This window comes from Pan troglodytes, chromosome 23 (assembly GCF_028858775.2).
Source record: "Pan troglodytes isolate AG18354 chromosome 23, NHGRI_mPanTro3-v2.0_pri, whole genome shotgun sequence".
NCBI classification, from domain to species: domain Eukaryota; kingdom Metazoa; phylum Chordata; class Mammalia; order Primates; family Hominidae; genus Pan; species Pan troglodytes.
Genome location: NC_086016.1, coordinates 13,490,150 through 13,562,238, shown reverse-complemented (window position 1 = coordinate 13,562,238; position 72,089 = coordinate 13,490,150).

Genomic DNA, 72,089 nt, shown 5'->3' with positions numbered 1-72,089 from the left:
AACCTTTCTGTTCATAGAGCAGTTGGGAAACACTCTGTTTGTAAAGTCTGCAAGTGGATATTTGGACCTCTTTGAGGACTTCGTTGGAAAAGGGATTTCTTCATATAATGTTTGACAGACGAATTCTCAGTAACTTCTTTGTGTTGTGTGTATTCAGCTCACAGAGTTGAACCTTTCTTTGGACAGAGCAGATTTGAAACTCTCTTTTTGTGGAAATTGCAATTGGAGATTTCAAGCGATTTCAGGCCAATATTAGAAAACGAAATATCTTGGTATAAAAACTAGACAGAATCATTCTCAGAAACTGCTATGTGATGTGTGCATTCAGCTCACAGAGTTTAACCTTTCTGTTAATAGAGCAGTTTGGAAACACTCTGTTTGTAAAGTCTGCAAGTGGATATTTGGACCTCTTTGAGGACTTCTTTGGGAACGGGATTTCTTCATATAATGCTAGACAGAAGAATTTTCAGTAACTTCTTTGTGTTGTGTGTATTCAGCTCACAGAGTTGAACCTTTCTTTGGACAGAGCAGATTTGAAACTCTCTTTTTGTGGAAATTGCAATTGGAGATTTCAAGCGATTTGAGGCCAATGTTAGAAAAGGAAATATCTTGGTATAAAAACTAGAGAGAATCTTTCTCAGAAACTACTATGTGATGTGTGCATTCAGCTCACAGAGTTTAACCTTTCTGTTCATAGAGCAGTTTGGAAACACTCTGTTTGTAAAGTCTGCAAGTGGATATTTGGACCTCTTTGAGGACTTCCTTGGAAACGGGATTTCTTCATATAATGCTAGACAGAAGAATTTTCAGTAACTTCTTTGTGTTGGGTGTATTCAGCTCACAGAGTTGAAACTTTCTTTGGACAGAGCAGATTTGAAACTCTCTTTTTGTGGAAATTGCAATTGGAGATTTCAAGCGATTTGAGGCCAATGTTAGAAAAGGAAATATCTTGGTATAAAAACTAGACAGAATTTTTCTCAGAAACTACTATGTGATGTGTGCATTCAGCTCACAGAGTTTAACCTTTCTTTTCATAGAGCAGTTTGGAAACACTCTGTTTGTAAAGTCTGCAAGTGGATATTTGGACCTCTTTGAGGACTTCTTTGGAAACGGGATTTCTTCATATAATGCTAGACAGTAGAATTTTCAGTAACTTCTTTGTGTTGTGTGTATTCAGCTCACAGAGTTGAAACTTTCCTTTGACAGAGCAATTTGAAACTCTCTTTTTGTGGAAATTGCAATTGGAGATTTCAAGCGATTTGAGGCCAATGTTAGAAAAGGAAATATCTTGGTATAAAAATTAGACAGAATCATTCTCAGAAACTATTATGTGATGTGTGCATTCAGCTCACAGAGTTTAACCTTTCTGTTCTTATAGCAGTTTGGAAACACTCTGTTTGTAAAGTCTGCAAGTGGATATTTGGACCTCTTTGAGGACTTCGTTGGAAACGGGATTTCTTCATATAATGCTAGATAGAAGAATTTTCAGTAACTTCTTTGTGTTGTGTGTATTCAACTCACAGATTTGAAACTTTCCTTACGCACTGCATGTTTGAAACTGTCTTTTTCTGGAATTTGCAATTTGAGATTTCAAGCGATTTGAGGCCAATGGTAGAAAAGGAAATATCTTCGTATAAAAACTAGACAGAATCATTCTCAGAAACTACTTTGTGATGTGTGCGTTCAGCTCACAGAGTTTAACCTTTCTGTTCATAGAGCAGTTTGGAAACTCTCTGTTTGTAAAGTCTGCAAGTGGATATTTGGACCTCTTTGAGGACTTCATTGGAAACGGGATTTCTTCATATAATGCTAGACAGAAGAATTTTCAATAACTTCTATGTGTTGTGTGTATTCAACTCACAGATTTGAAACTTTCCTTACACACTGCATGTTTGAAACTGTCTTTTTCTGGAATTTGCAATTTGAGATTTCAAGCGATTTGAGGCCAAGGGTATAAAAGGAAATATCTTCGTATAAAAACTAGACAGAATCATTCTCAGAATCTAGTTAGTGATGTGTGCGTTCAGCTCACAGAGTTTAACCTCTCTGTTCATAGAGCAGTTTGGAGACACTCTGTTTGTAAAGTCTGCAAGTGGATATTTGGACCTCTTTGAGGACTTCGTTGGAAAAGGGATTCTTCATATAATGCTAGACAGAAGAATTTTCAGTAACTTCTTTGTGTTATGTGTACTCAGCTCACAGAGTTGAGACTTTCCTTGGACAGAGCAATTTGAAACTCTCTTTTTGTGGAAATTGCAATTGGAGATTTCAAGCGATTTTAGGCCAATATTAGAAAAGGAAATACCTTGGTATAAAAACTAGACAGAATCATTCTCAGAAACTACTATGTGATATGCGCATTCAGCTCACAGAGTTTAACCTTTCTGTTCATAGAGCAGTTTGGAAACACTCTGTTTGTAAAGTCTGCAAGTGGATATTTGCACCTCTTTGAGGCCTTCGTTGGAAACGGGATTTCTTCATATAATGCTAGACAGAAGAATTCTCAGTAACTTCTTTGTGTTGTGTGTATTCAACTAACTGAGTTGAACATTTCTTTGGACAGAGCAGATTTGAAACTCTCTTTTTGTGGAAATTGCAATTGGAGATTTCAAGCGATTTGAGGCCAATGTTAGAAAAGGAAATATCTTGGTATAAAAACTAGACAGAATCTTTCTCAGAAACTACTATGTGATGTGTGCATTCAGCTCACAGAGTTTAACCTTTCTGTTCATAGAGCAGTTTGGAAACACTCTGTTTGTAAAGTCTGCAAGTGGATATTTGGACCTCTTTGAGGGCTTCATTGGAAACGGGATTTCTTCATATAATGCTAGACAGGAGAATTCTCAGTAACTGCTTTGTGTTGAGTGTATTCAGCTAACTGAGTTGAACTTTTCTTTGGACAGAGCAATTTCAAACTCTCTTTTTGTGGAAATTGCGATTGCAGATTTCAAGCGATTTTAGGCCAATATTAGAAAAGGAAATATCTTGGTATAAAAACTAGACAGAATCATTCTCAGAAACTACTATGTGATGTGTGCATTCAGCTCACAGAGTTTAACCTTTCTGTTCATAGAGCAGTTTGGAAACACTCTGTTTGTAAAGTCTGCAAGTGGATATTTGGACCTCTTTGAGGACTTCGTTGGAAACAGAATTTCTTCATATAATGCTAGACAGAAGAATTCTCAGTAATTCTTTGTGTTGTGTGTATTCAACTCACAGATTTGAAACTTTCCTTACACACTGCATGTTTGAAACTGTCTTTTTCTGGAATTTGCATTTTGAGATTTCAAGCGATTTGAGGCCAATGGTAGAAAAGGAAGTATCTTCGTATAAAAACTAGACAGAATCATTCTCAGAAACTACTTTGTGATGTGTGCGTTCAGCTCACAGAATTTAACCTTTCTGTTCATAGAGCAGTTTGGAAACACTCTGTAAAGTCTGCAAGTGGATATTTGGACCTCTTTGAGGACTTCGTTGGAAACGGGATTTCTTCATATAATGCTAGACAGAAGAATTTTCAGTAACTTCTTTGTGTTGTGTGTATTCAGCTCACAGAGTTGAACCTTTCTTTGGACAGAGCAGATTTGAAACTCTCTTTTTGTGGAAATTGCAATTGGAGATTTCAAGCGATTTGAGGCCAATGTTAGAAAAGGAAATATCTTGGAATAAAAACTAGACAGAATCTTTCTCAGAAACTACTATGTGATGTGTGCATTCAGCTCACAGAGTTTAACCTTTCTGTTCATAGAGCAGTTTGGAAACACTCTGTTTGTAAAGTCTGCAAGTGGATATTTGGACCTCTTTGAGGACTTCCTTGGAAACGGGATTTCATCACATAATGCTAGACAGAAGAATTTTCAGTAACTTCTTAGTTTAGTGTGTATTCAGCTCACAGAGTTGAACCTTTCTTTGGACAGAGCAGATTTGAAACTCTCTTTTTGTGGAAATTTCAATTGGAGATTTCATGCGATTTGAGGCCAATGTTAGAAAAGGATATATCTTGGTATAAAAACTAGACAGAATCTTTCTCAGAAACTACTATGTGATGTGTGCATTCAGCTCACAGAGTTTAACCTTTCTGTTCATAGAGCAGTTTGGAAACACTCTGTTTGTAAAGTCTGCAAGTGGATATTTGGACCTCTTTGAGGACTTCGTTGGAAACGGGATTTCTTCATATAATGTTAGACAGAAGAATTTTCAGTAACTTCTTTGTGTTGTGTGTATTCAGCTCACAGAGTTGAGACTTTCCTTGGACAGAGCAATTTGAAACTCTCTTTTTGTGGAAATTGCAATTGGAGATTTCAAGCGATTTTAGGCAAATGTTAGAAAAGGAAATATCTTGGTATAAAAACTAGACAGAATCATTCTCAGAAACTACTATGTGATGTGCGCATTCAGCTCACAGAGTTTAACCTTTCTGTTCATAGAGCAGTTTGGAAACACTCTGTTTGTAAAGTCTGCAAGTGGATATTTGGACCTCTTTGAGGACTTCGTTGGAAACGGGATTTCTTCATATAATGCTAGACAGAAGAATTCTCAGTAACTGCTTTGTGTTGAGTGTATTCAGCTAACTGAGTTGAACCTTTCTTTGGACAGAGCAATTTGAAACTCTCTTTTTGTCGAAATTGCGATTGCAGATTTCAAGCGATTTTAGGCCAATATTAGAAAAGGAAATATCTTGGTATAAAAACTAGAAAGAATCATTCTCAGAAACTACTATGTGATGTGTGCATTCAGCTCACAGAGTTTAACCTTTCTGTTCATAGAGCAGTTTGGAAACACTCTGTTTGTAAAGTCTGCAAGTGGATATTTGGACCTCTTTGAGGACTTCGTTGAAAACGGGATTTCTTCATATAATGCTAGACAGAAGAATTTTCAGTAACTTCTTTGTGTTGTGTGTATTCAGCTCACAGAGTTGAACCTTTCTTTGGACAGAGCAGATTTGAAACTCTCTTTTTGTGGAAATTGCAATAGGAGATTTCAAGAAATTTGAGGCCAATGGTAGATAAGGAAGTATCTTCGTATAAAAACTAGACAGAATCATTCTCAGAATCTAGTTAGTGGTGTGTGCGTTCAGCTCACAGAGTTTAACCTTTCTGTTCATAGAGCAGTTTGGAGACACTCTGTTTGTAAAGTCTGCAAGTGGATATTTGGACCTCTTTGAGGACTTCGTTGGAAAAGGGATTCTTCATATAATGCTAGACAGAAGAATTTTCAGTAACTTCTTTGTGTTGTGTGTACTCAGCTCACAGAGTTGAACCTTTCTTTGGACAGAGCAGATTTTAAACTCTCTTTTTGTGGAAATTGCAATTGGAGATTTCAAGCGATTTGAGGCCAATGTTAGAAAAGGAAATATCTTGGAATAAAAACTAGACAGAATCTTTCTCAGAAACTACTATGTGATGTGTGCATTCAGCTCACAGAGTTTAACCTTTCTGTTCATAGAGCAGTTTGGAGACACTCTGTTTGTAAAGTCTGCAAGTAGATATTTGGACCTCTTTGAGGACTTCCTTGGAAACGGGATTTCATCACATAATGCTAGACAGAAGAATTTTCAGTAACTTCTTAGTATAGTGTGTATTCAGCTCACAGAGTTGAACCTTTCTTTGGACAGAGCAGATTTGAAACTCTCTTTTTGTGGAAATTTCAATTGGAGATTTCATGCGATTTGAGGCCAATGTTAGAAAAGGAAATATCTTGGTATAAAAACTAGACAGAATCTTTCTCAGAAACTACTATGTGATGTGTGCATTCAGCTCACAGAGTTTAACCTTTCTGTTCATAGAGCAGTTTGGAAACACTCTGTTTGTAAAGTCTGCAAGTTGGTATTTGGACCTCTTTGAGGGCTTCGTTGGAAACGGGATTTCTTCATATAATGTTAGACAGAAGAATTTTCAGTAACTTCTTTGTGTTGTGTGTATTCAGCTCACAGAGTTGAGACTTTCCTTGGACAGAGCAATTTGAAACTCTCTTTTTGTGGAAATTGCAATTGGAGATTTCAAGCGATTTTAGGCAAATGTTAGAAAAGGAAATATCTTGGTATAAAAACCAGACAGAATAATTCTCAGAAACTACTATGTGATGTGCGCATTCAGCTCACAGAGTTTAACCTTTCTGTTCATAGAGCAGTTTGGAAACACTCTGTTTGTAAAGTCTGCAAGTGGATATTTGGACCTCTTTGAGGACTTCCTTGGAAACCGGATTTCTTCATATAATGCTAGACAGAAGAATTCTCAGTAACTGCTTTGTGTTGAGTGTATTCAGCTAACTGAGTTGAACCTTTCTTTGGACAGAGCAATTTGAAACTCTCTTTTTGTCGAAATTGCGATTGCAGATTTCAAGCGATTTTAGGCCAATATTAGAAAAGGAAATATCTTGGTATAAAAACTAGAAAGAATCATTCTCAGAAACTACTATGTGATGTGTGCATTCAGCTCACAGAGTTTAACCTTTCTGTTCATAGAGCAGTTTGGAAACACTCTGTTTGTAAAGTCTGCAAGTGGATACTTAGACCTCTTTGAGGACTTCGTTGGAAACGGGATTTCTTCATATAATGCTAGACAGAAGAATTTTCAGTAACTTCTTTGTGTTGTGTGTATTCAACTCACAGATTTGAAACTTTCCTTAAACACTGCATGTTTGAAACTGTCTTTTTCTGGAATTTGGAATTTGAGATTTCAAGCGATTTGAGGCCAATGGTATAAAAGGAAATATCTTCGTATAAAAACTAGACAGAATCATTCTCAGAATCTAGTTAGTGATGTGTGCGTTCAGCTCACAGAGTTTAACCTTTCTGTTCATAGAGCAGTTTGGAGACACTCTGTTTGTAAAGTCTGCAAGTGGATATTTGGACCTCTTTGAGGACTTCGTTGGAAAAGGGATTCTTCATATAATGCTAGACAGAAGAATTTTCAGTAACTTCTTTGTGTTATGTGTACTCAGCTCACAGAGTTGAGACTTTCCTTGGACAGAGCAATTTGAAACTCTCTTTTTGTGGAAATTGCAATTGGAGATTTCAAGCGATTTTAGGCCAATATTAGAAAAGGAAATACCTTGGTATAAAAACTAGACAGAATCATTCTCAGAAACTACTATGTGATATGCGCATTCAGCTCACAGAGTTTAACCTTTCTGTTCATAGAGCAGTTTGGAAACACTCTGTTTGTAAAGTCTGCAAGTGGATATTTGCACCTCTTTGAGGCCTTCGTTGGAAACGGGATTTCTTCATATAATGCTAGACAGAAGAATTCTCAGTAACTTCTTTGTGTTGTGTGTATTCAACTAACTGAGTTGAACATTTCTTTGGACAGAGCAGATTTGAAACTCTCTTTTTGTGGAAATTGCAATTGGAGATTTCAAGCGATTTGAGGCCAATGTTAGAAAAGGAAATATCTTGGTATAAAAACTAGACAGAATCTTTCTCAGAAACTACTATGTGATGTGTGCATTCAGCTCACAGAGTTTAACCTTTCTGTTCATAGAGCAGTTTGGAAACACTCTGTTTGTAAAGTCTGCAAGTGGATATTTGGACCTCTTTGAGGACTTCATTGGAAACGGGATTTCTTCATATAATGCTAGACAGGAGAATTCTCAGTAACTGCTTTGTGTTGAGTGTATTCAGCTAACTGAGTTGAACTTTTCTTTGGACAGAGCAATTTCAAACTCTCTTTTTGTGGAAATTGCGATTGCAGATTTCAAGCGATTTTAGGCCAATATTAGAAAAGGAAATATCTTGGTATAAAAACTAGACAGAATCATTCTCAGAAACTACTATGTGATGTGTGCATTCAGCTCACAGAGTTTAACCTTTCTGTTCATAGAGCAGTTTGGAAACACTCTGTTTGTAAAGTCTGCAAGTGGATATTTGGACCTCTTTGAGGACTTCGTTGGAAACAGAATTTCTTCATATAATGCTAGACAGAAGAATTCTCAGTAACTTCTTTGTGTTGTGTGTATTCAACTCACAGATTTGAAACTTTCCTTACACACTGCATGTTTGAAACTGTCTTTTTCTGGAATTTGCATTTTGAGATTTCAAGCGATTTGAGGCCAATGGTAGAAAAGGAAGTATCTTCGTATAAAAACTAGACAGAATCATTCTCAGAAACTACTTTGTGATGTGTGCGTTCAGCTCACAGAATTTAACCTTTCTGTTCATAGAGCAGTTTGGAAACACTCTGTAAAGTCTGCAAGTGGATATTTGGACCTCTTTGAGGACTTCGTTGGAAACGGGATTTCTTCATATAATGCTAGACAGAAGAATTTTCAGTAACTTCTTTGTGTTGTGTGTATTCAGCTCACAGAGTTGAACCTTTCTTTGGACAGAGCAGATTTGAAACTCTCTATTTGTGGAAATTGCAATTGGAGATTTCAAGCGATTTGAGGCCAATGTTAGAAAAGGAAATATCTTGGAATAAAAACTAGACAGAATCTTTCTCAGAAACTACTATGTGATGTGTGCATTCAGCTCACAGAGTTTAACCTTTCTGTTCATAGAGCAGTTTGGAAACACTCTGTTTGTAAAGTCTGCAAGTGGATATTTGGACCTCTTTGAGGACTTCCTTGGAAACGGGATTTCATCACATAATGCTAGACAGAAGAATTTTCAGTAACTTCTTAGTTTAGTGTGTATTCAGCTCACAGAGTTGAACCTTTCTTTGGACAGAGCAGATTTGAAACTCTCTTTTTGTGGAAATTTCAATTGGAGATTTCATGCGATTTGAGGCCAATGTTAGAAAAGGATATATCTTGGTATAAAAACTAGACAGAATCTTTCTCAGAAACTACTATGTGATGTGTGCATTCAGCTCACAGAGTTTAACCTTTCTGTTCATAGAGCAGTTTGGAAACACTCTGTTTGTAAAGTCTGCAAGTGGATATTTGGACCTCTTTGAGGACTTCGTTGGAAACGGGATTTCTTCATATAATGTTAGACAGAAGAATTTTCAGTAACTTCTTTGTGTTGTGTGTATTCAGCTCACAGAGTTGAGACTTTCCTTGGACAGAGCAATTTGAAACTCTCTTTTTGTGGAAATTGCAATTGGAGATTTCAAGCGATTTTAGGCAAATGTTAGAAAAGGAAATATCTTGGTATAAAAACTAGACAGAATCATTCTCAGAAACTACTATGTGATGTGCGCATTCAGCTCACAGAGTTTAACCTTTCTGTTCATAGAGCAGTTTGGAAACACTCTGTTTGTAAAGTCTGCAAGTGGATATTTGGACCTCTTTGAGGACTTCGTTGGAAACGGGATTTCTTCATATAATGCTAGACAGAAGAATTCTCAGTAACTGCTTTGTGTTGAGTGTATTCAGCTAACTGAGTTGAACCTTTCTTTGGACAGAGCAATTTGAAACTCTCTTTTTTTCGAAATTGCGATTGCAGATTTCAAGCGATTTTAGGCCAATATTAGAAAAGGAAATATCTTGGTATAAAAACTAGAAAGAATCATTCTCAGAAACTACTATGTGATGTGTGCATTCAGCTCACAGAGTTTAACCTTTCTGTTCATAGAGCAGTTTGGAAACACTCTGTTTGTAAAGTCTGCAAGTGGATATTTGGACCTCTTTGAGGACTTCGTTGGAAACGGGATTTCTTCATATAATGCTAGACAGAAGAATTTTCAGTAACTTCTTTGTGTTGTGTGTATTCAGCTCACAGAGTTGAACCTTTCTTTGGACAGAGCAGATTTGAAACTCTCTTTTTGTGGAAATTGCAATTGGAGATTTCAAGAAATTTGAGGCCAATGGTAGATAAGGAAGTATCTTCGTATAAAAACTAGACAGAATCATTCTCAGAATCTAGTTAGTGGTGTGTGCGTTCAGCTCACAGAGTTTAACCTTTCTGTTCATAGAGCAGTTTGGAGACACTCTGTTTGTAAAGTCTGCAAGTGGATATTTGGACCTCTTTGAGGACTTCGTTGGAAAAGGGATTCTTCATATAATGCTAGACAGAAGAATTTTCAGTAACTTCTTTGTGTTGTGTGTACTCAGCTCACAGAGTTGAGACTTTCCTTGGACAGAGCAATTTGAAACTCTCTTTTTGTGGAAATTGCAATTGGAGATTTCAAGCGATTTTAGGCCAATATTAGAAAAGGAAATACCTTGGTATAAAAACTAGACAGAATCATTCTCAGAAACTACTATGTGATATGCGCATTCAGCTCACAGAGTTTAACCTTTCTGTTCATAGAGCAGTTTGGAAACACTCTGTTTGTAAAGTCTGCAAGTGGATATTTGCACCTCTTTGAGGACTTCGTTGGAAACGGGATTTCTTCATATAATGCTAGACAGAAGAATTCTCAGTAACTTCTTTGTGTTGTGTGTATTCAACTAACTGAGTTGAACCTTTCTTTGGACAGAGCAGATTTGAAACTCTCTTTTTGTGGAAATTGCAATTGGAGATTTCAAGCGATTTGAGGCCAATGTTAGAAAAGGAAATATCTTGGTATAAAAACTAGACAGAATCTTTCTCAGAAACTACTATGTGATGTGTGCATTCAGCTCACAGAGTTTAACCTTTCTGTTCATAGAGCAGTTTGGAAACACTCTGTTTGTAAAGTCTGCAAGTGGATATTTGGACCTCTTTGAGGACTTCGTTGGAAATGGGATTTCTTCATATAATGCTAGACAGAAGAATTCTCAGTAACTGCTTTGTGTTGAGTGTATTCAGCTAACTGAGTTGAACCTTTCTTTGGACAGAGCAATTTGAAACTCTCTTTTTGTCGAAATTGCGATTGCAGATTTCAAGCGATTTTAGGCCAATATTAGAAAAGGAAATATCTTGGTATAAAAACTAGACAGAATCATTCTCAGAAACTACTATGTGATGTGTGCATTCAGCTCACAGAGTTTAACCTTTCTGTTCATAGAGCAGTTTGGAAACACTCTGTTTGTAAAGTCTGCAAGTGGATATTTGGACCTCTTTGAGGACTTCGTTGGAAACGGGATTTCTTCATATAATGCTAGACAGAAGAATTCTCAGTAACTTCTTTGTGTTGTGTGTATTCAACTCACAGATTTGAAACTTTCCTTACACAGTGCATATTTGAAACTGTCTATTTCTGGAATTTGCAATTTGAGATTTCAAGCGATTTGAGGCCAATGGTAGAAAAGGAAATATCTTCGTATAAAAACTAGACAGAATCATTCTCAGAAACTACTTTGTGATGTGTGCGTTCAGCTCACAGAGTTTAACCTTTCTGTTCATAGAGCAGTTTGGCAACACTCTGTTTGTAAAGTCTGCAAGTGGATATTTGGACCTCTTTGAGGACTTCGTTGGAAACGGGATTTCTTCATATAATGCTAGACAGAAGAATTTTCAGTAACTTCTTTGTGTTGTGTGTATTCAGCTCACAGAGTTGAACCTTTCTTTGGACAGAGCAGATTTGAAACTCTCTTTTTGTGGAAATTGCAATTGGAGATTTCAAGAAATTTGAGGCCAATGGTAGAAAAGGAAATATCTTGGTATAAAAACTAGACAGAATCATTCTCAGAAACTACTATGGGATGTGTGCATTCAGCTCACAGAGTTTAACCTTTCTGTTCATAGAGCAGTTTGGAAACACTCTGTTTGTAAAGTCTGCAAGTGGATATTTGGACCTCTTTGAGGACTTCGTTGGAAACGGGATTTCTTCATATAATGCTAGACAGAAGAATTCTAAGTAACTTCTTTGTGTTGTGTGTATTCAGCTCACAGAGTTGAACTTTTCTTTGGATAGAACAGATTTGAAACTCTCTTTTTGTCGAAATTGCAATTGGAGATTTCAAGGGATTTTAGGGCAATGTTAGAAAAGGAAATATCTTGGTATAAAAACTAGACAGAATCATTCTCAGAAACTACTTTGTGATGTGTGCATTCAGCTCACAGAGTTTAAGCTTTCTGTTCATAGAGCAGTTTTTAAACACTCTGTTTGTAAAGTCTGCAAGTGGATATTTGGACCTCTTTGATTACTTCGTTGGAAAAGGGATTTCTTCATATAATGCTAGACAGAAGAATTTTCAGTAACTTCTTTGTGTTGTGTGTATTCAGCTCACAGAGTTGAACCTTTCTTTGGACAGAGCAGATTTGAAACTCCCTTTTTGTGGAAATTGCAAATGGAGATTCCAAGCGATTTGATGCCAATGGTAGAAGAGGAAATATCTTCGTATAAAAACTAGACAGAATCATTCTCAGAATCTAGATTGTGATGTGTGCGTTCAGCTCACAGAGTTTAACCTTTCTTTTCATAGAGCAGTTTGGAAACCCTCTGTTTGCAAAGTCTGCAAGTGGATATTTGGACGTCTTTGAGGACATCGTTGGAAACGGGATTTCTTCATATAATGCTAGACAGAAGAATTTTCATTAACTTCTGTGTGTTGTGTGTCTTCAGCTCACAGAGTTGAACCTTTCTTTGGACAGAGCAGATTTGAAACTCTCTTTTTGTCGAAATTGCAATTGGAGATTTCAAGCGATTTTGGGCCAATGGTAGAAAAGGAAATATCTTCGTATAAAAACTAGACAGAATCATTCTCAGAAACTACTTTGTGATGTGTGCGTTCAGCTCACAGAGTTTAACCTTTCTGTTCATAGAGCAGTTTGGAAACACTCTGTTTGTAAAGTCTGCAAGTGGATATTTGGACCTCTCTGAGGACTTCGTTGGAAACGGGATTTCTTCATATAATGCTAGACAGAAGAATTCTCAGTAACTTCTTTGTGTTGTGTGTATTCAGCTCACAGAGTTGAACCTTTCCTTAGACACAACAGGTTTGAAACTATTTTTCTGGAATTTGCAATTGGAGATTTCAAGCGATTTGAGGCCAATGTTAGAAAAGGAAATATATTCATATAAAAACTAGAGAGAATCTTTCTCAGAAATTACTTTGTGACGTGTGCGTTCAGCTCACAGAGTTTAAGCTTTCTGTTCATAGGGCAGTTTGGAAACACTCTGTTTGTAAAGTCTACAAGTGGATATTTGCACCTCTTTGAGGCCTTCGTTGGAAGAGGGATTTCTTCATATAATGCTAGACAGAAGAATTCTCAGTAACTTCTTTGTGTTGTGTGTATTCAACTCACAGATTTGAACCTTTCCTTACACACTGCATGTTTGAAACCGTCTTTTTCTGGAATTTGCAATTTGAGATTTCAAGCGATTTGAGGCCAATGTTAGAAAAGGAAATATCTTCGTATAAAAACTAGACAGAATCATTCTCAGAAACTACTTTGTGATGTGTGCGTTCAGCTCACAGAGTTTAACCTTTCTGTTCATAGAGCAGTTTGGAAACACTCTGTATTTAAAGTCTGCAAGTGGATATTTGGAACTCCTTGAGGACTTCGTTGGAAACGGGATTTCTTCATATAATGCTAGACAGAAGAATTTTCAGTAACTTCTTTGTGTTGTGTGTGTTCAGCTCACAGAGTTTAACCTTTCTTGGGACAGAGCAGATTTGAAACTCTCTTTTTGTGGAATTTGCAATTGGAGATTTCAAGGGATTTGAGGCCTACGTTAGAAAAGGAAATATCTCGGTATAAAAACTAGACAGAATCATTCTCAGAAACTACTATGGGATGTGTGCATTCAGCTCACAGAGTTTAACCTTTCTGTTCATAGAGCAGTTTGGAAACACTCTGTTTGTAATGTCTACAAGTGGATATTTGCACCTCTTTGAGGCCTTCGTCGGAAAAGGGATTTTTTCATATAATACTAGACAGAAGAATTCTCAGCAACTTCTTTGTGTTGTCTGTATTCAACTCACAGATTTGAACCTTTCCTTACACACTGCATGTTTGAAACTGTCTTTTTCTGGAATTTGCAATTTGAGATTTCAAGCGATTTGAGGCCAATGTTAGAAAGGGAAATATCTTCGTATAAAATCTAGACAGATTCATTCTCAGTAACTACTTTGTGATGTGTTCGTTCAGCTCACAGAGTTTAACCTTTCTGTTCATAGAGCAGTTTGGCAACACTCTGTTTGTAAAGTCTGCAAGTGGATATTTGGACCCCTGTGAGGACTTCGTTGGAAACGGCATTTCTTCATATAATGCTTGACAGAAGAATTCTCTGTAACTTCTTTTGTTGTGTGTATTCGGCTCACAAAGTTGAAACTTTCTTTGGACAGAGCAGATTTGAAACTCTCTTTTTGTCGAAATTGCAATTGGAGATTTCAAGCGATTTTAGGCCAATGTTAGAAAAGGAAATACCTTCGTATAAAAACTAGACAGAATCATTCTCAGAAACTACTATGTGATGTGTGCATTCAGCTCACAGAGTTTAACCTTTCTGTTCATAGAGCAGTTTGGAAACACTCTGTTTGTAAAGTCTGCAAGGGGATATTTGGACCTCTTTGAGGACTTCTTTGGAAACGGGATTTCTTCACATAAAGCTGGACAGAAGAATTTTCAGTAACTTCTTTGTGTTGTGTGTATTCAGCTCACAGAGTTCAAACTTTCTTTGGACAGAGCAGATTTGAAACTCTCTTTTTGTGGAAATTGCAATTGGAGACTTCAAGCAATTTGAGGCTAATGGTAGAAAACGAAGTATCTTCGTATAAAAACTAGACAGATTCATTCTCAGAATCTAGTTAGTGATGTGTGCGTTCAGCTCACAGAGTTCAACCTTTCTTTTCATAGAGCAGTTTGGAAAAACTCTGTTTGTAAAGTCTGCAAGTGGATATTTGGACCTCTCTGAGGACTTCGTTGGAAACGGGATTTCTTCATATAATGCTAGACAGAAGAATTCTCAGTAACTTCTTTGTGTTGTGTGTGTTCAGCTCACAGAGTTGAAATTTTCTTTGGATAGAGCAGATTTGAAACTCTCTTTATGTCGAAATTGCAATGGGAGATTTCATGGGATTTTAGGGCAATGTTAGTAAAGGAAATATCTTGGTATAAAAACTAGACAGAATCATTCTCAGAAACTGCTTTGTGATGTGTGCATTCAGCTCACAGAGTTTAACCTTTCTGTTCATAGAGCAGTTTGGAAACACTCTGTTTGTAAAGTCTGCAAGTGGATATTTGGACTTCTTTGAGGACTTCGTTGGAAACGGGATTTTTTCATATTATGCTAGACAGAAGAATTTTCAGTAACTTCTTTGTGTTGTGTCTATTCAGCTCACAGAGTTGAACCTTTCTTTGGACAGGGCAGATTTGAAACTCCCTTTTTGTGGAAACTGCAAATGGAGATTTCAAGCGATTTGAGGCCAATGGTAGAAGAGGAAATATCTTCGTATAAAAACTAGACAGAATCATTCTCAGAATCCAGATTGTGATGTGTGCGTTCAGCACACGGAGTTTAACCTTTCTTTTAATAGAGCAGTTTGGAAAAACTCTGTTTGCAAAGTCTGCAAGTGGATATTTGGACCTCTTTGAGGACTTCGTTGGAAACGGGATTTCTTCATATAATGCTAGACAGAAGAATTTTCAGTAACTTCTGTGTGTTGTGTGTCTTCAGCTCACGGAGTTGAACCTTTCTTTGGACAGAGCAGATTTGAAACTCTCTTTTTGTCGAAATTGCAATTGGAGATTTCAAGCGATTTTAGGCCAATGTTAGAAAAGGAAATATCTTCGTATAAAAACTAGACAGAATCATTCTCAGGAACTACTTTGTGATGTGTGCGTTCAGCTCACAAAGTTTAACCTTTCTGTTCCTAGAGCAGTATGGAAACACTCTGTTTGTAAATTCTGCCAGTGGATATTTGGACCTCTTTGAGGACTTCGTTGGAAACGGGATTTCTTCATATAATGCTTGACAGAAGAATTTTCAGTAACTTCTTTGTGTTGTGTGTATTCAGCTCACAGAGTTGAACTATTCCTTAGACACAGCAGGTTTCAAACTCTCTTTTTCTGGAATTTGCAATTTGAGATTTCAGGCGATTTGAGGCCAATGTTAGAAAAGGAAATATATTCATATAAAAACTAGAGAGAATCATTCTCAGAAACTACTTTGTGATGTGTGCGTTCAGCTCACAGAGTTTAACCTTTCTGTTCATAGAGCAGTTTGGAAACACTCTGTTTGTAAAGTCTACAAGTGGATTTTTGCAACTCTTTGAGGCCTTCGTCGGAAACGGGATTTCTTCATATAATGCTAGACAGAAGAATTCTCAGTAACTTCTTTGTGTTGTGTGTATTCAACTCACTGATTTGAACCTTTCTTTGGAGAGAGCAGGTTTGAATCTCTCTTTTTGTGAAAATTGCAATTGGAGATTTCAAGCGATTTTAGGCCAATGTTAGAAAAGGAAATATCTTGGTATAAAAAGTAGACAGAATCATTCTGAGAAACTACTATGTGATGTGTGCATTCAGCTCACAGAGTTTAACCTTTCTGTTCATAGAGCAGTTTGGAAACACTCTGTTTGAAAAGTCTACAAGTGGATTTTTGCAACTCTTTGAGGCCTTCGTCGGAAACGGGATTTCTTCATATAATGCTAGACAGAAGAATTCTCAGTAACTTCTTTGTGTTGTGTGTATTCAACTCACTGATTTGAACCTTTCCTTACACACTGCTTGTTTGAAACTGTCTTTTTCTGGAATTTGCAATTTGAGATTTCAAGCGATTTGAGGCCAATATTAGAAAAGGAAATATCTTCGTATAAAAACTAGACAGAATCATTCTCAGAAACTACTTTGTGATGTGTGCGTTCAGCTCACAGGGTTTAACCTTTCTGTTCATAGAGCAGTTTGGAAACACTCTGTAAAGTCTGCAAGTGGATATTTGGACCTCTTTGAGGACTTCGTTGGAAACGGGATTTCTTCATATAATGCTATACAGAAGAATTTTCAGGAACTTCTTTGTGTTGTGTGTATTCAGCTCACAGAGTTGAACATTTCTTTGGAGAGAGCAGATTTGAAACTCCCTTTTTGTGGAAATTGCAAATGGAGATTTCAAGCGATTTAAGGCCAATGGTGGAAAAGGAAATATCTTCGTCTAAAAAGTAGACAGAATCATTCTCAGAATCTAGATTGTGATGTGTGAGTTCAGCTCACAGAGTTTAACCTTTCTTTTCATAGAGCAGTTTGGAAACACTCTGTTTGTAAAGTCTGCAAGTGGATATTTGGACCTCTTTGAGGACTTCGTTGGAAACGGGATTTCTTCATATAATGCTAGACAGAAGAATTTTCAGTAACTTCTTTGTGTTGTGTGTATTCAGCTCACAGAGTTGAACCTTTCTTTGGACAGAGCAGATTTGAAACTCTCTTTTTGTGGAAATTGCAATTGGAGATTTGAAGCGATTTTAGGCCAATGATAGAAAAGGAAATATCTTGGTATAAAAACTAGACAGAATCATTCTCAGAAACTACTATGTGATGTGTGCATTCAACTCACAGAGTTTAACATTTCTGTTCATAGAGCAGTTTGGAAACACTCTGTTTGTAAAGTCTACAAGTGGATATTTGCACCTCTTTGAGGCCTTAGTCGGAAAAGGGATTTTTTCATATAATGCTAGACAGAAGAATTCTCAGTAACTTCTTAGTGTTGTCTGTATTCAACTCACAGATTTGAACATTTCCTTACACATTGCATGTTTGAAACTGTCTTTTTCTGGAATTTGCAATTTGAGATTTCAAGCGATTTTAGCCCAATGTTAGAAAACGAAATATCTTCGTATAAAAACTAGACAGATTCATTCTCAGTAACTACTTAGTGATGTGTGCGTTCAGCTCACAGAGTTTAACCTTTCTGTTCATAGAGCAGTTTGGAAACACTCTGTTTGTAAAGTCTGCAGGTGGATATTTGGACCTCTTTGAGGACTTCTTTTGAAACGGGATTTCTTCACATAATGCTAGACAGAAGAATTTACAGTAACTTCTTTGTTTTGTGTGTATTCAGCCCACAGAGTTGAACCTTTCCTTAGACACAGCAGGTTTGAAACTATTTTTCTGGAATTTGCAATTGGAGATTTCAAGCGATTTGAGGCCAATGTTAGAAAAGGAAATATATTCATATAAAAACTAGAGAGAATCTTTCTCAGAAATTACTTTGTGACGTGTGCGTTCAGCTCACAGAGTTTAAGCTTTCTGTTCATAGGGCAGTTTGGAAACACTCTGTTTGTAAAGTCTACAAGTGGATATTTGCACCTCTCTGAGGCCTTCGTTGGAAGAGGGATTTCTTCATATAATGCTAGACAGAAGAATTCTCAGTAACTTCTTTGTGTTGTGTGTATTCAACTCACAGATTTGAACCTTTCCTTACACACTGCATGTTTGAAACCGTCTTTTTCTGGAATTTGCAATTTGAGATTTCAAGCGATTTGAGGCCAATGTTAGAAAAGGAAATATCTTCGTATAAAAAGTAGACAGAATCATTCTCAGAAACTACTTTGTGATGTGTGCGTTCAGCTCACAGAGTTTAACCTTTCTGTTCATAGAGCAGTTTGGAAACACTCTGTTTTTAAAGTCTGCAAGTGGATATTTGGAACTCCTTGAGGACTACGTTGGAAACGGGATTTCTTCATATAATGCTAGACAGAAGAATTTTCAGTAACTTCTTTGTGTTGTGTGTGTTCAGCTCACAGAGTTTAACCTTTCTTGGGACAGAGCAGATTTGAAACTCTCTTTTTGTGGAATTTGCAATTGGAGATTTCAAGGGATTTGAGGCCTACGGTAGAAAAGGATATATCTTGGTATAAAAACTAGACAGAATCATTCTCAGAAACTACTATGGGATGTGTGCATTCAGCTCACAGAGTTTAACCTTCCTTTTCATAGAGCAGTTTGGAAACACTCTGTTTGTAAAGTCTGCAAGTGGATATTTGGACCTCTTTGAGGACTTCGTTGGAAACGGGATTTCTTCATATAATGCTAGACAGAAGAATTTTCAGTAACTTCTTTGTGTTGTGTGTAATCAGCTCACAGAGTTGAACTTTTCTTTGGACAGAGCGGATTTGAAACTCTCTTTTTGTGGAAATTGCAATTGGAGATTTCAAGCGATTTTAGGCCAATGTTAGAAAAGGAAATATCTTGGTATAAAAACTAGACAGAATCATTCTCAGAAACTACTATATGATGTGTGCATTCAGCTCACAGAGTTTAACCTTTCTGTTCATAGAGCAGTTTGGAAACACTCTGTTTGAAATGTCTACAAGTGGATATTTACACCTCTTTGAGGCCTTAGTCGGAAAAGGGATTTTTTCATATAATGCCTGACAGAAGAATTCTAAGTAACTTCTTTGTGTTGTCTGTATTCAACTCACAGATTTGAGCCTTTCCTTACACACTGCATGTTTGAAACTGTCTTATTCTGGAATTTGCAATTTGAGATTTCAAGCGATTTGAGCCCAATGTTAGAAAAGGAAATATCTTCGTATAAACACTAGACAGATTCATTCTCAGTAACTACTTTGTGAAGTGTGCGTTCAGCTCACAGAGTTTAACCTCTGTTCATAGAGCAATTTGGAAACACTCTGTTTGTAAAATCTGCAAGTGGATATTTGGACCTCTTTGAGGACTTCGTTGGAAACGGGATTTCTTCATATAATGCTAGACAGAAGAATTTTCAGTAACTTCTTTGTGATGTGTGTATTCAGCTAACAGAGTTGAAACTTTCTTTGGACAGAGCAGATTTGAAACTCTCTGTTTCTGTAATTAACAATTGGAGATTTCAAGCGATTTTAGGCCAATGTTAGAAAAGGAAATATCTTGGTATAAAAACTAGACAGAATCATTCTCAGAAACTACTTTGTGATGTGTGCATCCAGCTCACAGAGTTTAACCTTTCTGTTCATAGAGCAGTTTTTAAACACTCTGTTTGTAAAGTCTGCAAGTGGATATTTGGACCTCTTTGAGGACTTCGTTGGAAACGGGATTTCTTCATATAATGCTAGACAGAAGAATTTTCAATAACTTCTTTGTGTTGTGTGTATTCAGCTCACAGAGTTGAACCTTTCCTTGGACAGAGCAGATTTGAAACTCCCTTTTTGTGGAAATTGCAAATGGAGATTTCAAGCGATTTGAGTCCAATGGTAGAAGAGGAAATATGTTCGTATAAAAACTAGACAGAATCATTCTCAGAAACTACTATGTGATGTGTGCATTCAGCTCACAGAGTTTAACCTTTCTGTTCATAGAGCAGTTTGGAAACACTCTGTTTGTAAAGTCTGCAAGTGGTTATTTGGACCTCTTTGAGGAGTTCGTTGGAAACGGGATTTCTTCATATAATGCTAGACAGAAGAATTTTCAGTAACTTCTTTGTGTTGTGTGTATTCAGCTCACAGAGTTGTAACTTTCTTTGGACAGAGCAGATTTGAAACTCTCTTCTTGTGGAAATTGCAATTGGAGATTTCAAGCGATTTTAGGCCAATGTTAGAAAAGGAAATATCTTGGTATAAAAACTAGACAGAATAATTCTCAGAAACTAGTATGTGATATGTGCATTCAACTCACAGAGTTTAACATTTTTGTTCATAGAGCAGTTTGGAAACACTCTGTTTGTAAAGTCTACATGTGGATATTTGCACCTCTTTGAGGCCTTCGTCGGAAAAGGTGTTTTTTCATATAATGCTAGACAGAAGAATTCTCAGTAACTTCTTTGTGTTGTTTGTATTCAATTCACTGATTTGAACCTTTCCTTACACACTGCATGTTTTAAACTGTCTTTTTCTGGAATTTGCAGTTTGAGATTTCAAGCGATTTTAGGCCAATGTTCGAAAAGGAAATATCTTGGCATAAAAACCAGACAGAATCATTGTCAGAAACTACTATGTGATTTGTGCATTCAACTCACAGAGTTTAACCTTTCTGTTCGTAGAGCAATTTGGAAACACTCTGTTTGTAAAGTTTACAAGTGGATATTTGCACCTCTTTGAGGCATTCGTCAGAAAAGGGATTTTTTCATATAATGCTAGACAGAAGAATTCTAAGTAACTTCTTTGTGTTGTCTCTATTCAACTAACAGATTTGAGCCTCTCCTTACACACTGCATGTTTGAAACTGTCTTTTTCTGGAATTTGGAATTTGAGATTTCAAGCGATTTGAGGCCAATGGTATAAAAGGAAATATCTTCGTATAAAAACTAGACAGAATCATTCTCAGAATCTAGTTAGTGATGTGTGCGTTCAGCTCACAGAGTTTAACCTTTCTGTTCATAGAGCAGTTTGGAGACACTCTGTTTGTAAAGTCTGCAAGTGGATATTTGGACCTCTTTGAGGACTTCGTTGGAAAAGGGATTCTTCATATAATGCTAGACAGAAGAATTTTCAGTAACTTCTTTGTGTTATGTGTACTCAGCTCACAGAGTTGAGACTTTCCTTGGACAGAGCAATTTGAAACTCTCTTTTTGTGGAAATTGCAATTGGAGATTTCAAGCGATTTTAGGCCAATATTAGAAAAGGAAATACCTTGGTATAAAAACTAGACAGAATCATTCTCAGAAACTACTATGTGATATGCGCATTCAGCTCACAGAGTTTAACCTTTCTGTTCATAGAGCAGTTTGGAAACACTCTGTTTGTAAAGTCTGCAAGTGGATATTTGCACCTCTTTGAGGCCTTCGTTGGAAACGGGATTTCTTCATATAATGCTAGACAGAAGAATTCTCAGTAACTTCTTTGTGTTGTGTGTATTCAACTAACTGAGTTGAACATTTCTTTGGACAGAGCAGATTTGAAACTCTCTTTTTGTGGAAATTGCAATTGGAGATTTCAAGCGATTTGAGGCCAATGTTAGAAAAGGAAATATCTTGGTATAAAAACTAGACAGAATCTTTCTCAGAAACTACTATGTGATGTGTGCATTCAGCTCACAGAGTTTAACCTTTCTGTTCATAGAGCAGTTTGGAAACACTCTGTTTGTAAAGTCTGCAAGTGGATATTTGGACCTCTTTGAGGACTTCATTGGAAACGGGATTTCTTCATATAATGCTAGACAGGAGAATTCTCAGTAACTGCTTTGTGTTGAGTGTATTCAGCTAACTGAGTTGAACTTTTCTTTGGACAGAGCAATTTCAAACTCTCTTTTTGTGGAAATTGCGATTGCAGATTTCAAGCGATTTTAGGCCAATATTAGAAAAGGAAATATCTTGGTATAAAAACTAGACAGAATCATTCTCAGAAACTACTATGTGATGTGTGCATTCAGCTCACAGAGTTTAACCTTTCTGTTCATAGAGCAGTTTGGAAACACTCTGTTTGTAAAGTCTGCAAGTGGATATTTGGACCTCTTTGAGGACTTCGTTGGAAACAGAATTTCTTCATATAATGCTAGACAGAAGAATTCTCAGTAACTTCTTTGTGTTGTGTGTATTCAACTCACAGATTTGAAACTTTCCTTACACACTGCATGTTTGAAACTGTCTTTTTCTGGAATTTGCATTTTGAGATTTCAAGCGATTTGAGGCCAATGGTAGAAAAGGAAGTATCTTCGTATAAAAACTAGACAGAATCATTCTCAGAAACTACTTTGTGATGTGTGCGTTCAGCTCACAGAATTTAACCTTTCTGTTCATAGAGCAGTTTGGAAACACTCTGTAAAGTCTGCAAGTGGATATTTGGACCTCTTTGAGGACTTCGTTGGAAACGGGATTTCTTCATATAATGCTAGACAGAAGAATTTTCAGTAACTTCTTTGTGTTGTGTGTATTCAGCTCACAGAGTTGTACCTTTCTTTGGACAGAGCAGATTTGAAACTCTCTTTTTGTGGAAATTGCAATTGGAGATTTCAAGCGATTTGAGGCCAATGTTAGAAAAGGAAATATCTTGGAATAAAAACTAGACAGAATCTTTCTCAGAAACTACTATGTGATGTGTGCATTCAGCTCACAGAGTTTAACCTTTCTGTTCATAGAGCAGTTTGGAAACACTCTGTTTGTAAAGTCTGCAAGTGGATATTTGGACCTCTTTGAGGACTTCCTTGGAAACGGGATTTCATCACATAATGCTAGACAGAAGAATTTTCAGTAACTTCTTAGTTTAGTGTGTATTCAGCTCACAGAGTTGAACCTTTCTTTGGACAGAGCAGATTTGAAACTCTCTTTTTGTGGAAATTGCAATTGGAGATTTCAAGAAATTTGAGGCCAATGGTAGATAAGGAAGTATCTTCGTATAAAAACTAGACAGAATCATTCTCAGAATCTAGTTAGTGGTGTGTGCGTTCAGCTCACAGAGTTTAACCTTTCTGTTCATAGAGCAGTTTGGAGACACTCTGTTTGTAAAGTCTGCAAGTGGATATTTGGACCTCTTTGAGGACTTCGTTGGAAAAGGGATTCTTCATATAATGCTAGACAGAAGAATTTTCAGTAACTTCTTTGTGTTGTGTGTACTCAGCTCACAGAGTTGAGACTTTCCTTGGACAGAGCAATTTGAAACTCTCTTTTTGTGGAAATTGCAATTGGAGATTTCAAGCGATTTTAGGCCAATATTAGAAAAGGAAATACCTTGGTATAAAAACTAGACAGAATCATTCTCAGAAACTACTATGTGATATGCGCATTCAGCTCACAGAGTTTAACCTTTCTGTTCATAGAGCAGTTTGGAAACACTCTGTTTGTAAAGTCTGCAAGTGGATATTTGCACCTCTTTGAGGACTTCGTTGGAAACGGGATTTCTTCATATAATGCTAGACAGAAGAATTCTCAGTAACTTCTTTGTGTTGTGTGTATTCAACTAACTGAGTTGAACCTTTCTTTGGACAGAGCAGATTTGAAACTCTCTTTTTGTGGAAATTGCAATTGGAGATTTCAAGCGATTTGAGGCCAATGTTAGAAAAGGAAATATCTTGGTATAAAAACTAGACAGAATCTTTCTCAGAAACTACTATGTGATGTGTGCATTCAGCTCACAGAGTTTAACCTTTCTGTTCATAGAGCAGTTTGGAAACACTCTGTTTGTAAAGTCTGCAAGTGGATATTTGGACCTCTTTGAGGACTTCGTTGGAAATGGGATTTCTTCATATAATGCTAGACAGAAGAATTCTCAGTAACTGCTTTGTGTTGAGTGTATTCAGCTAACTGAGTTGAACCTTTCTTTGGACAGAGCAATTTGAAACTCTCTTTTTGTCGAAATTGCGATTGCAGATTTCAAGCGATTTTAGGCCAATATTAGAAAAGGAAATATCTTGGTATAAAAACTAGACAGAATCATTCTCAGAAACTACTATGTGATGTGTGCATTCAGCTCACAGAGTTTAACCTTTCTGTTCATAGAGCAGTTTGGAAACACTCTGTTTGTAAAGTCTGCAAGTGGATATTTGGACCTCTTTGAGGACTTCGTTGGAAACGGGATTTCTTCATATAATGCTAGACAGAAGAATTCTCAGTAACTTCTTTGTGTTGTGTGTATTCAACTCACAGATTTGAAACTTTCCTTACACAGTGCATATTTGAAACTGTCTATTTCTGGAATTTGCAATTTGAGATTTCAAGCGATTTGAGGCCAATGGTAGAAAAGGAAATATCTTCGTATAAAAACTAGACAGAATCATTCTCAGAAACTACTTTGTGATGTGTGCGTTCAGCTCACAGAGTTTAACCTTTCTGTTCATAGAGCAGTTTGGCAACACTCTGTTTGTAAAGTCTGCAAGTGGATATTTGGACCTCTTTGAGGACTTCGTTGGAAACGGGATTTCTTCATATAATGCTAGACAGAAGAATTTTCAGTAACCTCTTTGTGTTGTGTGTATTCAGCTCACAGAGTTGAACCTTTCTTTGGACAGAGCAGATTTGAAACTCTCTTTTTGTGGAAATTGCAATTGGAGATTTCAAGAAATTTGAGGCCAATGGTAGAAAAGGAAATATCTTGGTATAAAAACTAGACAGAATCATTCTCAGAAACTACTATGGGATGTGTGCATTCAGCTCACAGAGTTTAACCTTTCTGTTCATAGAGCAGTTTGGAAACACTCTGTTTGTAAAGTCTGCAAGTGGATATTTGGACCTCTTTGAGGACTTCGTTGGAAACGGGATTTCTTCATATAATGCTAGACAGAAGAATTCTAAGTAACTTCTTTGTGTTGTGTGTATTCAGCTCACAGAGTTGAACTTTTCTTTGGATAGAACAGATTTGAAACTCTCTTTTTGTCGAAATTGCAATTGGAGATTTCAAGGGATTTTAGGGCAATGTTAGAAAAGGAAATATCTTGGTATAAAAACTAGACAGAATCATTCTCAGAAACTACTTTGTGATGTGTGCATTCAGCTCACAGAGTTTAAGCTTTCTGTTCATAGAGCAGTTTTTAAACACTCTGTTTGTAAAGTCTGCAAGTGGATATTTGGACCTCTTTGATTACTTCGTTGGAAAAGGGATTTCTTCATATAATGCTAGACAGAAGAATTTTCAGTAACTTCTTTGTGTTGTGTGTATTCAGCTCACAGAGTTGAACCTTTCTTTGGACAGAGCAGATTTGAAACTCCCTTTTTGTGGAAATTGCAAATGGAGATTCCAAGCGATTTGATGCCAATGGTAGAAGAGGAAATATCTTCGTATAAAAACTAGACAGAATCATTCTCAGAATCTAGATTGTGATGTGTGCGTTCAGCTCACAGAGTTTAACCTTTCTTTTCATAGAGCAGTTTGGAAACCCTCTGTTTGCAAAGTCTGCAAGTGGATATTTGGACGTCTTTGAGGACATCGTTGGAAACGGGATTTCTTCATATAATGCTAGACAGAAGAATTTTCATTAACTTCTGTGTGTTGTGTGTCTTCAGCTCACAGAGTTGAACCTTTCTTTGGACAGAGCAGATTTGAAACTCTCTTTTTGTCGAAATTGCAATTGGAGATTTCAAGCGATTTTGGGCCAATGGTAGAAAAGGAAATATCTTCGTATAAAAACTAGACAGAATCATTCTCAGAAACTACTTTGTGATGTGTGCGTTCAGCTCACAGAGTTTAACCTTTCTGTTCATAGAGCAGTTTGGAAACACTCTGTTTGTAAAGTCTGCAAGTGGATATTTGGACCTCTCTGAGGACTTCGTTGGAAACGGGATTTCTTCATATAATGCTAGACAGAAGAATTCTCAGTAACTTCTTTGTGTTGTGTGTATTCAGCTCACAGAGTTGAACCTTTCCTTAGACACAACAGGTTTGAAACTATTTTTCTGGAATTTGCAATTGGAGATTTCAAGCGATTTGAGGCCAATGTTAGAAAAGGAAATATATTCATATAAAAACTAGAGAGAATCTTTCTCAGAAATTACTTTGTGACGTGTGCGTTCAGCTCACAGAGTTTAAGCTTTCTGTTCATAGGGCAGTTTGGAAACACTCTGTTTGTAAAGTCTACAAGTGGATATTTGCACCTCTTTGAGGCCTTCGTTGGAAGAGGGATTTCTTCATATAATGCTAGACAGAAGAATTCTCAGTAACTTCTTTGTGTTGTGTGTATTCAACTCACAGATTTGAACCTTTCCTTACACACTGCATGTTTGAAACCGTCTTTTTCTGGAATTTGCAATTTGAGATTTCAAGCGATTTGAGGCCAATGTTAGAAAAGGAAATATCTTCGTATAAAAACTAGACAGAATCATTCTCAGAAACTACTTTGTGATGTGTGCGTTCAGCTCACAGAGTTTAACCTTTCTGTTCATAGAGCAGTTTGGAAACACTCTGTATTTAAAGTCTGCAAGTGGATATTTGGAACTCCTTGAGGACTTCGTTGGAAACGGGATTTCTTCATATAATGCTAGACAGAAGAATTTTCAGTAACTTCTTTGTGTTGTGTGTGTTCAGCTCACAGAGTTTAACCTTTCTTGGGACAGAGCAGATTTGAAACTCTCTTTTTGTGGAATTTGCAATTGGAGATTTCAAGGGATTTGAGGCCTACGTTAGAAAAGGAAATATCTCGGTATAAAAACTAGACAGAATCATTCTCAGAAACTACTATGGGATGTGTGCATTCAGCTCACAGAGTTTAACCTTTCTGTTCATAGAGCAGTTTGGAAACACTCTGTTTGTAATGTCTACAAGTGGATATTTGCACCTCTTTGAGGCCTTCGTCGGAAAAGGGATTTTTTCATATAATACTAGACAGAAGAATTCTCAGCAACTTCTTTGTGTTGTCTGTATTCAACTCACAGATTTGAACCTTTCCTTACACACTGCATGTTTGAAACTGTCTTTTTCTGGAATTTGCAATTTGAGATTTCAAGCGATTTGAGGCCAATGTTAGAAAAGGAAATATCTTCGTATAAAATCTAGACAGATTCATTCTCAGTAACTACTTTGTGATGTGTTCGTTCAGCTCACAGAGTTTAACCTTTCTGTTCATAGAGCAGTTTGGCAACACTCTGTTTGTAAAGTCTGCAAGTGGATATTTGGACCTCTTTGAGGACTTCGTTGGAAACGGGATTTCTTCATATAATGCTAGACAGAAGAATTCTCAGTAACTTCTTTGTGTTGTGTGTATTCAGCTCACAGAGTTGAACCTTTCTTTGGACAGAGCAGATTTGAAACTCTCTTTTTGTCGAAATTGCAATTGGAGATTTCAAGCGATTTTAGGCCAATGTTAGAAAAGGAAATATCTTTGTATAAAAACTAGACAGAATCATTCTCAGAAACTACTAGGTGATGTGTGCATTCAGCTCACAGAGTTCAACCTTTCTCTTCATAGAGCAGTTTGGCAACACTCTGTAAAGTCTGCAAGTGGATATTTGGACCTCTTTGAGGACTTCTTTGGAAAGAGGATTTCATCATATAATGCTAGACAGAAGAATTTTCAGTAACTTCTTTGTGTTGTGTGTATTCAGCTCACAGAGTTGAACCTTTCTTTGGACAGAACAGATTTGAAACTCTCTGTTTCTGTAATTAACAATCGGAGATTTCAAGTGATTTTAGGCCAATGTTAGAAAAGGAAATATCTTGGTATAAAAACTAGACAGAATCATTCTCAGAAACTACTATGGGATGTGTGCATTCAGCTCACAGAGTTTAACCTTTCTGTTCATACAGCAGTTTGGAAACACTCTGTTTGTAAAGTCTGCAAGTGGATATTTGGACCTCTGTGAGGACTTCGTTGGAAACGGGATTACTTCATATAATGCTAGACAGAAGAATTCTCAGTAACTTCTTTGTGTTGTGTGTACTCAGCTCAGAAAGTTGAACTTTTCTTTGGATAGAGCAGATTTGAAACTCTCTTTTTGTCGAAATTGCAATTGGAGATTTCAAGGGATTTTAGGGCAATGTTAGTAAAGGAAATATCTGGGTATAAAAACTAGACAGAATCATTCTCAGAAACTACTTTGTGATGTGTGCATTCAGCTCACAGAGTTTAACCTTTCTGTTCATAGAGCAGTTTTTAAACACTCTGTTTGTAAAGTCTGCAAGTGGATATTTGGACCTCTTTGAGGACTTCGTTGGAAACGGGATTTCTTCATATAATGCTAGACAGAAGAATTTTCAGTAACTTCTTTGTGTTGTGTGTATTCAGCTCACAGAGTTGAAACTTTCCTTGGACAGAGCAGATTTGAAACTCCCTTTTTGTGGAAATTGCAAATGGAGATTTCAAGTGATTTGAGTCCAATGGTAGAAGAGGAAATATGTTCTTATAAAAACTAGACAGAATCATTCTCAGAAACTACTATGTGATATGTGCATTCAGCTCACAGAGTTTAACCTTTCTGTCCATAGAGCAGTTTGGAAACACTCTGTTTGTAAAGTCTGCAAGTGGATATTTGGACCTCTCTGAGGACTTCGTTGGAAACGGGATTTCTTCATATAATGCTAGACAGAAGAATTCTCAGTAACTTCTTTGTGTTGTCTGTATTCATCTCACAGATTTGAGCCTTTCCTTACACACTGCATGTGTGAAACTGTCTTTTTCTGGAATTTGCAATTTGAGATTTCAAGCGATTTGAGCCCTATGTTAGAAAAGGAAATATCTTCGTATAAAAACTAGACAGATTCATTCTCAGTAACTACTTTGTGAAGTGTGCGTTCAGCTCACAGAGTTTAACCTCTGTTCATAGAGCAGTTTGGAAACACTCTGTTTGTAAAATCTGCAAGTGGATATTTGGACCCCTGTGAGGACTTCGTTGGAAACGGGATTTCTTCATATAATGCTTGACAGAAGAATTCTCTGTAACTTCTTTTGTTGTGTGTATTCGGCTCACAAAGTTGAAACTTTCTTTGGACAGAGCAGATTTGAAACTCTCTTTTTGTCGAAATTGCAATTGGAGATTTCAAGCGATTTTAGGCCAATGTTAGAAAAGGAAATACCTTCGTATAAAAACTAGACAGAATCATTCTCAGAAACTACTATGTGATGTGTGCATTCAGCTCACAGAGTTTAACCTTTCTGTTCATAGAGCAGTTTGGAAACACTCTGTTTGTAAAGTCTGCAAGGGGATATTTGGACCTCTTTGAGGACTTCTTTGGAAACGGGATTTCTTCACATAAAGCTGGACAGAAGAATTTTCAGTAACTTCTTTGTGTTGTGTGTATTCAGCTCACAGAGTTCAAACTTTCTTTGGACAGAGCAGATTTGAAACTCTCTTTTTGTGGAAATTGCAATTGGAGACTTCAAGCAATTTGAGGCTAATGTTAGAAAACGAAGTATCTTCGTATAAAAACTAGACAGATTCATTCTCAGAATCTAGTTAGTGATGTGTGCGTTCAGCTCACAGAGTTCAACCTTTCTTTTCATAGAGCAGTTTGGAAAAACTCTGTTTGTAAAGTCTGCAAGTGGATATTTGGACCTCTCTGAGGACTTCGTTGGAAACGGGATTTCTTCATATAATGCTAGACAGAAGAATTCTCAGTAACTTCTTTGTGTTGTGTGTGTTCAGCTCACAGAGTTGAAATTTTCTTTGGATAGAGCAGATTTGAAACTCTCTTTATGTCGAAATTGCAATGGGAGATTTCATGGGATTTTAGGGCAATGTTAGTAAAGGAAATATCTTGGTATAAAAACTAGACAGAATCATTCTCAGAAACTGCTTTGTGATGTGTGCATTCAGCTCACAGAGTTTAACCTTTCTGTTCATAGAGCAGTTTGGAAACACTCTGTTTGTAAAGTCTGCAAGTGGATATTTGGACTTCTTTGAGGACTTCGTTGGAAACGGGATTTTTTCATATTATGCTAGACAGAAGAATTTTCAGTAACTTCTTTGTGTTGTGTCTATTCAGCTCACAGAGTTGAACCTTTCTTTGGACAGGGCAGATTTGAAACTCCCTTTTTGTGGAAACTGCAAATGGAGATTTCAAGCGATTTGAGGCCAATGGTAGAAGAGGAAATATCTTCGTATAAAAACTAGACAGAATCATTCTCAGAATCCAGATTGTGATGTGTGCGTTCAGCACACGGAGTTTAACCTTTCTTTTAATAGAGCAGTTTGGAAAAACTCTGTTTGCAAAGTCTGCAAGTGGATATTTGGACCTCTTTGAGGACTTCGTTGGAAACGGGATTTCTTCATATAATGCTAGACAGAAGAATTTTCAGTAACTTCTGTGTGTTGTGTGTCTTCAGCTCACGGAGTTGAACCTTTCTTTGGACAGAGCAGATTTGAAACTCTCTTTTTGTCGAAATTGCAATTGGAGATTTCAAGCGATTTTAGGCCAATGTTAGAAAAGGAAATATCTTCGTATAAAAACTAGACAGAATCATTCTCAGGAACTACTTTGTGATGTGTGCGTTCAGCTCACAAAGTTTAACCTTTCTGTTCCTAGAGCAGTATGGAAACACTCTGTTTGTAAATTCTGCCAGTGGATATTTGGACCTCTTTGAGGACTTCGTTGGAAACGGGATTTCTTCATATAATGCTTGACAGAAGAATTTTCAGTAACTTCTTTGTGTTGTGTGTATTCAGCTCACAGAGTTGAACTATTCCTTAGACACAGCAGGTTTCAAACTCTCTTTTTCTGGAATTTGCAATTTGAGATTTCAGGCGATTTGAGGCCAATGTTAGAAAAGGAAATATATTCATATAAAAACTAGAGAGAATCATTCTCAGAAACTACTTTGTGATGTGTGCGTTCAGCTCACAGAGTTTAACCTTTCTGTTCATAGAGCAGTTTGGAAACACTCTGTTTGTAAAGTCTACAAGTGGATTTTTGCAACTCTTTGAGGCCTTCGTCGGAAACGGGATTTCTTCATATAATGCTAGACAGAAGAATTCTCAGTAACTTCTTTGTGTTGTGTGTATTCAACTCACTGATTTGAACCTTTCTTTGGAGAGAGCAGGTTTGAATCTCTCTTTTTGTGAAAATTGCAATTGGAGATTTCAAGCGATTTTAGGCCAATGTTAGAAAAGGAAATATCTTGGTATAAAAAGTAGACAGAATCATTCTGAGAAACTACTATGTGATGTGTGCATTCAGCTCACAGAGTTTAACCTTTCTGTTCATAGAGCAGTTTGGAAACACTCTGTTTGAAAAGTCTACAAGTGGATTTTTGCAACTCTTTGAGGCCTTCGTCGGAAACGGGATTTCTTCATATAATGCTAGACAGAAGAATTCTCAGTAACTTCTTTGTGTTGTGTGTATTCAACTCACTGATTTGAACCTTTCCTTACACACTGCTTGTTTGAAACTGTCTTTTTCTGGAATTTGCAATTTGAGATTTCAAGCGATTTGAGGCCAATATTAGAAAAGGAAATATCTTCGTATAAAAACTAGACAGAATCATTCTCAGAAACTACTTTGTGATGTGTGCGTTCAGCTCACAGGGTTTAACCTTTCTGTTCATAGAGCAGTTTGGAAACACTCTGTAAAGTCTGCAAGTGGATATTTGGACCTCTTTGAGGACTTCGTTGGAAACGGGATTTCTTCATATAATGCTATACAGAAGAATTTTCAGGAACTTCTTTGTGTTGTGTGTATTCAGCTCACAGAGTTGAACATTTCTTTGGAGAGAGCAGATTTGAAACTCCCTTTTTGTGGAAATTGCAAATGGAGATTTCAAGCGATTTAAGGCCAATGGTGGAAAAGGAAATATCTTCGTCTAAAAACTAGACAGAATCATTCTCAGAATCTAGATTGTGATGTGTGAGTTCAGCTCACAGAGTTTAACCTTTCTTTTCATAGAGCAGTTTGGAAACACTCTGTTTGTAAAGTCTGCAAGTGGATATTTGGACCTCTTTGAGGACTTCGTTGGAAACGGGATTTCTTCATATAATGCTAGACAGAAGAATTTTCAGTAACTTCTTTGTGTTGTGTGTATTCAGCTCACAGAGTTGAACCTTTCTTTGGACAGAGCAGATTTGAAACTCTCTTTTTGTGGAAATTGCAATTGGAGATTTGAAGCGATTTTAGGCCAATGATAGAAAAGGAAATATCTTCGTATAAAAACTAGACAGAATCATTCTCAGAAACTACTATGTGATGTGTGCATTCAACTCACAGAGTTTAACATTTCTGTTCATAGAGCAGTTTGGAAACACTCTGTTTGTAAAGTCTACAAGTGGATATTTGCACCTCTTTGAGGCCTTAGTCGGAAAAGGGATTTTTTCATATAATGCTAGACAGAAGAATTCTCAGTAACTTCTTAGTGTTGTCTGTATTCAACTCACAGATTTGAACATTTCCTTACACATTGCATGTTTGAAACTGTCTTTTTCTGGAATTTGCAATTTGAGATTTCAAGCGATTTTAGCCCAATGTTAGAAAACGAAATATCTTCGTATAAAAACTAGACAGATTCATTCTCAGTAACTACTTAGTGATGTGTGCGTTCAGCTCACAGAGTTTAACCTTTCTGTTCATAGAGCAGTTTGGAAACACTCTGTTTGTAAAGTCTGCAGGTGGATATTTGGACCTCTTTGAGGACTTCTTTTGAAACGGGATTTCTTCACATAATGCTAGACAGAAGAATTTACAGTAACTTCTTTGTGTTGTGTGTATTCAGCCCACAGAGTTGAACCTTTCCTTAGACACAGCAGGTTTGAAACTATTTTTCTGGAATTTGCAATTGGAGATTTCAAGCGATTTGAGGCCAATGTTAGAAAAGGAAATATATTCATATAAAAACTAGAGAGAATCTTTCTCAGAAATTACTTTGTGACGTGTGCGTTCAGCTCACAGAGTTTAAGCTTTCTGTTCATAGGGCAGTTTGGAAACACTCTGTTTGTAAAGTCTACAAGTGGATATTTGCACCTCTCTGAGGCCTTCGTTGGAAGAGGGATTTCTTCATATAATGCTAGACAGAAGAATTCTCAGTAACTTCTTTGTGTTGTGTGTATTCAACTCACAGATTTGAACCTTTCCTTACACACTGCATGTTTGAAACCGTCTTTTTCTGGAATTTGCAATTTGAGATTTCAAGCGATTTGAGGCCAATGTTAGAAAAGGAAATATCTTCGTATAAAAAGTAGACAGAATCATTCTCAGAAACTACTTTGTGATGTGTGCGTTCAGCTCACAGAGTTTAACCTTTCTGTTCATAGAGCAGTTTGGAAACACTCTGTTTTTAAAGTCTGCAAGTGGATATTTGGAACTCCTTGAGGACTACGTTGGAAACGGGATTTCTTCATATAATGCTAGACAGAAGAATTTTCAGTAACTTCTTTGTGTTGTGTGTGTTCAGCTCACAGAGTTTAACCTTTCTTGGGACAGAGCAGATTTGAAACTCTCTTTTTGTGGAATTTGCAATTAGAGATTTCAAGGGATTTGAGGCCTACGGTAGAAAAGGATATATCTTGGTATAAAAACTAGACAGAATCATTCTCAGAAACTACTATGGGATGTGTGCATTCAGCTCACAGAGTTTAACCTTCCTTTTCATAGAGCAGTTTGGAAACACTCTGTTTGTAAAGTCTGCAAGTGGATATTTGGACCTCTTTGAGGACTTCGTTGGAAACGGGATTTCTTCATATAATGCTAGACAGAAGAATTTTCAGTAACTTCTTTGTGTTGTGTGTAATCAGCTCACAGAGTTGAACTTTTCTTTGGACAGAGCGGATTTGAAACTCTCTTTTTGTGGAAATTGCAATTGGAGATTTCAAGCGATTTTAGGCCAATGTTAGAAAAGGAAATATCTTGGTATAAAAACTAGACAGAATCATTCTCAGAAACTACTATATGATGTGTGCATTCAGCTCACAGAGTTTAACCTTTCTGTTCATAGAGCAGTTTGGAAACACTCTGTTTGAAATGTCTACAAGTGGATATTTACACCTCTTTGAGGCCTTAGTCGGAAAAGGGATTTTTTCATATAATGCCTGACAGAAGAATTCTAAGTAACTTCTTTGTGTTGTCTGTATTCAACTCACAGATTTGAGCCTTTCCTTACACACTGCATGTTTGAAACTGTCTTATTCTGGAATTTGCAATTTGAGATTTCAAGCGATTTGAGCCCAATGTTAGAAAAGGAAATATCTTCGTATAAACACTAGACAGATTCATTCTCAGTAACTACTTTGTGAAGTGTGCGTTCAGCTCACAGAGTTTAACCTCTGTTCATAGAGCAATTTGGAAACACTCTGTTTGTAAAATCTGCAAGTGGATATTTGGACCTCTTTGAGGACTTCGTTGGAAACGGGATTTCTTCATATAATGCTAGACAGAAGAATTTTCAGTAACTTCTTTGTGATGTGTGTATTCAGCTAACAGAGTTGAAACTTTCTTTGGACAGAGCAGATTTGAAACTCTCTGTTTCTGTAATTAACAATTGGAGATTTCAAGCGATTTTAGGCCAATGTTAGAAAAGGAAATATCTTGGTATAAAAACTAGACAGAATCATTCTCAGAAACTACTTTGTGATGTGTGCATCCAGCTCACAGAGTTTAACCTTTCTGTTCATAGAGCAGTTTTTAAACACTCTGTTTGTAAAGTCTGCAAGTGGATATTTGGACCTCTTTGAGGACTTCGTTGGAAGCGGGATTTCTTCATATAATGCTAGACAGAAGAATTTTCAATAACTTCTTTGTGTTGTGTGTATTCAGCTCACAGAGTTGAACCTTTCCTTGGACAGAGCAGATTTGAAACTCCCTTTTTGTGGAAATTGCAAATGGAGATTTCAAGCGATTTGAGTCCAATGGTAGAAGAGGAAATATGTTCGTATAAAAACTAGACAGAATCATTCTCAGAAACTACTATGTGATGTGTGCATTCAGCTCACAGAGTTTAACCTTTCTGTTCATAGAGCAGTTTGGAAACACTCTGTTTGTAAAGTCTGCAAGTGGTTATTTGGACCTCTTTGAGGAGTTCGTTGGAAACGGGATTTCTTCATATAATGCTAGACAGAAGAATTTTCAGTAACTTCTTTGTGTTGTGTGTATTCAGCTCACAGAGTTGTAACTTTCTTTGGACAGAGCAGATTTGAAACTCTCTTCTTGTGGAAATTGCAATTGGAGATTTCAAGCGATTTTAGGCCAATGTTAGAAAAGGAAATATCTTGGTATAAAAACTAGACAGAATAATTCTCAGAAACTACTATGTGATATGTGCATTCAACTCACAGAGTTTAACATTTTTGTTCATAGAGCAGTTTGGAAACACTCTGTTTGTAAAGTCTACAAGTGGATATTTGCACCTCTTTGAGGCCTTCGTCGGAAAAGGTGTTTTTTCATATAATGCTAGACAGAAGAATTCTCAGTAACTTCTTTGTGTTGTTTGTATTCAATTCACTGATTTGAACCTTTCCTTACACACTGCATGTTTTAAACTGTCTTTTTCTGGAATTTGCAGTTTGAGATTTCAAGCGATTTTAGGCCAATGTTCGAAAAGGAAATATCTTGGCATAAAAACCAGACAGAATCATTGTCAGAAACTACTATGTGATTTGTGCATTCAACTCACAGAGTTTAACCTTTCTGTTCGTAGAGCAATTTGGAAACACTCTGTTTGTAAAGTTTACAAGTGGATATTTGCACCTCTTTGAGGCATTCGTCAGAAAAGGGATTTTTTCATATAATGCTAGACAGAAGAATTCTAAGTAACTTCTTTGTGTTGTCTCTATTCAACTAACAGATTTGAGCCTCTCCTTACACACTGCATGTTTGAAACTGTCTTTTTCTGGAATTTGCAATTTGAGATTTCAAGCGATTTGAGCCCAATGTTAGAAAAGGAAATATCTTCGCATAAAAACTAGACAGAATCATTCTCAGAATCCAGATTGTGATGTGTGCGTTCAGCACACAGAGTTTAACCTTTCTTTTAATAGAGCAGTTTGGAAAAACTCTGTTTGCAAAGTCTGCAAGTGGATATTTGGACCTCTTTGAGGACTTCGTTGGAAACGGGATTTCTTCATATAATGCTAGACAGAAGAATTTTCAGTAACTTCTGTGTGTTGTGTGTCTTCAGCTCACAGAGTTGAACCTTTCTTTGGAAAGAGCAGATTTGAAACTCTCTTTTTGTCGAAATTGCAATTGGAGATTTCAAGCCATTTTAGGCCAATGTTAGAAAAGGAAATATCTTCGTATAAAAACTAGACAGAATCATTCTCAGGAACTACTTTGTGATGTTTGCGTTCAGCTCACAAAGTTTAACCTTTCTGTTCCTAGAGCAGTATGGAAACACTCTGTTTGTAAATTCTGCCAGCGGATATTTGGACCTCTTTGAGGACTTCGTTCGAAACGGGATTTCTTCATATAATGCTTGACAGAAGAATTTTCAGTAACTTCTTTGTGTTGTGTGTATTCAGCTCACAGAATTGAACCTTTCTTTGGACAGAGCAGATTTGAAACTCTCTGTTTCTGGAATTTGCAATTGGAGATTTCAAGCGATTTTAGGCCAATGTTAGAAAAGGAAATATCTTGGTATAAAAACTAGACAGAATCATTCTCAGAAACTACTATGGGATGTGTGCATTCAGCTCACAGAGTTTAACTTTCTGTTCATAGAGCAGTTTGGAAACACTCTGTAAAGTCTGCAAGTGGATATTTGGACCTCTTTGAGGACTTTGTTGGAAACGGTATTTCTTCATATAATGCTAGACAGAAGAATTTTCAGTAACTTCTGTGTGTTGTGTGTCTTCAGCTCACAGAGTTGAACCTTTCTTTGGACAGAGCAGATTTGAAACTCTCTTTTTGTGGAAATTGCAATTGGAGATTTCAAGCGATTTTAGGCCAATGTTAGAAAAGGAAATATCTTGGTATAAAAACTAGACAGAATCATTCTCAGAAACTACTATGGGATGTGTGCATTCAGCTCACAGAGTTTAACTTTCTGTTGATAGAGCAGTTTGGAAACACTCTGTAAAGTCTGCAAGTGCATATTTGGACCTCTTTGAGGACTTCGTTGGAAACGGGATTTCTTCATATAATGCTAGAAAGAAGAATTTTCAGTAACTTCTTTCTGTTGTGTGTATTCAGCTCACAGAGTTGAAACATTCTTTGGACAGAGCAGATTTGAAACTCTCTTTTTGTGGAAATTGCAATTGGAGATTTGAAGCGATTTGAGGCCAATGGTAGAAAAGGAAATATCTTCGTATAAAAACTAGACAGAATCATTCTCAGAATCTAGTTTGTGATGTGTGCGTTCAGCTCACAGAGTTTATCCTTTCATTTCATAGAACAGTTTGGAAACACTCTGTTTGTAAAGTCTGCAAGGGGATATTTGGACCTCTGTGAGGACTTCGTTGGAAACGGGATTTCTTCATATAATGCTAGAAAGAAGAATTCTCAGTAACTTCTTTGTGTTGTGTGTATTCAGCTCACAGAGTTGAACCTTTCCTTAGACACAGCAGGTTTGAAACTCTCTTTTTCTGGAATTTGCAATTTGAGATTTCAAGCGATTTGAGGCCAATGTTAGAAAAGGAAATATATTCGTATAAAAACTAGAGAGAATCATTCTCAGAAACTACTTTGTGATGTGTGCGTTCTGCTCTCAGAGTTTAAGCTTTCTGTTCATAGAGCAGTTTGGAAACACTCTGTAAAGTCTGCAAGTGGATATTTGGAAGTCCTTGAGGACTTCGTTGTTAACGGGATTTCTTCATATAATGCTAGACAGAAGAATTCTCAGTAACTTCTTTGTGTTGTGTGCGTTCAGCTCACAGAGTTGAACTTTTCTTTGGATAGAGCAGATTTGAAACTCTCTTTTTGTCGAAATCGCAATTGGAGATTTCATGGGATTTTAGGGCAATGTTAGTAAAGGAAATATCTTGGTATAAAAACTAGACAGAATCATTCTCAGAAACTACTTTGTGATGTGTGCATTCAGCTCACAGAGTTTAACCTTTCTGTTCATAGAGCAGTTTTTAAACACTCTGTTTGTAAAGTCTGCAAGTGGATATTTGGACCTCTTTGAGGACTTCGTTGGAAACGGGATTTTTTCATATTATGCTAGACAGAAGAATTTTCAGTAACTTCTTTGTGTTGTGTCTATTCAGCTCACAGAGTTGAACCTTTCTTTGGACAGGGCAGATTTGAAACTCCCTTTTTGTGGAAACTGCAAATGGAGATTTCAAGCGATTTGAGGCCAATGGTAGAAAAGGAAATATCTTCATATAAAAACTAGACAGAATCATTCTCAGAAACTACTTTGTGATGTGTGCATTCAGCTCACAGAGTTTAACCTTTCTGTTCATAGAGCAGTTTGGAAACACTCTGTTTGTAAAGTCTGCAAGTGGATATTTGGACCTCTTTGAGGACTTCGTTGGAAACGGTATTTCTTCATATAATGCTAGACAGAAGAATTTTCAGTAACTTCTTTGTGTTGTGTGTATTCAGCTCACAGAGTTGAACCTTTCCTTGGACAGAGCAGATTTGAATCTCCCTTTTTGTGGAAATTGCAAATGGAGATTTCAAGCGATTTGAGTCCAATGGTAGAAGAGGAAATATCTTCGTATAAAAACTAGACAGAATCATTCTCAGAAGCTAATATGTGATGTGTGCATTCAGCTCACCGAGTTTAACCTTTCTGTTCCTAGAGCAGTTTGGAAACACTCTGTTTGTAAAGTCTGCAAGTGGATATTTGGACCTCTTTGAGGACTTCGTTTGAAACGGGATTTCTTCATATAATGCTAGACAGAAGAATTTTCAGTAACTTCTTTGTGTTGTGTGTATTCAGCTCACAGAATTCAACCTTTCTTTGGACAGAGCAGATTTGAATCTCTCTGTTTCTGGAATTTGCAATTGGAGATTTCAAGCGATTTTAGGCCAATGTTAGAAAAGGAAATATATTCATATAAAAACTAGAGAGAATCATTCTCAGAAACTACTTTGTGATGTGTGCGTTCAGCTCACAGAGTTTAACCTTTCTGTTCATAGAGCAGTTTGGAAACACTCTGTAAAGTCTGCAAGTGGATATTTGGAACTCCTTGAGGACTTCGTTGTTAACGGTATTTCTTCATATAATGCTAGACAGAAGAATTTTCAGTAACTTTTTGTGTTGTGTGTATTCAGCTCACAGACTTTAACCTTTCTTGGGACAGAGCAGATTTGAAACTCTCTTTTTGTGGAATTTGCAATTTGAGATTTCTAGCGATTTGAGGCCAATGTTAGAAAAGGAAATATCTTCGTATAGACCCTAGAGAGAATCATTCTCAGAAACTACTTTGTGATGTGTGCGTTCAGCTCACAGAGTTTAACCTTTCTGTTCATAGAGCTGCTTGGAAACACTCTGTTTGTAAAGACTACATGTGGGTATTTGCACCTCCTTGAGGCCTTCGTTGGAAACGGTATTTCTTCATATAATGCTAGACAGAAGAATTCTCACAAACTTCTTTGTGTTGTGTGTATTCAGCTCACAGAGTTGAACCTTTCTTTGGACAGAGCAATTTGATACTCTCTTTTTGTCGAAATTGCAGTTGGAGATTTCAAGCGATTTTAGGCCAATCTTAGAAAAGGAAATATCTTCGTATAAAAACTAGACAGAATCATTCTCAGAAACTACTTTGTGATGTGTGCGTTCAGCTCACAGAGTTTAACCTGTCTGTTCAGAGAGCAGTTTGGAAACACTCTGTTTGTAATGTCTACAAGTGGATAGTTGCACCTCTTTGAGGCCTTCGTTGGAAACGGGATTTCTTCATATAATGCTAGACAGAAGAATTCTCAGTAACTTGTTTGTGTTGTGTGTATTCAACTCACAGATTTGAACCATTCCTTACACACTGCAGGTTTGAAACTGTCTTTTTCTGGAATTTGCAATTTGAGATATCAAGTGATTTGAGGCGAATGTTAGAAAAGGAAATATCTTCGTATAGAAAATAGACAGAATCATTCTCAGAAACTACTTTGTGATGTTTGCTTCAGCTCACAGAGTTTAACCTTTCTGTTCATAGAGCAGTTTGGAAACACTCTGTTTGTAAAGTCTGCAAGTGGTTATTTGGACCCCTTTGAGGACTTCGTTGGGAACGGGATTACTTCATATAATGCTAGACAGAAGAATTTTCAGTAACTTCTTTGTGTTGCGTGTATTCAGCTCACAGAGTTGAACCTTTCTTTGGACAGAGCAGATTTGAAACTCTCTTTTTGTGGAAATTGCAATTGGAGATTTCAAGCGATTTTAGGCCAATGTTAGAAAAGGAAATATCTTGGTTCATAAACTAGACAGAATCATTCTCAGAAACTCCTATGTGATCTGTGCATTCAGCTCACAGAGTTTAACCTTTCTGTTCATAGAGCAGTTTGGAAACACTCTGTTTGTAAAGTCTGCAAGTGGATATTTGGACCTCTCTGAGGACTTCGTTGGAAACGGGATTTCTACATATACTGCTAGACAGAAGAATTCTCAGTAACTTCTTTGTGTTGTGTGTATTCAGCTCACAGAGTTGAACCTTTCCTTACACACTGCAGGTTTGAAACTCTCTTTTTCTGGAATTTGCAATTGGAGATTTCAAGCGTTTTGAGGCCAATGTTAGAAAAGGAAATATCTTGGTATAAAAACTGGATAGAATCATTCTCAGAAACTACTATGTGATGTGTGCATTCAGCTCACAGAGTTTAACCTTTCTGTTCATAGAGCAGTTTGGAAACACTCTGTTTGTAAAGTCTGCAATTGGATATTTGCACCTCTTTGTGGAATTCGTTTGAAACGGGATTTCTTCATATAATGCTAGACAGAAGAATTTTCAGTAACTTCTTTGTGTTGTGTGTATTCAGCTCACAGAGTTGAAACTTTCTTTGGACAGAGCAGATTTGAAACTCTATTTTTGTGGAAATTGCAATTGGAGATTTCAAGCGATTTGAGGCCAATGTTAGAAAAAGAAATATCTTGGTATAAAAACTAGACAGAATCATTCTCAGAAACTACTATGTGATGTGTGCATTCAGCTCACAGAGGTTAACCTTTCTGTGCATAGAGCAGTTTGGAAACGCTCTGTTTGTAAAGTCTGCAAGTGGATATTTGGACCTCTTTGTGGACTTGGTTGGAAATGGGATTTCTTCATATAATGCTAGACAGAAGAATTTTCAGTAACTTTGTGTTGTGTGTATTCAGCTCACAGAGTTGAAACTTTTTTGGACAGAGCAATTTGAAACTCTCTTTTTGTGGAAATTGCAATTGGAGATTTCAAGCGATTTTAGGCCAATGTTTGAAAAGGAAATATCTTCGTATAAAAACTAGACAGAATCATTCTCAGAAACTACTATGTGATGTGTGCATTCAGCTCACAGAGTTTAACCTTTCTGTTCATAGAGCAGTTTGGAAACACTCTGTTTGTAAAGTCTGCCAGTGGATATTTGGACCTCTTTGAGGACTTCGTTGGAAACGGGATTTCTTCATATAATGCTAGACAGAAGAATTTTCGGTAACTTCTTTGTGTTGTGTGTATTCAACTCACAGATTTGAAACTTTCCTTACACACTGCATGTTTGAAACTGTCTTTTTCTGGAATTTGCAATTTGGAATTTCAAGCGATTTGAGGCCAATGGTAGAAAAGGAAATATCTTCGTATAAAAATTAGACAGAATCATCCTCAGAAACAACTTTGTGATGTGTGCGTTCAGCTCACAGAGTTTAACCTTTGTGTTCATAGAGCAGTTTGGAAACACTCTGTTTGTAAAGTCTGCAAGTGGATATTTGGACCTCTTTGAGGAATTCGTTGGAAACGAGATTTCTTCATATAATGCTAGACAGAAGAAATTTCAGTAACTTCTTTCTGTTGTGTGTATTCAGCTCACAGAGTTGAACCTTTCTTTGGACACAGCAGATTTGAACCTCTCTTTTTGTGGAAATTGCAATTGGAGATTTCAAGCGATTTTAGGCCAATGTTAGAAAAGGAAATATCTTGGTATAAAAACTAGACAGAATCTTTCTCAGAAACTACTATGTGATGTGTGCATTCAGCTCACAGAGTTTAACCTTTCTGTTCATAGAGCAGTTTGGAAACACTCTGTTTGTAAAGTCTGCAAGTTGATATTTGGACCTCTTTGAGGACTTCGTTGGAAATGGGATTTCTTCATATAATGCTAGACAGAAGAATTTTCAGTAACTTCTTTGTGTTGTGTGTATTCAGCTCACAGAGTTGAACCTTTCTTTGGACAGAGCAGATTTGAAACTCTCTTTTTGTGGAAATTGCAATTGGAGATTTCAAGCGATTTGAGGCCAATGTTAGAAAAGAAAATCTTGGTATAAAAACTAGACAGAATCTTTCTCAGAAACTACTATGTGATGTGTGCATTCAGCTCACAGAGTTTAACCTTTCTGTTCATAGAGCAGTTTGGAAACACTCTGTTTGTAAAGTCTGCAAGTGGTTATTTGTACCTCTTTGAGGACTTCTTTGTAAACGGGATTTCATCATATTATGCTAGACAGAAGAATTTTCAGTAACTTCTTTGTGTAGTGTGTATTCAGCTCAGAGAGTTGAACCTTTCTTTGGACAGAGCAGATTTGAAACTGTCTTTTTGTGGAAATTGCAATTGGAGATTTCATGAGATTTGAGCCAACGTTAGAAAAGGAAATATCTTGGTATAAAAACTAGACAGAATCATTCTCAGAAACTACCATGTGATGTGTGCATTCAGCTCACAGAGTTTAACCTTTCTGTTGATAGAGCAGTTTGGAAACACTTTGTAAAGTCTGCAAGTGGATATTTGGACCTGTTTGAGGACTTCGTTGGAAATGGGATTTCTTCATATAATGCTAGACAGAAGAATTTTCAGTAACTTCTTTGTGTTGCGTGTATTCAGCTCACAGAGTTGAACCTTTCTTTGGACAGAGCAGATTTGAAACTCTCTTTTTGTGGAAATTGCAATTGGAGATTTCAAGCGATTTTAGGCCAATGTTAGAAAAGGAAATATCTTGGTTCATAAACTAGACAGAATCATTCTCAGAAACTCCTATGTGATCTGTGCATTCAGCTCACAGAGTTTAACCTTTCTGTTCATAGAGCAGTTTGGAAACACTCTGTTTGTAAAGTCTGCAAGTGGATATTTGGACCTCTCTGAGGACTTCGTTGGAAACGGGATTTCTACATATACTGCTAGACAGAAGAATTCTCAGTAACTTCTTTGTGTTGTGTGTATTCAGCTCACAGAGTTGAACCTTTCCTTACACACTGCAGGTTTGAAACTCTCTTTTTCTGGAATTTGCAATTGGAGATTTCAAGCGTTTTGAGGCCAATGTTAGAAAAGGAAATATCTTGGTATAAAAACTGGATAGAATCATTCTCAGAAACTACTATGTGATGTGTGTATTCAGCTCACAGAGTTTAACCTTTCTGTTCATAGAGCAGTTTGGAAACACTCTGTTTGTAAAGTCTGCAATTGGATATTTGCACCTCTTTGTGGAATTCGTTGGAAACGGGATTTCTTCATATAATGCTAGACAGAAGAATTTTCAGTAACTTCTTTGTGTTGTGTGTATTCAGCTCACAGAGTTGAAACTTTCTTTGGACAGAGCAGATTTGAAACTCTATTTTTGTGGAAATTGCAATTGGAGATTTCAAGCGATTTGAGGCCAATGTTAGAAAAAGAAATATCTTGGTATAAAAACTAGACAGAATCTTTCTCAGAAACTACTATGTGATGTGTGCATTCAGCTCACAGAGGTTAACCTTTCTGTGCATAGAGCAGTTTGGAAACGCTCTGTTTGTAAAGTCTGCAAGTGGATATTTGGACCTCTTTGTGGACTTGGTTGGAAATGGGATTTCTTCATATAATGCTAGACAGAAGAATTTTCAGTAACTTTGTGTTGTGTGTATTCAGCTCACAGAGTTGAAACTTTTTTGGACAGAGCAATTTGAAACTCTCTTTTTGTGGAAATTGCAATTGGAGATTTCAAGCGATTTTAGGCCAATGTTTGAAAAGGAAATATCTTCGTATAAAAACTAGACAGAATCATTCTCAGAAACTACTATGTGATGTGTGCATTCAGCTCACAGAGTTTAACCTTTCTGTTCATAGAGCAGTTTGGAAACACTCTGTTTGTAAAGTCTGCCAGTGGATATTTGGACCTCTTTGAGGACTTCGTTGGAAACGGGATTTCTTCATATAATGCTAGACAGAAGAATTTTCGGTAACTTCTTTGTGTTGTGTGTATTCAACTCACAGATTTGAAACTTTCCTTACACACTGCATGTTTGAAACTGTCTTTTTCTGGAATTTGCAATTTGGAATTTCAAGCGATTTGAGGCCAATGGTAGAAAAGGAAATATCTTCGTATAAAAATTAGACAGAATCATCCTCAGAAACAACTTTGTGATGTGTGCGTTCAGCTCACAGAGTTTAACCTTTGTGTTCATAGAGCAGTTTGGAAACACTCTGTTTGTAAAGTCTGCAAGTGGATATTTGGACCTCTTTGAGGAATTCGTTGGAAACGAGATTTCTTCATATAATGCTAGACAGAAGAAATTTCAGTAACTTCTTTCTGTTGTGTGTATTCAGCTCACAGAGTTGAACCTTTCTTTGGACACAGCAGATTTGAAACTCTCTTTTTGTGGAAATTGCAATTGGAGATTTCAAGCGATTTGAGGCCAATGTTAGAAAAGGAAATATCTTGGAATAAAAACTAGACAGAATCTTTCTCAGAAACTACTATGTGATGTGTGCATTCAGCTCACAGAGTTTAACCTTTCTGTTCATAGAGCAGTTTGGAAACACTCTGTTTGTAAAGTCTGCAAGTTGATATTTGGACCTCTTTGAGGACTTCGTTGGAAATGGGATTTCTTCATATAATGCTAGACAGAAGAATTTTCAGTAACTTCTTTGTGTTGTGTGTATTCAGCTCACAGAGTTGAAACTTTCTTTGGACAGAGCAGATTTGAAACTCTCTTTTTGTGGAAATGGCAATTGGAGATTTCAAGCGATTTGAAGCCAATGTTAGAAAAGGAAATCTTGGTATAAAAACTAGACAGAATCTTTCTCAGAAACTACTATGTGATGTGTGCATTCAGCTCACAGAGTTTAACCTTTCTGTTCATAGAGCAGTTTGGAAACACTCTGTTTGTAAAGTCTGCAAGTGGTTATTTGGACCTCTTTGAGGACTTCTTTGTAAACGGGATTTCATCATATTATGCTAGACAGAAGAATTTTCAGTAACTTCTTTGTGTAGTGTGTATTCAGCTCAGAGAGTTGAACCTTTCTTTGGACAGAGCAGATTTGAAACTGTCTTTTTGTGGAAATTGCAATTGGAGATTTCATGAGATTTGAGCCAACGTTAGAAAAGGAAATATCTTGGTATAAAAACTAGACAGAATCATTCTCAGAAACTACCATGTGATGTGTGCATTCAGCTCACAGAGTTTAACCTTTCTGTTGATAGAGCAGTTTGGAAACACTTTGTAAAGTCTGCAAGTGGATATTTGGACCTGTTTGAGGACTTCGTTGGAAATGGGATTTCTTCTTATAATGCTAGACAGAAGAATTTTCAGTAATTTCTTTGCGTAGTGTGCATTCAGCTCAGAGAGTTGAAACTTTCTTTGGTCAGAGCAGATTTGAAACTCTCTTTTTGTCGAAATTGCAGTTGGAGATTTCAAGCGATTTTAGGCCAATGTTAGAAAAGGAAATATCTTGGTATAAAAACTAGACAGAATCACTCTCAGAAACTACTATGTGCTGTGTGCATTCAGCTCACAGAGTTTAACCTTTCTGTTGATAGAGCAGTGTGGAAACACTTTGTAAAGTCTACAAGTGGATATTTGGACCTGTTTGAGGACTTTGTTGGAAATGGGATTTCTTCATATAATGCTAGACAGAAGAATTTTCAGTAACTTTGTGTTGCGTGTATTCAGCTCACAGAGTTGAAACTTTCTTTGGTCAGAGCAGATTTGAAACTCTCTTTTTGTGGAAATTGAAATTGGAGATCTCAAGCGATTTTAGGCCAATGTAAGTACAGGAAATATCTTCGTATAAAAACTAGACACAATCATTCTCAGAAACTACTTTGTGATGTCTGCGTTCAGCTCACAGAGTGTAACCTTTCTGTTCATAGAGCAGTTTGGAAGCACTCTGTTTGTAAAGTCTGCAAGTGGATATTTGGACCTCTTTGAGGCCTTCGTTGGAAACGGGATTCCTTCATATAATGCTAGACAGAAGAATTTTCAGTAACTTCTTTGTGTTGTGTGTATTCAGCTCACAGAGTTTAACCTTTCTTTGGACAGACCAGATTTGAAACTCTCTTTTTGTGGAAATTGCAATTGGAGATTTCAAGCGGTTAGAGGCCAATGTTAGAAAAGGAAATATCTTGGTATAAAAACTAGACAGAATCTTTCTCAGAAACTACTATGTGATGTGTGCATTCAGCTCACAGAGTTTAACCTTTCTGTTCATAGAGCAGTTTGGAAACACTCTGTTTGTAAAGTCTGCAAGTGGATATTTGGACCTCTTTGAGGACTTCTTTGGAAACGGGATTTCTTCATATAATGCTAGACAGAAGAATTTTCAGTAACTTCTTTGTGTTGTGTGTATTCAACTCACATATTTGAAACTTTCTTTACACACTGCATGTTTGAAACTGTCTTTTTCTGGAATTTGCTATTTGGAATTTCAAGCGATTTGAGACCAATGGTAGAAAAGGAAATATCTTCGTATAAAAACTAGACAGAATCATTCTCAGAAACTACAATGTAATGTGTGCATTTAGCTCACAGAGTTTAACCTTTCTGTTCATAGAGCAGTTTGGAAACACGCTGTTTGTAAAGTCTGCAAGTGGATATTTGGACCTCTTTGAGGACTTCCTTGTAAACGGGATTTCATCATATAATGCTAGACAGAAGAATTTTCAGTAACTTCTTTGTGTAGTGTGTATTCAGCTCACAGAGTTGAACCTTTCTTTGGACAGAGCAATTTGAAATTCTCTTTCTGTCGAAATTGCGATTGGAGATTTCAAGCGATTTTAGGCCAATGTTAGAAAAGGAAATATCTTCGTATAAAAACTAGACAGAATCATTCTCAGAAACTACTATGTGATGGGTGCATTCAGCTCACAGAGTTTAACATTTCTGTTCATAGAGCAGTTTGGAAACACTCTGTTTGTAAAGTCTGCAAGTGGATATTTGGACCTATTTGAGGACTTCTTTGTAAACGGGATTTCATCATATAATGCTAGACAGAAGAATTTTCAGTAACTTCTTTGTGTAGTGCGTATTCAGCTCACAGAGGTGAACCTTTCTTTGGACAGAGCAGATTTGAAACTCTCTTTTTGTGGAAATTGCAATTGGAGATTTCAAGCGATTTGAGGCCAATGTTAGAAAAGGAAATATCTTGGTATAAAAACTAGACAGAATCATTCTCAGAAACTACTATGTGATGTGTGCATTCAGCTCACAGAGTTTAACCTTTCTCTTCATAGAGCAGTTTGGAAACACTCTGTTTGTAAAGTCTGCAATTGGATATTTGGACCTCTTTGAGGACTTCGTTGGGAACGGCATTTCTTCATATAATGCTAGACAGAAGAATTTTCAGTAACTTCTTCGTGTTGTGTGTATTCAGCTCACAGAGTTGAACCTTTCTTTGGACAGAGCAGATTTGAAACTCTCTTTGTGTGGAAATTGCAATTGGAGATTTCAAGCGATTTGAGGCCAATGATAGAAAAGGAAATATCTTGGTATAAAAACTAGACAGAATCATTCTCAGAAACTACTATGTGATGTGTGCATTCAGCTCACAGAGTTTAACCTTTCTGTTCATAGAGCAGTTTGGAAACACTCTGTTTGTAAAGTCTGCAAGTGGATATTTGGACTTCTTTGTGGACTTCGTTGGAAATGGGATTTCTTCATACAATGGTAGACAGAAGAATTTTCAGTAACTTTGTGTTGTGTGTATTCTGCTCACAGAGTTGAAACTTTCTTTGGACAGAGCATATTTGAAACTCTCTTTTTGTCGAAATTACAATTGGAGATTTCAAGCGATTTTAGGCCAATGTTAGAAATGGAAATATCTTCGTATAAAAACTAGACAGAATCATTCTCAGAAACTACTTTGAGATGTGTGCGATCAGCTCACAGAGTTTAATCTTTCTGTTCATAGAGCAGTTTGGAAACACTCTGTTTGTAAATTCTGCAAGTGGATATTTGGACCTCTTTGAGGACTTCGTTGGAAAGGGGATTTCTTCATATAATGCTAGACAGAAGAATTTTCAGTAACTTCTTTGTGTTGTGTGTATTCAGCTCACAGAGTTGAACCTTTCTTTGGACAGAGCACATTTGAAACTCTCTTTTTGTGGAAATTGCAATTGGAGATTTCAAGCGGTTAGAGGCCAATGTTAGAAAAGGAAATATCTTGGTATAAAAACTAGACAGAATCTTTCTCAGAAACTACTATGTGATGTGTGCATTCAGCTCACAGAGTTTAACCTTTCTGTTCATAGAGCAGTTTGGAAACACTCTGTTTTTAAAGTCTGCAAGTGGATATTTGGACCTCTTTGAGGACTTCTTTGGAAACGGGATTTCTTCATATAATGCTAGACAGAAGAATTTTCAGTAACTTCTTTGTGTTGTGTGTATTCAGCTCACAGAGTTGAAACTTTCTTTGGACAGAGCAATTTGAAACTCTCTTTTTGTGGAAATTGCAAACGGAGATTTCAAGCGATTTGAGGCCAATGTTAGAAAAGGAAATATCTTCGTATAAAAACTAGACAGAATCATTCTCAGAAACTACTATGTGATGTGTGCATTCAGCTCACAGAGTTTTACCTTTCTGTTCATATAGCAGTTTGGAAACACTCTGTTTGTAAAGTCTGCAAGTGGATATTTGGACCTCTTTCAGGACTTCGTTGGAAACGGGATTTCTTCATATAATGCTAGACAGAAGAATTCTCAGTAACTTCTTTGTGTTGTGTGTATTCAGCTCACTGAGTTGAACCTTTCTTTGGACAGAGCAATTTGAAACTCTCTTTTTGTCGAAATTGCGATTGGAGATTTCAAGCGTTTTTAGGCCAATGTTAGAAAAGGAAATATCTTGGTATAAAAACTAGACAGAATCATTCTCAGAAACTACTATGGGATGTGTGCATTCAGCTCACAGAGTTTAACCTTTCTGTTCATAGAGCAGTTTGGAAACACTCTGTTTGTAAAGTCTGCAAGTGGATATTTGGACCTCTTTGAGGACTTCTTTGGAAACGGGATTTCTTCATATAATGCTAGACAGAAGAATTTTCAGTAACTTCTTTGTGTTGTGTGTATTCAACTCACAGATTTGAAACTTTCTTTACACACTGCATGTTTGAAACTGTCTTTTTCTGGAATTTGCTATTTGGAATTTCAAGCGATTTGAGACCAATGGTAGAAAAGGAAATATCTTCGTATAAAAACTAGACAGAATCATTCTCAGAAACTACTATGTGATGTGTGCATTTAGCTCACAGAGTTTAACCTTTCTGTTCATAGAGCAGTTTGGAAACACTCTGTTTGCAAAGTCTGCAAGTGGATATTTGGACCTCTTTGAGGACTTCCTTGTAAACGGGATTTCATCATATAATGCTAGACAGAAGAATTTTCTGTAACTTCTTTGTGTAGTGTGTATTCAGCTCACAGAGTTGAACCTTTCTTTGGACAGAGCAATTTGAAACTCTCTTTTTGTCGAAATTGCGATTGGAGATTTCAAGCGATTTTAGGCCAATGTTAGAAAAGGAAATATCTTCGTATAAAAACTAGACAGAATCATTCTCAGAAACTACTATGTGATGGGTGCATTCAGCTCACAGAGTTTAACATTTCTGTTCATAGAGCAGTTTGGAAACACTCTGTTTGTAAAGTCTGCAAGTGGATATTTGGACCTATTTGAGGACTTCTTTGTAAACGGGATTTCATCATATAATGCTAGACAGAAGAATTTTCAGTAACTTCTTTGTGTAGTGCGTATTCAGCTCACAGAGTTGAACCTTTCTTTGGACAGAGCAGATTTGAAACTCTCTTTTTGTGGAAATTGCAATTGGAGATTTCAAGCGATTTGAGGCCAATGTTAGAAAAGGAAATATCTTGGTATAAAAACTAGACAGAATCATTCTCAGAAACTACTATGTGATGTGTGCATTCAGCTCACAGAGTTTAACCTTTCTCTTCATAGAGCAGTTTGGAAACACTCTGTTTGTAAAGTCTGCAATTGGATATTTGGACCTCTTTGAGGACTTCGTTGGGAACGGCATTTCTTCATATAATGCTAGACAGAAGAATTTTCAGTAACTTCTTCGTGTTGTGTGTATTCAGCTCACAGAGTTGAACCTTTCTTTGGACAGAGCAGATTTGAAACTCTCTTTTTGTGGAAATTGCAATTGGAGATTTCAAGCGATTTGAGGCCAATGATAGAAAGGGAAATATCTTGGTATAAAAACTAGACAGAATCATTCTCAGAAACTACTATGTGATGTGTGCATTCAGCTCACAGAGTTTAACCTTAAAGTTCATAGAGCAGTTTGGAAACACTCTGTTTGTAAAGTCTGCAAGTGGATATTTGGACTTCTTTGTGGACTTCGTTGGAAATGGGATTTCTTCATACAATGCTAGACAGAAGAATTTTCAGTAACTTTGTGTTGTGTGTATTCTGCTCACAGAGTTGAAACTTTCTTTGGACAGAGCATATTTGAAACTCTCTTTTTGTCGAAATTACAATTGGAGATTTCAAGCGATTTTAGGCCAATGTTAGAAATGGAAATATCTTCGTATAAAAACTAGACAGAATCATTCTCAGAAACTACTTTGTGATGTGTGCGATCAGCACACAGAGTTTAATCTTTCTGTTCATAGAGCAGTTTGGAAACACTCTGTTTGTAAAGTCTGCAAGTGGATATTTGGACCTCTTTGAGGACTTCGTTGGAAACGGGATTTCTTCATATAATGCTAGACAGAAGAATTTTCAGTAACTTCTTTGTGTTGTGTGTATTCAGCTCACAGAGTTGAACCTTTCTTTGGACAGAGCAGATTTGAAACTCTCTTTTTGTGGAAATTGCAATTGGAGATTTCAAGCGGTTAGAGGCCAATGTTAGAAAAGGAAATATCTTGGTATAAAAACTAGACAGAATCTTTCTCAGAAACTACTATGTGATGTGTGCATTCAGCTCACAGAGTTTAACCTTTCTGTTCATAGAGCAGTTTGGAAACACTCTGTTTTTAAAGTCTGCAAGTGGATATTTGGACCTCTTTGAGGACTTCTTTGGAAACGGGATTTCTTCATATAATGCTAGACAGAAGAATTTTCAGTAACTTCTTTGTGTTGTGTGTATTCAGCTCACAGAGTTGAAACTTTCTTTGGACAGAGCAGTTTGAAACTCTCTTTTTGTGGAAATTGCAAATGGAGATTTCAAGCGATTTGAGGCCAATGTTAGAAAAGGAAATATCTTCGTATAAAAACTAGACAGAATCATTCTCAGAAACTACTATGTGATGTGTGCATTCAGCTCACAGAGTTTTACCTTTCTGTTCATATAGCAGTTTGGAAACACTCTGTTTGTAAAGTCTGCAAGTGGATATTTGGACCTCTTTCAGGACTTCGTTGGAAACGGGATTTCTTCATATAATGCTAGACAGAAGAATTCTCAGTAACTTCTTTGTGTTGTGTGTATTCAGCTCACTGAGTTGAACCTTTCTTTGGACAGAGCAATTTGAAACTCTCTTTTTGTCGAAATTGCGATTGGAGATTTCAAGCGATTTTAGGCCAATGTTAGAAAAGGAAATATCTTCGTATAAAAACTAGACAGAATCATTCTCAGAAACTACTATGTGATGGGTGCATTCAGCTCACAGAGTTTAACATTTCTGTTCATAGAGCAGTTTGGAAACACTCTGTTTGTAAAGTCTGCAAGTGGATATTTGGACCTATTTGAGGACTTCTTTGTAAACGGGATTTCATCATATAATGCTAGACAGAAGAATTTTCAGTAACTTCTTTGTGTAGTGCGTATTCAGCTCACAGAGTTGAACCTTTCTTTGGACAGAGCAGATTTGAAACTCTCTTTTTGTGGAAATTGCAATTGGAGATTTCAAGCGATTTGAGGCCAATGTTAGAAAAGGAAATATCTTGGTATAAAAACTAGACAGAATCATTCTCAGAAACTACTATGTGATGTGTGCATTCAGCTCACAGAGTTTAACCTTTCTCTTCATAGAGCAGTTTGGAAACACTCTGTTTGTAAAGTCTGCAATTGGATATTTGGACCTCTTTGAGGACTTCTTTGGGAACGGCATTTCTTCATATAATGCTAGACAGAAGAATTTTCAGTAACTTCTTCGTGTTGTGTGTATTCAGCTCACAGAGTTGAACCTTTCTTTGGACAGAGCAGATTTGAAACTCTCTTTTTGTGGAAATTGCAATTGGAGATTTCAAGCGATTTGAGGCCAATGATAGAAAGGGAAATATCTTGGTATAAAAACTAGACAGAATCATTCTCAGAAACTACTATGTGATGTGTGCATTCAGCTCACAGAGTTTAACCTTAAAGTTCATAGAGCAGTTTGGAAACACTCTGTTTGTAAAGTCTGCAAGTGGATATTTGGACTTCTTTGTGGACTTCGTTGGAAATGGGATTTCTTCATACAATGCTAGACAGAAGAATTTTCAGTAACTTTGTGTTGTGTGTATTCTGCTCACAGAGTTGAAACTTTCTTTGGACAGAGCATATTTGAAACTCTCTTTTTGTCGAAATTACAATTGGAGATTTCAAGCGATTTTAGGCCAATGTTAGAAATGGAAATATCTTCGTATAAAAACTAGACAGAATCATTCTCAGAAACTACTTTGTGATGTGTGCGATCAGCACACAGAGTTTAATCTTTCTGTTCATAGAGCAGTTTGGAAACACTCTGTTTGTAAAGTCTGCAAGTGGATATTTGGACCTCTTTGAGGACTTCGTTGGAAACGGGATTTCTTCATATAATGCTAGACAGAAGAATTTTCAGTAACTTCTTTGTGTTGTGTGTATTCAGCTCACAGAGTTGAACCTTTCTTTGGACAGAGCAGATTTGAAACTCTCTTTTTGTGGAAATTGCAATTGGAGATTTCAAGCGGTTAGAGGCCAATGTTAGAAAAGGAAATATCTTGGTATAAAAACTAGACAGAATCTTTCTCAGAAACTACTATGTGATGTGTGCATTCAGCTCACAGAGTTTAACCTTTCTGTTCATAGAGCAGTTTGGAAACACTCTGTTTTTAAAGTCTGCAAGTGGATATTTGGACCTCTTTGAGGACTTCTTTGGAAACGGGATTTCTTCATATAATGCTAGACAGAAGAATTTTCAGTAACTTCTTTGTGTTGTGTGTATTCAGCTCACAGAGTTGAAACTTTCTTTGGACAGAGCAGTTTGAAACTCTCTTTTTGTGGAAATTGCAAATGGAGATTTCAAGCGATTTGAGGCCAATGTTAGAAAAGGAAATATCTTCGTATAAAAACTAGACAGAATCATTCTCAGAAACTACTATGTGATGTGTGCATTCAGCTCACAGAGTTTTACCTTTCTGTTCATATAGCAGTTTGGAAACACTCTGTTTGTAAAGTCTGCAAGTGGATATTTGGACCTCTTTCAGGACTTCGTTGGAAACGGGATTTCTTCATATAATGCTAGACAGAAGAATTCTCAGTAACTTCTTTGTGTTGTGTGTATTCAGCTCACTGAGTTGAACCTTTCTTTGGACAGAGCAATTTGAAACTCTCTTTTTGTCGAAATTGCGATTGGAGATTTCAAGCGATTTTAGGCCAATGTTAGAAAAGGAAATATCTTGGTATAAAAACTAGACAGAATCATTCTCAGAAACTACTATGGGATGTGTGCATTCAGCTCACAGAGTTTAACCTTTCTGTTCATAGAGCAGTTTGGAAACACTCTGTTTGTAAAGTCTGCAAGTGGATATTTGGACCTCTTTGAGGACTTCTTTGGAAACGGGATTTCCTCATATAATGCTAGACAGAAGAATTTTCAGTAACTTCTTTGTGTTGTGTGTATTCAACTCACAGATTTGAAACTTTCTTTACACACTGCATGTTTGAAACTGTCTTTTTCTGGAATTTGCTATTTGGAATTTCAAGCGATTTGAGACCAATGGTAGAAAAGGAAATATCTTCGTATAAAAACTAGACAGAATCATTCTCAGAAACTACTATGTGATGTGTGCATTCAGCTAACAGAGTTTAACCTTTCTGTTCATAGAGCAGTTTGGAAACACTCTGTTTGTAAAGTCTGCAAGTGGATATTTGGACTTCTTTGAGGACTTCCTTGTAAACGGGATTTCATCATATAATGCTAGACAGAAGAATTTTCAGTAACTTCTTTGTGTAGTGTGTATTCAGCTCACAGAGTTGAACCTTTCTTTGGACAGAGCAATTTGAAACTCTCTTTTTGTCGAAATTGCGATTGGAGATTTCAAGCGATTTTAGGCCAATGTTAGAAAAGGAAATATCTTCGAATAAAAACTAGACAGAATCATTCTCAGAAACTACTATGTGATGTGTGCATTCAGCTCACAGAGTTTAACCTTTCTATTCATAGAGCAGTTTGGAAACACTCTGTTTGTAAAGTCTGCAAGTGGATATTTGGACCTCTTTGAGGAATTCGTTGGAAACGGGATTTCTTCATATAATGCTAGACAGAAGAATTTTCAGTAACTTCTTTTTGTTGTGTGTATTCAGCTCACAGAGTTGAACCTTTCTTTGAACAGAGCAGATTTGAAACACTCTTTTTGTGGAAATTGCAATTGGAGATTTCAAGCGATTTTAGGCCAATGTTAGAAAAGGAAATATCTTGGTATAAAAACTAGACGGAATCTTTCTCAGAAACTACTATGTGATGTGTGCATTCAGCTCACAGAGTTTAACCTTTCTGTTCATAGAGCAGTTTGGAAACACTCTGTTTGTAAAGTCTGCAAGTGGATATTTGGTCCTCTTTGAGGACTTCCTTGTAAACGGGATTTCATCATATCATGCTAGACAGAAGAATTTTCAGTAACTTCTTTGTGTAGTGTGTATTCAGCTCACAGAGTTGAACCTTTCTTTGGACAGAGCAATTTGAAACTCTCTTTTTGTCGAAATTGTGATTGGAGATTTCAAGCGATTTTAGGCCAATGTTAGAAAAGGAAATATCTTGGTATAAAAACTAGACAGAATCATTCTCAGAAACTATTATGTGATGTGTGCATTCAGCTCACAGAGTTTAACCTTTCTGTTCATAGAGCAGTTTGGAAACACTCTGTTTGTAAAGTCTACAATTGGATATTTTCACCTCTTTGAGGCCTTCGTTGGAAACGAGATTTCTTCATATAATGCTAGACAGAAGAATTTTCAGTAACTTCTTTGGGTTGTGTGTATTCAACTCACAGATTTGAAACCTTCATTACGCACTGCATATTTGAAACTGTCTTTTTCTGGAATTTGCAATTTGAGATTTCAAGCGATTTGAGGCCAATAGTAGAAAAGGAAACATCTTCGTATAAAAACTAGACAGAATCATTTTCAGAAACTACTTTGTGATGTGTGCGTTCAGCTCACAGAGTTTAACCTTTCTGTTCATAGAGCAGTTTGGAAACACTCTGTTTGTAAAGTCTGCAAGTGGATATTTGGACCTCTTTGAGGACTTCGTTGGAAACGGGATTTCTTCATATAATGCTAGACAGAAGAATTTTCAGTAACTTCTTTGTGTTGTGTGTATTCAGCTCACAGAGTTGAAAGTTTCTTTGGACAGAGCAGATTTGAATCTCTCTTTTTCTGGAAATTGCAATTGGAGATTTCAAGCGATTTGAGGCCAATGTTAGAAAAGGAAATATCTTGGTATATAAACTAGACAGAATCATTCTCAGAAACTACTATGTGATGTGTGCATTCAGCTCACAGAGTTTAACCTTTCTGTTCATAGAGCAGTTTGGAAACACTCTGTTTGTAAAGTCTGCAAGTGGATATATGGACTTCTTTGTGGACTTCGTTGGAAATGGGATTTCTTCATACAATGCTAGACAGAAGAATTTTCAGTAACTTTGTGTTGTGTGTATTCTGCTCACAGATTTGAAACTTTCTTTGGACAGAGCAGATTTGAAACTCTCTTTTTGACGAAATTGCAATTGGAGATTTCAAGCGATTTTAGGCCAATGTTAGAAAAGGAAATATCTTCGTATAAAAACTAGACAGAATAATTCTCAGAAACTACTTTGTGATGTGTGCGATCAGCTCACAGAGTTTAATCTTTCTGTTCATAGAGCAGTTTGGAAACACTCTGTTTTTAAAGTCTGCAAGTGGATATTTGGACTTCTTTGAAGACTTCTTTGCAAACGAGATTTCTTCATATAATGCTAGACAGAACAATTTTCAGTAACTTCTTTGTGTTGTGTGTATTCAGCTCACAGAATTGAACCTTTCTTTGGACAGAGCAATTTGAAACTCTCTTTTTGTCGAAATTGCAATTGGAGATTTCAAGCGATTTTAGGCCAATGTTTGAAAAGGAAATATCTTCGTATAAAAATTAGACAGAATCATTCTCAGAAACTACTATGTGATGTGTGCAATCAGCTCACAGAGTTTAACCTGTCTGTTCATAGAGCAGTTTGGAAACACTCTGTTTGTAAAGTCTACAATTGGATATTTGCACCTGTTTGAGGCCTTCGTTGGAAACGAGATTTCTTCATATAATGCTAGACAGAAGAATTTTCAGTAACTTATTTGTGTTGTGTGTATTCAACTCACAGATTTGAAACTTCCCTTACGCACTGCATGTTTGAAACTGTCTTTTTCTGGAATTTGCAATTTGAGATTTCAAGAGATTTGAGGCCAATGGTAGAAAAGGAAATATCTTCGTATAAAAACTAGACAGAATCATTCTCAGAAACTACTTTGTGATGTGTGCGTTCAGCTCACAGAGTTTAACCTTTCTGTTCATTGAGCAGTTTGGAAACACTCTGTTTGTAAAGTCTGCAAGTGGATATTTGGACCTCTTTGAGGAATTCGTTGGAAACGGGATTTCTTCATATAATGCTAGACAGAAGAATTTTCAGTAACTTCTTTGTGTTGTGTGTATTCAGCTCACAGAGTTGAACCTTTCTTTGGACAGAGCAGATTTGAAACTCACTTTTTGTGGAAATTGCAATTGGAGATTACAAGCGATTTGAGGCCAATGTTAGAAAAGGAAATATCTTGGTATAAAAACTAGACAGAATCATTCTCAGAAACTACTATGTGATGTGTGCATTCAGCTCACAGATTTTAACCTTTCTGTTCATAGAGCAGTTTGGAAACACTCTGTTTGTAAAGTCTGCAAGTGGATATTTGGACTTATTTGTGGACTTCGTTGGAAATGGGATTTCTTCATACAATGCTAGACAGAAGAATTTTCAGTAACTTTGTGTTGTGTGTATTCTGCTCACAGAGTTGAAACTTTCTTTGGACAGAGCAGATTTGAAACTCTCTTTTTGTCGAAATTGCAATTGGAGATTTCAAGCGATTTTAGGCCAATGTTAGAAAAGGGAATATCTTCGTATAAAAACTAGACAGAATCATTCTCAGAAACTACTTTGTGATGTGTGCGATCAGCTCACAGAGTTTAATCTTTCTGTTCATAGAGCAGTTTGGAAACACTCTGTTTGTAAAGTCTGCAAGTGGATATTTGGACCTCTTTGAAGACTTCGTTGGAAACGAGATTTCTTCATATAATGCTAGACAGAAGAATTTTCACTAACTTCTTTGTGTTGTGTGTATTCAGCTCACAGAGTTGAACCTTTCTTTGGACAGAGCAGATTTGAAACTCACTTTTTGTGGAAATTGCAATTGGAGATTTCAAGCGATTTGAGGCCAATGTTAGAAAAGGAAATATCTTCGTATAAAAACTAGACAGGATCATTCTCAGAAACTACTATGTGATGTGTGCATTCAGCTCACAGAGTTTAACCTTTCTGTTCATATAGCAGTTTGGAAAAACTCTGTTTGTAAAGTCTACAATTGGATATTTGCACCTGTTTGAGGCCTTCGTTGGAAACGAGATTTCTTCATATAATGCTAGACAGAAGAATTTTCAGTAACTTATTTGTGTTGTGTGTATTCAACTCACAGATTTGAAACTTCCCTTACGCACTGCATGTTTGAAACTGTCTTTTTCTGGAATTTGCAATTTGAGATTTCAAGCGATTTGAGGCCAATGGTAGAAAAGGAAATATCTTCGTATAAAAACTAGACAGAATCATTCTCAGAAACTACTTTGTGATGTGTGCGTTCAGCTCACAGAGTTTAACCTTTCTGGTCATAGAGCAGTTTGGAAACACTCTGGTTGTAAAGTTTGCAAGTGGATATTTGGACCTCTTTGAGGACTTCGTTGGAAACGGGATTTCTTCATATAATGCTAGACAGAAGAATTTTCAGTAACTTCTTTGTGTTGTGTGTATTCAACTCACAGATTTGAAACTTTCCTTACACACTGCATGTTTGAAACTGTCTTTTTCTGGAATTTGCAATTTGGAATTTCAAGCGATTTGAGACAAATGGTAGAAAAGGAAATATCTTCGTATAAAAACTAGACAGAATCATTCTCAGAAACTACTTTGTGATGTGTGCGTTAAGCTCACAGAGTTTAACCTTACTGTTCATAGAGCAGTTTGGAAACACTCTGTTTGTAAAGTCTGCAAGTGGATATTTGGACTTATTTGTGGACTTCGTTGGAAATGGGATTTCTTCATACAATGCTAGACAGAAGAATTTTCAGTAACTTTGTGTTGTGTGTATTCTGCTCACAGAGTTGAAACTTTCTTTGGACAGAGCAGATTTGAAACTCTCTTTTTGTGGAAATTGCAATTGGAGATTTCAAGCTATTTTAGGCCAATGTTAGAAAAGGAAATATCTTCGTATAAAAACTAGACAGGATCATTCTCAGAAACTACTATGTGATGTGTGCATTCAGCTCACAGAGTTTAACCTTTCTGTTCATATAGCAGTTTGGAAACAGTCTGTTTGTAAAGTCTGCAAGTGGATATTTGGACCTCTTTGAGGAATTCGTTGGAAACGGGATTTCTTCATATAATGCTAGACAGAAGAATTCTCAGTAACTTCTTTCTGTTGTGTTTATTCAGCTCACTGAGTTGAACCTTTCTTTGGACAGAGCAATTTGAAACTCTCTTTTTGTCGAAATTGCGATTGGAGATTTCAAGCGATTTTAGGCCAATGTTAGAAAAGGAAATATCTTGGTATAAAAACTAGACAGAATCATTCTGAGAAACTACTATGGGATGTGTGCATTCAGCTCACAGAGTTTTACCTTTCTTTTCATAGAGCAGTTTTGAAACACTCTGTTTGTAAAGTCTACAATTGGATATTTGCTCTTGTTTGAGGCCTTCGTTGGAAACGAGATTTCTCCATATAATGCTAGACAGAAGAATTTTCAGTAACTTCTTTGTGTTGTGTGTATTCAGCCCACAGAGTTGAACCTTTCTTTGGACAGAGCTATTTGAAACTCTCTTTTTGTAGAAATTGCAATTGGAGATTTCAAGCGATTTTAGGCCAATGTTTGAAAAGGAAATATCTTCGTATAAAAATTAGACAGAATCATTCTCAGAAACTACTATGTGATGTGTGCAATCAGCTCACAGTGTTTAACCTTTCTGTTCATAGAGCAGTTTGGAAACACTCTGTTTGTAAAGTCTGCAAGTGGGTATTTGGACCTCTTTGAGGACTTCGTTGGAAACGGGATTTCTTCATATATTGCTAGACAGAAGAGTTTTCGGTAACTTCTTTGTGTTTTGTGTATTCAGCTCACAGAGTTGAAACTTTTTTTGGACAGAGCAATTTGAAACTCTCTTTTTGTGGAAATTGCAATTGGAGATTTCAAGCGATTTTAGGCCAATGTTAGAAAAGGGAATATCTTCGTATAAAAACTAGACAGAATCATTCTCAGAAACTACTATTTGATGTGTGCATTCAGCTCACAGAGTTTAACCTTTCTGTTCATATAGCAGTTTGGAAACACTCTGTTTATAAAGTCTGCATGTGGATATTTGGACCTCCTTGAGGACTTCGTTGGAAACGGGATTGCTTCATATAATGCTAGACAGAAGAATTCTCAGTAACTTCTTTGTGTTGTGTGTATTCAGCTCACTGAGTTGAACCTTTCTTTGGACAGAGCAATTTGAAACTCTCTTTTTGTCGAAATTGCGATTGGAGATTTCAAGCGATTTTAGGCCAATGTTAGAAAAGGAAATATCTTGGTATAAAAACTAGACAGAATCATTCTCAGAAACTACTATGTGATGTGTGCATTCAGCTCACAGAGTTTAACCTTTCTGTTCATAGAGCAGTTTTGAAACACTCTGTTTGTAATGTCTACAATTGGATATTTGCACCTGTTTGAGGCCTTCGTTGGAAACGAGATTTCTTCATATAATGCTAGACAGAAGAATTTTCAGTAACTTATTTGTGTTGTGTGTATTCAACTCACAGATTTGAAACTTCCCTTACGCACTGCATGTTTGAAACTGTCTTTTTCTGGAATTTGCAATTTGAGATTTCAAGCGATTTGAGGCCAATGGTAGAAAAGGAAATATCTTCGTATAAAAACTAGACAGAATCATTCGCAGAAACTACTTTGTGATGTGTGCGTTCAGCTCACACAGTTTAACCTTTCTGGTCATAGAGCAGTTTGGAAACACTCTGTTTGTAAAGTTTGCAGGTGGATATTTGGACCTCTTTGAGGACTTCGTTGGAAACGGGTTTTCTTCATATAATGCTAGACAGAAGAATTTTCAGTAACTTCTTTGTGTTGTGTGTATTCAGCTCACAGAGTTGAAATTTTTTTGGACAGAGCAATTTGAAACTCTCTTTTTCTGGAATTTGCAATTTGAGATTTCAAGCGATTTGAGGCCAATGGTAGAAAAGGAAATATCTTCGTATAAAAACTAGACAGAATCATTCTCAGAAACTACTATGGGATGTGTGCATTCAGCTCACAGAGTTTAACCTTTCTGTTCATAGAGCAGTTTGGAAACACTCTGTTTGTAAAGTCTACAATTGGATATTTGCACCTGTTTGAGGCCTTCGTTGGAAACGGGATTTCTTCATATAATGCTAGACAGAAGAATTTTCAGTAACTTCTTTGTGTTGTGTGTATTCAGCTCACAGAGTTGAACCTTTCTTTGGACAGAGCAGATTTGAAACTCTCTTTTTGTGGAAATTGCAATTGGAGATTTCAAGCGATTTGAGGCCAATGTAAGAAAAGGAAATATCTTGGTATAAAAACTAGACAGAATCCTTCTCAGAAACTACTATGTGATGTGTGCATTCAGCTCACAGAGTTTCACCTTTCTGTTCATAGAGCAGTTTGGAAACACTCTGTTTGTAAAGTCTGCAAGTGGATATTTGGACCTCTTTGAGGACTTCCTTGTAAACGGGATTTCATCATAAAATGCTAGACAGAAGAATTTTCAGTAACTTCTTTGTGTAGTGTGTATTCAGCTCACAGAGTTGAACCTTTCTTTGGACAGAGCAATTTGAAACTCTCTTTTTGTCGAAATTGCGATTGGAGATTTCAAGCGATTTTAGGCCAATGTTAGAAAAGGAAATATCTTGGTATAAAAACTAGACAGAATCATTCTCAGAAACTACTATGTGATGTGTGCATTCAGCTCACAGAGTTTAACCTTTCTGTTCATACAGCAGTTTTGAAAGACTCTGTTTGTAAAGTCTACAATTGGATATTCTCACCTCTTTGAGGCCTTCGTTGGAAACGAGATTTCTTCAAATAATGCTAGACAGAAGAATTTTCAGTAACTTCTTTGGGTTGTGTGTATTCAACTCACAGATTTGAAACCTTCCTTACGCACTGCATGTTTGAAACTGTCTTTTTCTGGAATTTGCAATTTGAGATTTCAAGCGATTTGAGGCCAATAGTAGAAAAGGAAATATCTTCGTATAAAAACTAGACAGAATCATTCTCAGAAACTACTTTGTGATGTGTGCGTTCAGCTCACAGAGTTTAACCTTTCTGTTCGTAGAGCAGTTTGGAAACACTCTGTTTGAAAAGTCTGCAAGTGGATATTTGGACCTCTTTGAGGACTTCTTTGGAAACGGGATTTCTTCATATAATGCTGGACAGAAGAATTTTCAGTAACTTCTTTGTGTTGTGTGTATTCAGCTCACAGAGTTGAAACTTTTTTTGGACATAGCAGATTTGAAACTCTCTTTTTGTGGAAATTGCAATTGGAGATTTCAAGCGATTTGAGGCCAATGTTAGAAAAGGAAATATCTCGGTATAAAAACTAGACAGAATCTTTCTCAGAAACTACTATGTGATGTGTGCATTCAGCTCACAGAGTTTAACCTTTCTGTTCATAGAGCAGTTTGGAAACACTCTGTTTGTAAAGTCTGCAAGTGGATATTTGGACCACTTTGAGGACTTCCTTGTAAACGGGATTTCATCATATAATGCTAGACAGAAGAATTTTCAGTAACTTCTTTGTGTAGTGTGTATTCAGCTCACAGAGTTGAACCTTTCTTTGGACAGATTAATTTGAAACTCTCTTTTTGTCGAAATTGCGATTGGAGATTTCAAGCGATTTTAGGCCAATGTTAGAAAATGAAATATCTTGGTATAAAAACTAGACAGAATCATTCTCAGAAACTGCTATGTGATGTGTGCATTCAGCCCACAGAGTTTAACCTTTCTGTTCATAGAGCAGTTTTGAAACACTCTGTTTGTAAAGTCTACAATTGGATATTTGCACCTCTTTGAGGCCTTCGTTTTAAACGAGATTTCTTCATATAATTCTAGACAGAAGAATTTTCAGTAACTTCTTTGTGTTGTGTGTATTCAACTCACAGATTTGAAACCTTCCTTACGCACTGCATGTTTGAAACTGTCTTTTTCTGGAATTTGCAATTTGAGATTTCAAGCGATTTGAGGCCAATAGTAGAAAAGGAAATATCTTCGTATAAAAACTAGACAGAATCATTCTCAGAAACTACTATGGGATGTGTGCATTCAGCTCACAGAGTTTAACCTTTCTGTTCATAGAGCAGTTTTGAAACACTCTGTTTGTAAAATCTACAATTGGATATTTGCACCTGTTTGAGGCCTTCGTTGGAAACGAGATTTCTTAATATAATGCTAGACAGAAGAATTTTCAGTAACTTCTTTGTGTTGTGTGTATTCAACTCACAGATTTGAAACTTTCCTTACGCACTGCATGTTTGAAACTGTCTTTTTCTGGAATTTGCAATTTGAGATTTCAAGCGATTTGAGGCCAATGTTAGAAAAGGAAATATCTTCGTATAAAAACTAGACAGAATCATTCTCAGAAACTACTTTGTGATGTGCGCGATCAGCTCACAGAGTTTAATCTTTCTGTTCATAGAGCAGTTTGGAAACACTCTGTTTGTAAAGTCTGCAAGTGGATATTTGGACCTCTTTGAAGACTTCGTTGGAAACGAGATTTCTTCATATAATGCTAGACAGAAGAATTTTCAGTAACTTCTTTGTGTTGTGTGAATTCAGCCCACAGAGTTGAACCTTTCTTTGGAGAGAGCTATTTGAAACTCTCTTTTTGTCGAAATTGCAATTGGAGATTTCAAGCGATTTTAGGCCAATGTTTGAAAAGGAAATATCTTCGTATAAAAATTAGACAGAATCATTCTCAGAAACTGCTATGTGATGTGTGCAATCAGCTCACAGTGTTTAACCTTTCTGTTCATAGAGCAGTTTGGAAACACTCTGTTTGTAAAGTCTGCAAGTGTGTATTTGGACCTCTTTGAGGACTTCGTTGGAAACGGGATTTCTTCATATAATGCTAGACCGAAGAATTTTCGGAAACTTCTTTGTGTTGTGTGTATTCAGCTCACAGAGTTGAAACTTTTTTTGGACAGAGCAATTTGAAACTCTCTTTTTTGTGGAAATTGCAATTGGAGATTTCAAGCGATTTTAGGCCAATGTCTGAAAAGGAAATATCTTCGTATAAAAACTAGACAGAATCATTCTCAGAAACTACTATGTGATGTGTGCATTCAGCTCACAGAGTTTAACCTTTCTATTCATATAGCAGTTTGGAAACACTCTGTTTGTAAAGTCTGCAAGTGGATATTTGGACCTCTTTGAGGACTTCGTTGGAAACGGGATTTCTTCATATAATGCTAGACAGAAGAATTCTCAGTAACTTCTTTGTGTTGTGTGTATTCAGCTCACTGAGTTGAACCTTTCTTTGGACAGAGCAATTTGAAACTCTCTTTTTGTCGAAATTGCGATTGGAGATTTCAAGCGATTTTAGGCCAATGTTAGAAAAGGAAATATCTTGGTATAAAAACTAGACAGAATCATTCTCAGAAACTACTATGGGATGTGTGCATTCAGCTCACAGAGTTTAACCTTTCTGTTCATAGAGCAGTTTGGAAACACTCTGTTTGTAAAGTCTGAAAGTGGATATTTGGACCTCTTTGAGGACTTCGTTGGAAACGGGATTTCTTCATATAATGCTAGACAGAAGAATTTTCAGTAACTTCTTTGTGTTGTGTGTATTCAACTCACAGATTTGAAACTTCCCTTACGCACTGCATGTTTGAAACTGTCTTTTTCTAGAATTTGCAATTTGGAATTTCAAGCGATTTGAGACCAATGGTAGAAAAGGAAATATCTTCGTATAAAAACTAGACAGAATCATTCTCAGAAACTACTTTGTGATGTGTGCGTTCAGCTCAAAGAGTTTAACCTTTCTGTTCATAGAGCAGTTTGGAAACACTCTGTTTGTAAAGTCTGCAAGTGGATATTTGGACCTCTTTGAGGAATTCGTTGGAAACGGGATTTCTTCATATAATGCTAGACAGAAGAATTTTCAGTAATTCTTTGTGTTGTGTGTATTCAGCTCACAGAGTTGAACCTTTCTTTGGACAGAGCAGATTTGAAACTCACTTTTTGTGGAAATTGCAATTGGAGATTACAAGCGATTTGAGGCCAATGTTAGAAAAGGAAATATCTTGGTATAAAAACTAGACAGAATCATTCTCAGAAACTACTATGTGATGTGTGCATTCAGCTCACAGATTTTAACCTTTCTGTTCATAGAGCAGTTTGGAAACACTCTGTTTGTAAAGTCTGCAAGTGGAAATTTGGACCTCTTTGAGGACTTCGTTGGGAACGGCATTTCTTCATATAATGCTAGACAGAAGAATTTTCAGTAACTTATTTGTGTTGTGTGTATTCAGCTCACAGAGTTGAACCTTTCTTTGGACAGAGCAGATTTGAAACTCTCTTATTGTGGAAATTGCAATTGGAGATTTCAAGCGATTTTAGGCCAATGATAGAAAAGGAAATATCTTGGTATAAAAACTAGACAGAATCATTCTCAGAAACAACTATGTGATGTGTGCATTCAGCTCACAGAGTTTAACCGTTTTGTTCATAGAGCAGTTTGGAAACACTCTGTTTGTAAAGTCTGCAAGTGGATATTTGGACTTAATTGTGGACTTCGTTGGAAATGGGATTTCTTCATACAATGCTAGACAGAAGAATTTTCAGTAACTTTGTGTTGTGTGTATTCTGCTCACAGAGTTGAAACTTTCTTTGGACAGAGCAGATTTGAAACTCTCTTTTTTTCGAAATTGCAATTGGAGATTTCAAGCGATTTTAGGCCAATGTTAGAAAAGGGAATATCTTCGTATAAAAACTAGACAGAATCATTCTCAGAAACTACTTTGTGATGTGTGCGATCAGCTCACAGAGTTTAATCTTTCTGTTCATAGAGCAGTTTGGAAACACTCTGTTTGTAAAGTCTGCAAGTGGATATTTGGACCTCTTTGAAGACTTCGTTGGAAACGAGATTTCTTCATATAATGCTAGACAGAAGAATTTTCAGTAACTTCTTTGTGTTGTGTGTATTCAGCTCACAGAGTTGAACCTTTCTTTGGACAGAGCAATTTGAATCTCTCTTTTTGTCGAAATTGCAATTGGAGATTTCAAGCGATTTTAGGCCAATGTTTGAAAAGGAAATATCTTCGTTTAAAAATTAGACAGAATCATTCTCAGAAACTACTATGTGATGTGTGCAATCAGCTCACAGTGTTTAACCTTTCTGTTCATAGAGCAGTTTGGAAACACTCTGTTTGTAAAATCTGCAAGTGGGTATTTGGACCTCTTTGAGGACTTCTTTGGAAACGGGATTTCTTCATATAATGCTGGACAGAAGAATTTTCAGTAACTTCTTTGTGTTGTGTGTATTCAGCTCACAGAGTTGAAACTTTTTTTGGACAGAGCAATTTGAAACTCTCCTTTTGTGGAAATTGCAATTGGAGATTTCAAGCGATTTTTGTACAATGTTAGAAAAGGAAATATCTTCGTATTAAAACTAGACAGAATCTTTCTCAGAAACTCCTATGTGATGTGTGCATTCAGCTCACAGAGTTTAACCTTTCTGTTCATAGAGCAGTTTGGAAACACTCTGTTTGTAAAGTCTGCAAGTGGATATTTGGACCTCTTTGAGGACTTCCTTGTAAACGGGATTTCATCATATAATGCTAGAGAGAAGAATTTTCAGTAACTTCTTTGTGTAGTGTGTATTCAGCTCACAGAGTTGAACCTTTCTTTGGACAGAGCAATTTGAAACTCTCTTTTTGTCGAAATTTCGATTGGAGATTTCAAGCGATTTTAGGCCAATGTTAGAAAAGGAAATATCTTGGTATAAAAACTAGACAGAATCATTCTCAGAAACTACTATGTGATGTGTGCATTCAGCTCACAGAGTTTAACCTTTCTGTTCATAGAGCAGTTTTGAAACACTCTGTTTGTAAAATCTACAATTGGATATTTTCACCTCTTTGAGGCCTTCGTTGGAAACGAGATTTCTTCATACAATGCTAGACAGAAGAATTTTCAGTAACTTCTTTGTGTTGTGTGTATTCAACTCACAGATTTGAAACCTTCCTTACGCACTGCATGTTTGAAACTGTCTTTTTCTGGAATTGGCAATTTGAGATTTCAAGCGATTTGAGGCCAATGGTAGAAAAGGAAATATCTTCGTATAAAAACTAGACAGAATCATTCTCAGAAAATACTTTGTGATGTGTGCGTTCAGCTCACAGAGTTTAACCTTTCTGTTCATAGAGCAGTTTTGAAAGACTCAGTTTGTAAAGTCTACAATTGGATATTTTCACCTCTTTGAGGCCTTCGTTGGAAACGAGATTTCTTCATATAATGCTAGACAGAAGAATTTTCAGCAACTTCTTTGGGTTGTGTGTATTCAACTCACAGATTTGAAACCTTCCTTACGCACTGCATATTTGAAACTGTCTTTTTCTGGAATTTGCAATTTGAGATTTCAAGCGATTTGAGGCCAATAGTAGAAAAGGAAATATCTTCGTATAAAAACTAGACAGAATCATTCTCAGAAACTACTTTGTGATGTGTGCGTTCAGCTCACAGATTTTAACCTTTCTGTTCATAGAGCACTTTGGAAACACTCTGTTTGTAAAGTCTGCAAGTGGATATTTGGACCTCTTTGAGGACTTCGTTGGAAACGGGATTTCTTCATATAATGCTAGACAGAAGAATTTTCAGTAACTTCTTTGTGTTGTGTGTATTCAGCTCACAGAGTTGAAACTTTCTTTGGACAGAGCAGATTTGAAACTCTCTTTTTGTGGAAATTGCAATTGGAGATTTCAAGCGATTTTAGGCCAATGTTAGAAAAGGAAATATCTTCGTATAAAAACTAGACAGAATCATTCTCAGAAACTACTATGTGATGTGTGCATTCAGCTCACAGAGTTTAACCTTTCTGTTCATAGAGCAGTTTGGAAACACTCTGTTTGTAAAGTCTGCAAGTGGATATTTGGACCTCTTTGAGGACTTTGTTGGAAACGGGATTTCTTCAAATAATGCTAGACAGAAGAATTCTCAGTAACTTCTTTGTGTTGTGTGTATTCAGCTCACTGAGTTGAACCTTTCTTTGGACAGAGCAATTTGAAACTCTCTTTTTGTCGAAATTGCAATTGGAGATTTCAAGCGATTTTAGGCCAATGTTAGAAAAGGAAATATCTTGGTATAAAAACTAGACAGAGTCATTCTCAGAAACTACTATGGGATGTGTGCATTCAGCTCACAGAGTTTAACCTTTCTGTTCATAGAGCAGTTTTGAAACACTCTGTTTGTAAAGTCTACAATTGGATATTTGCACCTGTTTGAGGCCTTCGTTGGAAACGAGATTTCTTCATATAATGCTAGATAGAAGAATTTTCAGTAACTTCTTTGTGTTGTGTCTATTCAGCTCACAGATTTGAAACTTTCCTTACGCACTGCATGTTTGAAACTGTCTTTTTCTGGAATTTGCAATTTGAGATTTCAAGCGATTTGAGGCCAATGGTACAAAAGGAAATATCTTCGTATAAAAACTAGACAGAATCATTCTCAGGAACTACTTTGTGATGTGTGCGTTCAGCTCACAGAGTTTAACCTTTCTGTTCATAGAGCACTTTGGAAACACTCTGTTTGTAAACTCTGCAAGTGGATATTTGGACCTCTTTGAGGACTTCGTTGGAAACGGGATTTCTTCATATAATGCTAGACAGAAGAATTTTCAGTAACTTCGTTGTGTTGTGTGTATTCAGCTCACAGAGTTGAACCTTTCTTTGGACAAAGCAGATTTGAAACTCTCTTTTTGTGGAAATTGCAATTGGAGATTTCAAGCGATTTGAGGCCAATATTAGAAAAGGATATATCTTGGTATAAAAACTAGACAGAATCTTTCTCAGAAACTACTATGTGTTGTGTGCATTCAGCTCACAGAGTTTAACCTTTCTGTTCATAGAGCAGTTTGGCAACACTCTGTTTGTAAAGTCTGCAAGTGGATATTTGGACCTCTTTGAGGACTTCTTTGTAAAAGGCATTTCATCATATAATGCTAGACAGAAGAATTTTCAGTAACTTCTTTGTGTAGTGTGTATTCAGCTCACAGATTTGAACCTTTCTTTGGACAGAGCAATTTGAAACTCTCTTGTTGTTGAAATTGCGATTGGAGATTTCAAGCGATTTTAGGCCAATGTTAGAAAAGGAAATATCTTGGTATAAAAACTAGACAGAATCATTCTCAGAAACTACTATGTGATGTGTGCATTCAGCTCACAGAGTTTAACCTTTCTGTTCATAGAGCAGTTTTGAAACACTCTGTTTGTAAAATCTACAATTGGATATTTTCACCTCTTTGAGGCCTTCGTTGGAAACGAGATTTCTTCATACAATGCTAGACGGAAGAATTTTCAGTAACTTCTTTGTGTTGTGTGTATTCAACTCACAGATTTGAAACCTTCCTTACGCACTGCATGTTTGAAACTGTCTTTTTCTGGAATTTGCAATTTGAGATTTCAAGCGATTTGAGGCCAATGGTAGAAAAGGAAATATCTTCGTATAAAAACTAGACAGAATCATTCTCAGAAACTACTTTGTGATGTGTGCGTTCAGCTCACAGAGTTTAACTTTTCTGTTCATAGAGCAGTTTGGAAACACTCTGTTTGTAAAGTCTGCAAGTAGATATTTGGACCTCTTTGAGGACTTCGTTGGAAACGGGATTTCTTCATATAATGCTAGACAGAAGAATTTTCAGTAACTTCTTTGTGTTGTGTGTATTCAACTCACAGATTTGAAACTTTCCTTACACACTGCATGTTTGAAACTGTCTTTTTCTGGAATTTGCAATTTGGAATTTCAAGCGATTTGAGACCAATGGTAGAAAAGGAAATATCTTCGTATAAAAACTAGACAGAATCATTCTCAGAAACTACTTTGTGATGTGTGCGTTCAGCTCACAGAGTTTAACCTTTCTGTTCATAGAGCAGTTTGGAAACACTCTGTTTGTAAAGTCTGCAAGTGGATATTTGGACCTCTTTGAGGAATTGGTTGGAAACGGGATTTCTTCATATAATGCTAGACAGAAGAATTTTCAGTAACTTCTTTGTGTTGTGTGTATTCAGCTCACAGAGTTGAACCTTTCTTTGGACAGAGCAGATTTGAAACTCTCTTTTTGTGGAAATTGCAATTGGAGATTTCAAGCGATTTGAGGCCAATGTTAGAAAAGGAAATATCTTCGTATAAAAACTAGACAGAATCATTCTCAGAAACTACTATGTGATGTGAGCATTCAGCTCACAGAGTTTAACCTTTCTGTTCATAGAGCAGTTTGGAAACACTCTGTTTGTAAAGTCTGCAAGTGGATATTTGGACCACTTTGAGGACTTCCTTGTAAACGGGATTTCATCATATAATGCTAGACAGAAGAATTTTCAGTAACTTCTTTGTGTAGTGTGTATTCAGCTCACTGAGTTGAACCTTTCTTTGGACAGAGCAATTTGAAACTCTCTTTTTGTGGAAATTGCGATTGGAGATTTCAAGCGATTTTAGGCCAATGTTAGAAAAGGAAATATCTTGGTATAAAAACTAGACAGAATCCTTCTCAGAAACTACTATGTGATGTGTGCATTCAGCTCACAGAGTTTAACCTTTCTGTTCATAGAGCAGTTTGGAAACACTCTGTTTGTAAAGTCTGCAAGTGGATATTTGGACCACTTTGAGGACTTCCTTGTAAACGGGATTTCATCATATAATGCTAGAAAGAAGAATTTTCAGTAACTTCTTTGTGTAGTGTGTATTCAGCTCACAGAGTTGAACCTTTCTTTGGACAGAGCAATTTGAAACTCTCTTTTTGTGGAAATTGCGATTGGAGATTTCAAGCGATTTTAGGCCAATGTTAGAAAAGGAAATATCTTGGTATAAAAACTAGACAGAATCATTCTCAGAAACTACTATGTGATGTGTGCATTCAGCTCACAGAGTTTAACCTTTCTGTTCATAGAGCAGTTTTGAAACACTCTGTTTGTAAAGTCTACAATTGGATATTTGCACCTGTTTGAGGCCTTCGTTGGAAACGAGATTTCTTCATATAATGCTAGACAGAAGAATTTTCAGTAACTTCTTTGTGTTGTGTGTATTCAGCTCACAGATTTGAAACTTTCCTTACGCACTGCATGTTTGAAACTGTCTTTTTCTGGAATTGGCAATTTGAGATTTCAAGCGATTTGAGGCCAATGGTAGAAAAGGAAATATCTTCGTATAAAAACTAGACAGAATCATTCTCAGGAACTACTTTGTGATGTGTGCGTTCAGCTCACAGACTTTAACCTTTCTGTTCATAGAGCAGTTTGGAAACACTCTGTTTGTAAAGTCTGCAAGTGGATATTTGGACCTCTTTGAGGACTTCGTTGGAAACGGGATTTCTTCATATAATGCTAGACAGAAGAATTTTCAGTAACTTCTTTGTGTTGTGTGTATTCAACTCACAGATTTGAAACTTTCCTTACACACTGCATGTTTGAAACTGTCTTTTTCTGGAATTTGCAATTTGCAATTTCAAGCGATTGGAAACCAATGGTAGAAAAGGAAATATCTTCGTATAAAAACTAGACAGAATCATTCTCAGAAACTACTTTGTGATGTGTGCGTTCAGCTCACAGAGTTTAACCTTTCTGTTCATAGAGCAGTTTGGAAACACTCTGTTTGTAAAGTCTGCAAGTGGATATTAGGACCTCTTTGAGGACTTCGTTGGAAACGGGATTTCTTCATATAATGCTAGACAGAAGAATTTTCAGTAACATCGTTGTGTTGTGTGTATTCAGCTCACAGAGTTGAACCTTTCTTTGGACAGAGCAGATTTGAAACTCTCTTTTTGTGGAAATTGCAATTGGAGATTTCAAGCGATTTGAGGCCAATGTTAGAAAAGGATATATCTTGGTATAAAAACTAGACAGAATCTTTCTAAGAAACTACTATGTGTTGTGTGCATTCAGCTCACAGAGTTTAACCTTTCTGTTCATAGAGCAGTTTGGAAACACTCTGTTTGTAAAGTCTGCAAGTGGATATTTGGACCTCTTTGAGGACTTCTTTGTAAAAGGCATTTCATCATATAATGCTAGACAGAAGAATTTTCAGTAACTTCTTTGTGTAGTGTGTATTCAGCTCACAGATTTGAACCTT